Source organism: Telmatherina bonti (genome assembly GCF_933228915.1).
Source record: "Telmatherina bonti genome assembly, chromosome: 12".
NCBI lineage: Eukaryota > Metazoa > Chordata > Actinopteri > Atheriniformes > Telmatherinidae > Telmatherina > Telmatherina bonti.
Window position 1 is genome coordinate 29369264 of NC_136610.1, and position 53321 is coordinate 29422584.

Genomic DNA, 53321 nt, shown 5'->3' on the forward strand with positions numbered 1-53321 from the left:
CACATAAGTCTGCTAAAATCCCAGTGATTTGAGTCAGATGTGTTGCAGCAGGGAATCTCCCGACATTCACAGGACTGCAGTGCTTGAGGACTGTACTTGTCCCTCTGTTCATGGCTGCACTTGTTTGTGCAGCCAAGACAGCAAAGGCCAGCCTTCCTGACACTGTGTAATTTTGAGAGCCCCCCTCCTGTCTTCTCTCATTTTCTTTTCCTGTTTGTACAGCTGATGGAACAGATTGCAGTGTTAGCTGGCCTATCTATACTTTAAGAGAATAATCATTAAAAAAAAAAAAAAGAAAGAAACAACAACAATATACAAGTTTGGATATTGTTTTTATGCTTGGTCCCAAATTTTTTCCAAGCCCATTTTATACTGCTGACATGACAGGTTATATAATATTTATTTAAAGAGTGATTACTTTTCACATACATTGTTCTTAATTACAGGTCAAATCTGTAGTTTTGAGTATTATGTTTAATTGTATTACTCTATCTTTGAAAGTGTGACAGCTGTAATGGGTAACTGTCATATTAGACATTTATATCAGACGTTGAGAATGCATTAAGAGGCAAATTTTGACTCATGAATTGTCAGGATAAGCAATTTTCTGACATTAGTCTTCTCCAGCTTAATTTGAAGAAACAGTACAGCCTTTTGTTTGATATTCTTCATTACTCTCCATCATGATGGTCTGTTTTTTTTTTAACTAAAATATGCAGCATGTAAATTGTTAATTTGGTGTATGAGAAGCATCAAATCAACAATAAAAGATCTATTTTATGTGACGTGAGTGTGCAGCAGAAAGAAGAAAGTCTGAGCTGATGAGAAAAGATTATAAGCACCATCCTGGGACCTGTTATCTCTAAATGTTGGTTTTGTCACCCCAGGTTACACAAAGAAAGCCTTGCTGTGCTAAACTTGCCTTTTCTACTTTGTTAATATATCCAAACAGCGTTTAGTTTTAGGAGCAGTTGCTTTACTTCTTCGCAGTGTATTTTATGGTTTATAATCTAAAGCTCTTAATAATAGATGAAGAATGTTCTTCATAGTAGTCTATAAATGGTTATGTTTAATCAGATACTGCTTATTTTCTTTTCAGGTAATACCAAGGAAGACAACATAATAAGTACTGTTTTCGCTTTGAAATTTATAATATTTTAGAAGCACCGGGTCGCCATGAGCATACTATTTCACTATTTTCAGCAGCTGAGGAGGAGAAGGACGACATAGAGCTGGAGACGGGAGGCAAAAGACCATACGGAATATGAACATCATCGTGACAGGACAAGGTGATGAACAACACAGAACAACTGAAATTAAATGAGAGCAGAATGAACATTTACATGATAGATGAATTAATCAATTCAGATTTAAAATGCCCTGCGATGGACTGGCGAGCTGTCCAGGGTGTACCCTGCCTGTCGCCCAAAGCCGGCTGGGATAGGCTCCAGCTTCCCCGCGACCCTGAATTGGAATAAGTGGTTTGGAAAATGAATGAATGAATGAATGAATGAATGAAGATTTAAAATGGGAACAAACCAGCCACTTACTTTGGAATCAAGTTTAATTTAGAATTGTCATTTTCATTCAGAATTAGGTGTTTACATGAGTATTCTTCCCTTCTTTAAAGCAGATTTACCTTTTATTTGGAATAAAAGAGGAATTAAAACTCATATAATCATGGCCATTGATAGCTTTAAAGAAGCCCCCAGCCCCCAACCACCCTACCCCACACATAAACACTCACTCCCTGTCCTGCTGGTCTGTGCCAATGAGACGTTCATGTCCTCAGTAGGTTTTATCTGTGTCAGGGCAGGAACTGTGTGTGCTTGCTTACAGATAGCCCAGTGGGATTGCAACGTCCATCTAGCTCCTGGTATTACCTCCATCTGTTTCCTGTGTGGGAGCCCCAGCTGCAGCAAAATAACAGCAGAACATTTGAGAGATGCATCAGCCTTATTTAGAAGTCACAGCCCTTCCCTTCCCTGCCCTATTTTTGTGTTCCCTGTTGAGTTTAAGCATGATGTGCTACATTTAACAAAAGTACATGTTTTTATGTTAGGACATTTACATCTGTCTCCCATTTTTCCTTCACTCTCTGTTTGTCTATTCCTGTCATTTCCTGCTTCCAATTAGGATGCACGTTTCATCCTCGACCATCAATGTCCTGTTGCTTTCTTTCACCTCTTTCTTTCTCCTGTCACCTTGAACCCCAGTCTGAAGAATTCTTGCCATATAGGATGAGGCTCTCCCTGTGGGCCTGAGAGATGACTGTGTTGGGCTTGGTCTTGTCTACTGTAACCCTCCCTTTTATAGATTTCTGAACTTTCTGTGAGCTCAAGTGCCCTCAGAAATACAAACCACAAAACACACACATGTACATGCAAAGGAGAAATCCTAAATCCATCCCTGTTCTCTTCTACTTATCCCTCTTATCAATAATTCAGGTCTGACTGGTGGGAGGCCCAGGCAGGGTGAAGAGGTAAAGGCTTTGAACAGAAGGTCAGGTCTCACCGGGGCGTCTTGGGTGGCATTAATTAGATACTTCCTGGTGCCCCCTAAACAAGCATCTCACACTAGAACTGCTCTCATTACCTTTCCCCTCGCAGCAGGTCCTGAAAACCCTGACATATCCGCACAATGACACCAACCGCTTTCGCCCTTAACTACTTACCTGGGAGGTGTCCATATCTCAACTACCCCTGCAGCCCCATTTCATTAAATACAAACACACAAACACATACACAGACTCACAAAAGCCCCCATGAGCAGTGATTTCTGGTCCCAACTGACACCATAGTTTTAATGCTCTCCCTCATCCTGTCTTACTTCTCAAATCTTCCCCCCTAGGCGACCTCGAATGGACCAATCCTGTCTTATTACCCACCACACACACTCACTCAAATTTCTGTCCCAGCACCATGTTGCAAGAGTGATGGCTCACTCACGCTCCCCATCAAACTATCCTAGTCAGCCTCCTCCATCCTCATCTACAGCCATCCATCTGTCCAGTGAAGCAGGGCAGGAAGAAGTGGACACTGAAATATGGCAGACAGATGCATTGTAGGAGAAGGAGGCGTTGGCTTTTAAACTAGCCTGTCATATTATTAAGTTAATCCTGTTGCCAGAATGTCAGACTAAAAGTGTATTTATGATTTTCTATTTGTGGACTTTAATATACATTTTTGGGATGCTGACACACCAAAAATAACAAACTTAATCTTGATGCTTGTATGGAATGACAGCCTGAGCTGCATCATGTCTTTCTATAAAGTATCTATTAACAAATGTAAAGACATTATAGCTGTTACATGATACCTAATCTCAGTATGCTATCAAGATCATTGTGGCTGGTGTTATGTTTAGCTTTTTGAGTACTGTGGTCTAACTGACAACTACATCCTTACAATGAAGCCAAGCTTAGGCTGAAGGGAAAGTCATTAGTTCAACACATTGCTTAATGATTACCGCAATGTCCAAAAAGGCTGACCTACACACCCACTGACCTACAACCAGGCAACAGCTCCCTGCTAATGAGACTTATATTTTATAACCGTTAGTGTTTATATGGATGGATATACGGTAAGTGGTTGTGTGTATGACAACGCACTTTGAACTGATCAACACTTGAATTTTGTTGTACATGTGGAATGTTACAATGACAATAAAAGCCTATTGTTGGAATTGTGTCAATGCTATTTATGTTTTGTTTTTTCTGTTCAGAGATCCAACGGCAAAGCAAGTGCACTGATTGGAGATTGTGCTCACCTGGGGTTAACGGGGAAGCCACTCACCTGCGACTTGTCAGCTCTGCCTACATAAGAGCCAGACTGCATTCAGTTATTCAGAAAGGATTCATAACCCGCATATCCCGCATTCAGACAAATTAAGCAATAACTAAAAGCAAAATGCTTTTGATTGTACTGCCTGCACATGGTAGAACTCCCTGATCAGCAAAGATTATGTGAAATGTGCATGATGTCCTAACACTGCATCATGCAGCAGAGGCATGTAATGAGTTAGAACTACTTGAAGGTACATTGGTCAGCACTGTGTTCTTACCTTTGCTTGGTTGCCAGGGTGATAGGGAAAGGATGATGGCACCACTACTTTTGTGAAAAAATTTTACACTTTGATTATAAAATTGGAGAAATATAGTTGTCAGTATTTACATCATGTTAAGACACCCCAAATCCGTTTTTTTTTTTTCCCCTAGCCTGAAGTGGTTTGGGCAAAGCAAGCCAGATTTTACTTGGCTATAAAACCGTTCAAATCCTTGCATCTTTAATTATGCTGCTGAATAGAGCTGCCAGACAGATTGTCATTGTCCCTTTAACAATGACAATAAAGATTTTGAATCCCTAATCTCTAACTAACCATCTCCATCTCTTTCATCAAGAAGTGGATGTCTGTAAATTTCAGTGCTACATCAGTTAAACGCAGAAATGAGAAAATACACAATAACACATGAAGTCACATGTCCTCCGTGACCTGAGATAAGCGCGACCTCCACAACAAAACCACCCTTCAGCTTCCCGCAGACATTGTTTCCATGATGTCAGTCATTTCAATTTATTATGCCACCTGCTCGTTACAGGCAGTTGAAAGGGGTTGTGTGCATTTCATGTGTTTCTGTGAAATCAGGTTGCACCTGCATAGAAAACACAATGCCCACTTAAAGCATTCTGTATACCAATTCAAAAACACTCAGGGGCACAAAGAAACAGCGCACACATAAATGGCCACTTCCATACTGCAGATGGCTTACACGTGTAGCAAAGTCATTTCATGTAACATTAAAGCAAATAGATGACCTGAGCAGCTTCCATACTTGAGTTTTAGACCCTCAACACTGTGTCACACATGGTAACACAAAACAAGGAGCACAAGAGCCACAACAGTAACATTAATAGTGTTATCTATTTAACAGAAAAACTGTCAAAGAGAGTTCATATCGAGGTTTGTTTTACTGATTCCAATAAATTTCTGCTCCTCTGGCTTTTCCTAAACATCAAATCTCTTATGATCATCTCCTGTAGCATCTGCCACTCTTTTGATTAACGCCCCCGTCTTGTGACCTGGTACCCACCTCTCCTTACTACATTTCTGGTACAGCAACTGACTGATGGATTTAACTCGGTTACAAAAAGTGTATGATTCATTCTCTGTGCGTCATAAATGTCTACACAAAACATTTCACAGCAATTTGTAAGCCCTGCCAGCAGCACAGCTATAAATGAGTACTGTGGATTAAATTACCCAAGATCTTCAACTCTGATATAAAATTTAAGGCTCGTGTTCTTCTGTTATTCTGACAGAAGTATCATTTAAAAATGAGTTACATCCCAGCAACGGAGGATCCTAGAGTGTGATCAGTTTGTCATGCCGCTGTCTTTCACCTTTGAACCAGTACATCTTGATATCTGACCACAGTGGCCAAATACACTGATGTGCACAAATACACTGATAACTCCAGAGCAGGCTACAAACACACCGTTTATCTCTGATGCAGTCAGCCAGGACAGTGCAAAGCACCTAGTTTGCCTTGAGGCATTCCTTGAGCTTGTCTCTCCAGCTAGATAAAGGATGTAAGGGTTGTCTTCCTTCCTCATTATGGTAAGTCTGATTTCAAGGGGAAATGGAAAGAAGCCAAGATACCCGTCTCTGCTGCCTCAGCTATTGATTGAAGACTAGCAAGAGGAATGAATCTGCTTGCTCTCCACTGGTATGTCCCCAAGGTCCAGGAGTAGAGCTTCAGATTGGAATCTTCTGTTTCTCCCAAACGGGAGGCCTCCAGCATACTAACAACCTCTAACATATTAATAAAAAGCTCTGAGGGTAATTTGCGCAGGCTTCTGTAATTTTTTTTTTTATTTTTTAAATTTCCACCTGCAGCTGGTTTATACCCAATATTCAGAGCAGAGCTCTTTAGTTCCATGTCCCTGATGTCACGCCCTCAGCACCAGCTCTGGTGCTGTGCTAAATATCAGTTTGCATGTGTCAGTAGCCTCCAGAGAGCCTTGATTCTTTTTAAATCCACTGCTGAAAATAAAGGCTGGTGGAATTGGATATTAATTGTGTTCCATCAGAGTTGATTACTAGAGAGGTGTGCTAGTTGTCTGTGTGCTCGCACACTGAGTGTGTTTGTGTTTGTGAGTGCATGTCTTTGCATGTGTGGACACCGCGTGGGCTGGTGAATCACAAATCTATTTTGGTATTGGAGAGAATCAGTGCTGAGCATATAATTACAGTCATCTCTGTCAGTGGCAGGAAGTCTCGTGGAGACCAGTGATGGGCGCTGCAGGTTGACTGAAACACACTCATAGATGCGAAAACAGGGATCACTGGCTTGCTTGTGTGTGTTATATTAAAATACATCTTGGAGGACAAATGGGTTTAAAGATTCACAGTTTCTGGGAACTCAGTGGGATACCTCAGGTGGAAATTAAACTAAATCCTTTGATTCTCCTATGGGGTTTGCCCTCCAGGTACCTTCATCACCCCCCCTGCTGTGATAAAGTTGTTTTTTTTTTTTCAATGTGTTATCAATTAACCAAGGACAGAAAATTAATCAGTGACTTGGTTGAATAATCTACATTGTTCATTCTTGAGTAATATATAATAAAGTTAATAATCATCTTCAGATATTCATCACTTTTCTTTCTTCTATTACTGATGCTGAAAATCTTACTTTTTAGCACTTCTTCAAGATGAAGAATCCGTAAATATCCTTAAACATGACCTGTAACAGCATCTTCTACTGTATCCAATACGAGTAATGTGAGGGTTTTCACATCAGAACAGATTTCAGTCTCAATTTTTTTAATTTATTCTTTGGTAGGAGGAGGGGGCCGGGTGGGTTGAAATAGGGGGTGCTCTGTGGTGTGGTGTTGGTACTGTTACTTCACACCAAGAAGGTCTCTGGTTTGAAAAGTTTGATTGTCTCTCTAGTAATCCCCTGAGCAGTTTTTAAAGAATGTTTTCATGGTCATCCAAACATCAACTTCACCGCCCGTCACTAAACTTCCACTTCTTTTGCCTTACAAAATAATTTATTGTATTCAGATAGCATTTTCCCTACAAGGACAAGCTTACCTGCTTCGACCAGCCCATCAGAGAAATATTAAAACTTTGACATCATGCACCACCTGGCTGATCTTTATTCTGTAAGACTGAGGGGGAAAAGCCACATTCCTGTCAATCTTAAGTGAGTCAAAAAACAACACAATCCTCTTGTGTGAAATGTGAGAAAAAAAAAAAGACTGCTTCATCTTTAACTTTAGGCTTTTTAGAAATGTTTCACTAGCTTTGCTTTTCACACTTATTTTGACCACAAACTACCACTTGATGCTGTTTCTTGGGGTTTCAGAGACTAAAATTTAACCCCTCTAAGTTTAAATCAGCTGGGGGCCATTTTAATATTTTATGCATCCTTTCTTCTGTTTCAGTTGAATTTGTATCACCTGGAAACAGACAAAAATAAAATCAATATCAATGTAACACCAAAGGTGAATTCAGAAGTTTTACTTTCTAAAGCAAACAAGAGCAGAGGTCAGAGTGTCCATGTCTTACAGACTAAAAATTGACTTAAACAGCCTTAATAGATTCTCCTCTTGATCTTCTTCTTACTTCCAAGGCTTACATTCAGCTCAGCACAGTAAGCATCAAGGATTCTCACTAGATGTTTTATTCAGTACAAATCTTGTTCATTTACCACTGAGCTTTGTGCCAAGTAGGCAGAGTTGTCTCTGTTCTTCAGCTGTGAAATTAGGACTGTGGGAAAGAAATAAGTCTGAAGGGCGTCACAGAAATGCCGTAATGTCCAAAATGTGCCTGACCTTGTGACTATGAACATCTGTGTGTAGTTAAGCTTGAACAAAAGGTATGTCAGTGTCATGAGCACACATTCAGCTGTTTCATGCACAAGTCTTTCTGGTGATGTGGCGATGGGTTAAAAAAAGGATAGTTGCCTGTGCTTTAAAACTGTTTGAGTCATTAGCACTAAAGTATCTGATTGGGTGCATATAATAAGACTGACCTTCATTATGGGACATCACAGAGAAGACATGCAGGGGTCAAACGCACTCCAGAGGATTGCAGTGGGGAGGAGGTCAACTTTATTGGTGATTAGTGCAAAAGCCCGGGGGGGGGGGGGGGGGGGGGGGGGGGCGGTTTCAATCGCTGCACACAGCTTGCTTTTTAAGCCATTAAGAGGGCCTAAACACATGGCAATAATCTACCACCACACCTAGAGGAGACATCTTTCTTCATCTGTGCAAGTGAGCCGACCGGCAATCAGATAAACCAGCTTAAAGAAGCTCAGCTCAGCTTTACCAGCAGTGCTTTAAAGATAATAATGCACCTTGTTTGTGGATCAAAAAGAAGAAACGAAAAATTGGATGCGCACTCTGAAAAGTCAACATGTGAAGGGTTTATCTCACGTCTTTGTGCTTTCCTCCCCTCTTCTCCCCTCTCCTCGGTTACACTGCTCAGGATGCAGATGTCTACGTGTCTGCCTGCAGATTAGTGTAGCTTCTGATCTGGTAATTTCCAGTTTCCATGGTCACAGAAAAGCTGTCTGTCTCGGCACATCAGGTGCTATAAAAGCAAACCATCGTTTAGCGCTCTTAAACATGTACTGTGTGCACATGGCTTCATACACAAACAGAACTAACACACGGACACAATTTAAGCTTATCTCAGACCTTTTTTTTTTTTTTTACAAAGATAGTAACCCTGAAAGAGATGAGCACCAGCACATTTTCCCTTTAGCCATGTTAATTCTTTGTTGAAACAGATGTTAATGATGCACATGATTCTACACAAAACATTTGGGTTCCAGTTGTTTATTTATTACATGAAAATAAAAGACTTTGTAAATCTTTAAAGAGACATTTCAATGTTGGATGAGACAAAACAGCTATTAAATATCATTACAAAGCACAGCTGTCCTTTGCAACCTGCAGAACATAAATGTGTGAACTGAATATCATGCTTGAAAAATTTAAGGGCAGTAAAATTAATCAGGATACAATTATTTATTGACAATGTTACTAAAATTATGCAAAAACACTCATTTATATACGCAGTTGCATTGTTTTAATGACACATTCAAGGCCTCAACTGAAAAAGACATAATTATAAAGACATCTTCGCGGTGCTTATCATCATTAACTGTAGCATCAACCATGTGCATGATGCTGATGTCATGTGTCCTGTTGTGCTTCTTTACTGTCACATATGCTGGATTGCACTGACAACCAGCCATCCTGTTATACTCAGGCAGAAGGATGCACTGCCTTTGTTCATTAAAAACGATATCTCTACTTTTTTCAGTTGTCTCTGCTTTTCATGCCTCATCACCAGTGGAACAGCATTATTATGATATATCTGTATTGGTTTGGACCTCCCTTTTTTACTTGTTGATAAGCTTTTATTTTTATATTTAATGATTTTTAATGATTTAATGATATTCTTAAAAATCATTCTTAAAAATATGTGTTCAGAATATCAATATTCAGCCTCTATCAGACATTTTTTTATTCACATTTGATGTTTTTCTCATGAACATCTTGAAAGGTTTGTTATTTTTAGCTAAATACACCTTTTCTCACATCATTCTGTGCTACAGCCCCAGCATTTTTTAAACCATATTGCTGGGATAAAATTCCCTTTGAGATTTTACTTTTCAAAAATAAAACTAGTTCATAAATTTCTTTTTACTGTGTACACTACTGCTCAAATATTTGGACACACTTTTCCTTTAAGTTCAACAGGAAAGTGTGTCTAAACATTTAATTGGTAGTATATCTACAGACCATCCAACTCAAATTCTCTTTTTGTTTTTATTTTACCAAGTCAATATCATCAAAAAGTCTAATTCAGCCTCTGTTTTTACCAATATTGCAGCTGTGCCTCAACATAACCTTAAAGATCAGCTTTTATAGTTATACTGGAGCTTTTAATCATATCAAATTCTTTCCAACAACATATGGTTTTCTGTGGAACTGAAGATGTATGTTTCTATTTTCAGCTTAGCACTTCAGGGACCACTTGTCCTTTCATGTTCAGATGATGGAAACAGCAGTTGAAGAAACAGGCTTGCCAAAAAACTGCTTGGGAGCTTCCCATCACTCACATGATTAGATTAGCAGATATTTGCCAACAGGATATGAACTACAACTATGTTGTTGATATGTTCATTTTGGGCAATCAATAGTCCCTGTTCCCCATTAACGCTTAATGAATATTCTGATTCTAACATCTCTCCACCCACATCTGGATCCTTTGGGTTTAAGAACATACAAGATCTGGACAGGGGTGAAAAACAGTAAATAGAATCAACAGTAAACACATTAGTTCCTTAAAAAAAGCTCCATCAGAGACAGAGACAAAAAGAAATAAAGATGTAGGGAAGTAAAACAAAAGAAGGAGAAGCAAGTTTCTCCCTACACACTCCTCAAAAAGCCATCTTCCCTGGGAAATTGTTATTGTTATTATTATTTATCTGATTTTGCCATAACTGGCTGTCCCACCAGCAGCTAAAGCAGATGCTAATGATTGTAACAGATGAAGCTTTTGCTGCTGTTTCTCAGCAGGATGGGACAGAAACATCAGATGTTACCCTTTGAGGGGTAAGAGCTTTTTAAACCCAGCACAGCATGTTTCATTTAGTCTTGTCTGTTGAGATTGAGCTTCCATCCTGCACCCGGGTCAGACGATGAGGTTTATGCATTGAAGGCCAAGTATAACAATCTCTGCGCCAGTGACGTATTCACTGTCCAGAGGAGGCTCAGCTGCAGAAACTGATCTCTTGGTAATCTATAAACATCTCCAATGCAAACACACACGCAGTTAACCAAAGCCCCATTTTCTCACACAGCACCAAACACAACGGGATTAATGCTTAAACTGTAAGGAAACTTTCCTGAGAATCAGGACAAATGATAACAAACATATTAGAGATTGAAATTAGCTTTTCAAAGAGTGGGGTGTGTGGTGAAAAGAAATTCCTTCTGACCAAAGAAATAATGTCAAGAAAGGAAGAAAACAGCTCTGTTCTCCTCTAGAGAGCATTTTCCACCTGCTTAAGCTACACAGTCTACTTCGATATGAGCAGAACGGTAAAATCTGGTCTTCAAAGATGAGACGAGTGAGATCAAAGCGGGCACTTTGCTCTGCGAGATCGTAGCCGAGGCAGCACGAGATGTTCTGTCTCCACACACACAAAGGCCACAGTCAGCTATGATACATATTGCTGAAATAAAGCAAAAGGGTTGTGGACAGATGCAACATTTTGTTGCTGTCTCCTGCCTGAAGCAGGAAGTTTATGAAGTTTGTAGCGTTCAAAGGTCTCTCTGTTTGTGTCGGCCCCATTTCGCTTCATGAACTTTTGCTTGTGGTCTGTGTTGACAAGTTTTGAAAAGGTCCCTCTCTCGCTGGTACTGATGCACAACAGAAAGCAATAGATGTGGGAAGAGGATGGACGGAAATGAGTGAAATGTGAATGTGTTATTGGTGTTTTGTTTCCTGTGATGTTGTTATTTTGGTGCTATGGCACCTCAAGCAAACCTGGCAACCAAAGCTTTGTAACTGGGGACGCAAAAAGTCTGTGTGCATTCTGTCATGAGTCTCATTCTCTCTAAATGATTGCACTCACCAGCACATCCCACCACTATGATGTCTTGCAAGTGCAAAACAATATTACATCAAGTAAAATGCATTTAGAGTTTCATGAAGGATGTTTGAATCCACGGTAGCACTTTTACATTGCTGTGATGCACATTTACATCTTAGAACCCATGTTTACATGTACAAGACTAAAGGACAAAGTCAAAACACTTTTAGCAAAAGCAAAACAGCTTTACATTTCAGAAAAAAAAACTATCCGTACAAAACACAAAAGACTTTTACAGGCCTTGATGCAAACATATGTGTGCAACAGCAGAACACATTTAAAATGTTCTGAATGCATCGCTGACACACTTTCACCAACGACAAAGCTACTTTAGATTGACGTGAAACTCTTTTACAATCTCTGAGACAGTTTCACATCTTGCAAAACAGTTTTAAAAATTTACCAAAAGAATTTTATAAGTTCTGGAAACACAATTACAAAGACATGACCCAGAAGTGATACTGTAGGGTTGAGAGTGGGGACAAGACTGTTCCTAATACCCTTCTGTTGGGTTTCTTTTTCTCTCGTTGTTGTTTGTCCTTTTTTTCTCACTCCTTCCCTAAAGAGTGAGCAGTGCCTCTGAAGTTGACTTGCTCTGGCACGTCCAGCCATCTGGCCTCAACCTACTATAGTGATACAATCACTGATGAGTGACAGCATGCAAACAGCCTCTTGCAGATTTAGAGGGATTGTGCATCGATAATGGGAACCCGCATAACACAGGACATCCAATCAGCCCTGTTTCATCCTTTAGTTTGTTTTCTCAGAAGTGCTCAGAGAAGCAGGAATTTGCAAAAAGCACTTGAGGACTTTCTGTTCCCAGGCTGTTATTTAGATGATTCACAGGCACCAGTTTCCAACCTTCAAGCAGCAAACCAACATAATTAATACTTGAGTAGACCGGTGCGTCTGTTCTTTTCTTTTCTCTGTTCTGCTCCTCTGTTCACTTCTCTCTTTACATTCTCATAATAGCTCAGTGCCTGCAGGCCTTCAGTTGGGATGTTTTATATACACACACACACACACACACACATATATATACATATATATATATATATATATGTATATATATATATATATATATATATATATATATATATATTAGGGGTGGGGAAAATCAAATCGAAAAATCTGGATTTTTTTTCTTCACAATTTTAAAATAGAATTTTTTTTCAAATAAGTAAAATGAATCCACTATAATCATTTTTGTCACTTTCATTGGTTTTATTGATCTTTTTACTTGTCTTCTTGGGCATTATAGCAGCAGAATGATGATCTGGCTGCAGTGTTGTTTTTTCCTAACTAAAATCAAGAAAAATTATGAACAAAAAGAAGTTTTATAAAAAAAAATTTGTTTTTAATTTCAAAAATCGTCAATATTGAAGAATTTTGAGAATCGCAATTTAAATTGAATCGGCACTCAAAAAAATCGGAATCGAATTGAACCGGGACAAAAGCATATCGTCACAATCCCTAATATATATATATATATATATATATATATATATATATATATATATATATATATATATATATATATATATATATATATATGTATATATATATGTATATATATATATATATATATATGTATATATATATATATATGTATATATATATATATATATATATATATATATATATATGTATATGTATATATATATATATATATATATATATATATATATATATATATATATATAGATATATATATATATATATATATAGATATATATATATATAGATAGATATAGATATAGATATAGATATAGATATATATATATATATATATATATATAGATATAGATATATATATATATATATATATATATATATATATATATATATATATATATATATATATATATATATATATATATATAGATATATATATGAAAGTAAAATTGGAGAAAAAAATCAACTACAAATTTAAAGAAAATGTTTTTTTTTAAAAAGTTAAATATTGGTGAGCAGCTTGTCTGGTCATAGCCTTGTGTGTGTGTGTTTGAGCCATGCTTTCTGATTGGATCTGAAGGCACTCTCAAATGAGGTTCGATGTGAGTTGTGTATTTATTGTGTTGTGTGTTTTAATGTCAGTATGTCAACTCTAAGTTGCAAACCAGTTCTAACTATGGGTATGAATAAAGTTACCTGACCTGACCGAACCTTTTGTTCAATGGTTTTAATCCTCGTTTGCTGTCTTCTCATCACTCCCAGAGTTCCACACTCTTTCTCCTCTGCTTCAGGTCCTGTTTGGTTGCAAACACAGCCATCAGCTTTCTTTTCCCTCGGCCCTCCTTTCCAATCTCATTTTCTCTCTCTCTCTACTGGAACAGTGTGATTGCAATGCAGAACTGCAGCTTTCTCAGTCTTACTCTTGCTGCAGGCTGTCTACTAGATTGGAGCTTTTTCATCTTTAGACAAGGAGAAGAAGCGAATTTTACCTGGTTCCACGACTGAACCATACTGCCTGGCCTTTTTGGCTTTACCCAGAACATCATCAAAAGGAGTATGAGAGGGAGGAGAGGAACAGGGAGATAGACGGAGCTGAGATTAAGGTCCCAATGGAGACCATCACTCCCACTCGCTGCACACAGATGATTCACAGGAAGGATATCTGTTGGTTGGCCTGCCCTCAGCTGCACATTTCTATGAAACGGACAGAGATGCAACGCAGAGAGAATTTCACTTCCGGCTCCTACATTCAAAGGCAATAGATGCCATGTTACTATGCACAGTGAAAAACATTAATGTTTACATCCTTTACACCACACAGAAAACTGAACACTCTGATGTAATCAAATGTGTTGAGTGCTGCAGCATGATTGCTTTAGTGGAACAAGGTGTTATGCTGTTTGGGTGGCGCGGGGTCCACCACTGCAGCTTCACGGCTGCGAGGTGGCCCCGTTGCTGCCTGGGAGTTGTGCGGTTACTGTGGCAGCGGCCCCTATGAGCATGAGGGGGACTGGCTCCTGGTGTGGATGGATCCCGAGGTATTGTCTCCTCACATCAGCACCAAGTCAGAATTTTTATCACTTACTTAATGTTTTTAGTTGTTTTATTAACCAGAATTCAGTTAAAGAGACAGTATTCAGGGAATGATGTTTTTCGGGGAATGTGGGTGGGTTCTTTGCTTTATGTCCTTGTGTGTGTGTGTGTGTGTGTGTGTGGAAAGAGCTTGTGTCTCTTATTTTTAAATGCCTTTTTATCCACTGTTTGTTTTAATCCTTATGACTTGATTTTATCCTGTAAAGCACTTTGTGTTGCCTGAGGCATGAAAAGTGCTCAAGAAATAAAGTTTGATTTGATTTGATTTAGTGCAGTCCTACTTTGAGTTTAGATGTAATAATTTAGTGCATGTTTTATCCAAACTGACCTACAAGTGAGAGGCAACATTCAAGCTTCTGTGCTGTAAAAGAATTCTGACACACTTTAAGAGCCTAATCTATTGAAATCTATTTGGATAACAGAGTGCAAGCAGAAGAGGTACACAAGGGCAGAGTAAGTGCAGTTTAGATGCTTATCGCTTGGATGGATTTGTTTTGTTTGTGCATCCTAAGACGAGTGCTTGCATTGCTGGTAACTATGCACGCTGTGGGTTCAAAGTATCAGCGCTCGAATAGACACTTGTAGACACTTGGCATCATCTCCAGATATTTTGTCCGCATTATTATAAGGCAGAAAAAGCTTATTTTAAGTGTATTTTCCAATTACAGATAGTCGCAAGAAAAATATTTTTTTTTGTTTTGGTTTTTGTTTGGTTTATATACATATATATATATATATATATATAATGACAGCACAGACAATACCTCATGACAACATATTATCAAGTATAGAATCACTTTTGCTGAAGTTCAGCAGAAAACTGATAAGTAGCACTGTACAAATTACAGCACTGTAGACAGATCTCATATAGCATCTAAGTTTATTCAGTGTTTGTTAAAATGCATCTACTTTCATTTTCCTCAGGTAAAAACAACATATACATTTAGTGTTCAAATGACAGACAACATTTACTGTAGCCTGTTTTTGTACTCTTGTCGCCATTGTAATATCATGTTATTTATTTATTTATTTATTTGTCCATTCATTCACCAATTTATTTCTTTGTTTTATTACTTAATCAATTTATTACTTATTTATTTATTAGTTGATCTATTTATTTATTCATCTTTTGTATTATTTCCCTAAAGTTCACAAACTTGCTCTATTGTTTATTAAATAATATCAATGTCATGAAGAGACAGGAAGAATAGCTGTACTGCAACAGTTAATGGAGATCAAAATAAATACAAAAGAGTTTCAACTCACCCTGAACAGAGGTATAAAATGTTGCCTCCTAAGTTTTATGATGAACTTTTAAAGATACTATTGCAAGGAGAACACTTGCTAAAAGAGGTCAACAACAAGGTGTTAGTCGGCCTGCACCTTAGCAGGCTTGATTTTAAAGACCGGTTGCTATGACAACAGCTTCAGATAATTTTTAAGCTGGATTTGGAGAACTAACAAATCCAACTAAGTAAACAGAGAAGTCACTTCATGAAATTCAAAGAGAGGAAACAGTGTTGCTTAGCTACTTTTGACACAAAAAAAAACCCACTAAAGATTCTCCTTTTGAAACAAATAGAATATTAACAGGATCTTACATGGAACCAACAACTCATCATCACTCGCCTACAAATGACTCACTTTAACTGTCCCCAGTGTCAATAATCTGCCTGCCTTCGTGAAACATGTCGTATAAATGGGCTCATCCTTTCTCATCTTATTTAACTAAAACACTTCTCTGTCAAGTCCCAGTGGAGGTTTTCCGAACTCATACTTAACAGAGTTCACCGAACCCATTTATCCCGCACCAACACCTGCAGTCACACAGCTTCTGCAAGCTGTAAACACTCCTACATTGTTGTCCTCATTGGGCAGCATTTACAGACTGCAGAGGAAAGCACGCTCTGAATGGTACTGCAGTGATGTTGAAATGAGGTTTTGGTAGAGTTCAACAGGCGTGATTTATCAGAACCACAGCCCATAAAGGTCAAAGGAATTTTTCAGAGAAGGAAGCAGTTTGTGAGTTTTTAAGTCACTGAAACCAATTTAACTTGTTGGTGTCTGCTAAGTTGAATGATGGCTCTTAAAGCCAGATGGGTATAGACCATTAACTCCAAATGTGCAGAGGGAGGTAGGGGAATATATGTGCGTGTGCGTGCGTGTGTGTGTGTGTGTGTGTGTGTGTGTGTGTGTGTGTGTGTGTGTGTGTGTATTTGAAGAGGGGGTGGTGGGATGATAGTACCAGGCTTTGAAGAATATGACACGCACTCAGAATGATCTGAAGCATAAATGGAGAGCTGTCTCCACCTAGTGGACACATACGGTAAATGAATTCATCTGTAAATGAAAGTGGGTAAAACACGTGTTTTAAACTATGTATTTCCTTATTCTTGTGCACAAATCTGACAGTTAGATGTGCTAAATAGTCCTTCTTTTTTAAACAATACGTAGTTCTTCAAATCAAGTTGCCAGGTTTAATATCAGACATGACTCAACCTGCAGAGACATACTGAGAAACTGCATCATCCAACTGAAAACTGTTTCATTAAAAATATTGTAAGCATCTCGTGCAAAGTGAAATTCCTGTGGTAAATTTGCAGTGGTCAAACTGGGAATCTTCATCAATACATTCTTTCCGAAGCACATCTTCTTAAATAGTTTCCATAAACTAATTCTGTTATATGTAGTGTGACAGCCTGTTACATGGTGTTTATCCACGTGGTTCACTCTCTGCTCTCCTCCACCAGGACTTTGTTTCTCTTGGTTTTCTTTTGGCTTAGCTTTCTTTGACATAAGCATTCAAATGTTCTCACGCATCCATCTTTACACTACCAATTTTACAGTGCAAAGACACTACAATTTATACTTGTTTAATGTTCATGTAATATATAAAGGTTTAGGTTAAAAGATGGATTTGGTTATGACAACTGACTGTATAAAAGGGATTAATGTGCCATCAGCACTTTCTTCACTACAAGCTGGCGTAGAAAGTGCCTAAATATTAACTGAATACTTTGTGGAACCAATTACTTTTATCTTCACACCTACAAATGGCTGACCTTAACTAACCCCATTCATTAATTTGCCTGCCTTTGTTAAGCACATTGCAGAAAATGGGTTAGTCCTTTCTCATCTTATTTAGCTATAACACTTCTCGGTCCAGTCAAAGTGGAGGTTTTCACAACTCATACTTGACAGTGTTAAATGAACCCATTTATCCTGAGCTAACGCCTGCAGTCACTCTGCTTCTGCACGCTTTAAACATGCCTACATAGCTGTCCTCATTGGGCAGCATTTACAGACAGACTGCAGAGGAAACTCCGCTCTGAATGTTACTGCAGTGACATTGAAATGAGGTTTTGGTAGAGTTCAACACATCTGCCATTTGTCAGAGCCACCACCCACAGAAGTCATAAGCATCAGCAGAGTTTTTAACCCACTGGAACTTGTTGGTGTCAGATTATGGCTCTTAAAGCCAGATGGTGATAGACCACTCATTACTAGGAGTACACTAGAAGAAAATTAATAGTAGGCTTTAAAAATGTACTCATTCAGAATCTCATGAAGCTTAGCTTGAGGCCTGTGTCCATCTAGTGTTCACACTTGGTAGCTGATTTAAAATGAAAATGAACTGCAGAACAGTAAAGTGCGTACAGCGAAGGAACTTTGTGGTTTCCTGAGCTGAAAATATGAGTAGCTCTGCTAAAAGTGTGACTTTTTTTTTTTTTTTTTAGCACTGTATGACTTTAGTCTTCCTCAATTGCTGTGCAGTAACATGCTGACTAGGTGCAACTCAAGAGTGGCAATTTAAAATAGATTGAAGAGTTAAAATGATCACAGAAGAAAACAAGCTTGTATGGTTTTAGGCACCATTTTATTCAGCATAATTTAAAATCATCTCATTGTTAGTTCATTTATACAAATATGCTTTTGTTATTTATAAAACAATTATGAACAGATTTTAACAAATCAAGTTCCCAGTGTAAAAGCGTAGTACCACGCAAACGGTAGCATACAGCTCCAGGACAGACGCAGAGAGCCCACAGGTGTATGTTCCACTTTAACAGCACTTATCTGAGTGAAATTGGGGCATGGCCTAAAGAACAAAAAATCCTTTCAAATAAAAAAAAAATTTTAAAAAGTCACCACAGATTCATTTTACATTTCATGCACATACATTCAGCCCTTTGTGCAACTATCAAGTAAATTTTCACACTTTTGACGGATCTCGGTTCACATCGCTGTCACTCATAACCTTGTGCTTATATTTACTCTGTATCATTTATTTTAGACTTTAAAGAGGCCAAAATTCAGGCTGAGTTAATCAAGACCTCACACAGGAGTGGAACCAAGTACAATAAATGGGTTGCTATTATTGCTGGTGGTTGTAAGTAAAAATAAGCAACCAGTTGTTACAAACGCTTTAGAGAAATGTAGCAAAATCTTCTGATGTGGCGAAGCACCACCGACGCAGCTCTTACAAACTGTATGAGCAAGTTGCAGTTGTGCTTTGCCCTCACTGCACCATGCAGTGCAGGGATGTAAACCACAATCTGTTAAGAGCTGTGGGCCTGAAAGCTCCATTTTACAAATGCACGTAGACTTGCCGTGCAAGACGTCAGTTTAGCACCCGTGTCTTACAAAAAAAACGGCTGTGAGAGTGAGACTATTTACTGGCAGGAACTGAGGAAAATCTGGAGAAAAAAAAAAAAGACAAAAATAAATCTTAACTGGTTGAATTTTTAACATTTCTTATAGTTCCTGCAGCACAAGGATGAGAACACCTTTTTTGTTTGTTTGTTTTTACAGGAGTACTGATCTGGTCTTTGGTTTAGATAAGGCAACTGTCCAAACTAAAAGCTCCTTGCATATTGTACATAAACATGCAGCTTGGCCTAACAAGCCATTTTTGACACCACTTCCTCCAAAATGAAATGACATTTGCCAAACCAAGACAAAGAATAAGGAATATAGCGCAAGCCATTTAAAAAAATATTGTGGTATTATATGCTACACTGAAATGATTACACAGTGGTCTTCGTCTGCTGACCTTAAGACAATAATGTATTGACAAGGGAAGCATTATGGAGTTCTAGTTTATAAGTGATCATCAACAACAGCACACAAATGTTTTACTGATCAAATAAACATAGGCTATTACAAAAAAATATATTCAACTTTGGCCATAACCGCAAGTGTAAGTTAAAAACATTTGAGGATTAAAAAAATAAAGAAAAAATCATTTACAGAGTAAATTCACCGTTAGACAAAATAGTCTCCTCGACGTCACCATGTCAAAGAGAAATTCTTAGGCATGTTTTTAAATGGCACTCAATGTGAGCCTCAGAAGTTGAGATGTAGACAGAGGACAGCTGTACTACAATCTGACTTGCTTACTAGATCAGCCCGAGGAATCCTGTACCAGTGAATGTTAATTTGGCAGAGGCCTCATGACACACCTCTTCTATTACAGAAGAAGGCAAGCTTGCTGGTAATGGGTACAGATTATCTTCAAAGGCCTTTTGGCTCTTCCTTGTGGGGAAGTGAGAGAGCAGTGCGAGAGGCTGGAAGGGCAGCCTGCCAGACATCTATAAACATACCAGACTGAGCACAAGAGGAAGTGCAGTAAGGCAATTTAACCTTTAATCTGTGCTTTTGGTTAAGGGTTACTGGCATTTGTCTAGGAGTTATCATACTTAAACCAAACTCAAGCTGCATACCTTGTTCATCTGCTACGTCACTGTTTGTTACATCGAAATAGGCAAGCCAAAACATTGTGATGGCATTTTTGCTTGAGACTCCTTGAGATGCAACCTAGGTGAGAGTGAGGTAGTCATTAGTTCTCCACCCGAACAAAGGCAAATTTCCTTTTTCCAGTCAAACATTATAGCTTGGTTGGTTTGGATGTTATGGCTTATAGTAACCATGATCAGCATTTTATAAGGCAAAGCAGATAAGCTATAAATCAAGAACAGATGTAAGAGTGAAAGTGTGTAAATATCAAAATTTAAAATGTAAAAGAGAGGAGATACAGTCTGTTGCCCTCATTTAGGCATAGTCACTTTGGTGATGACGGCAACACAGTGAAATCCTCCAGGAGATGAAAAAGGAAGACCGGAGTAAAACTTGAGCTGAAAACTGACAGAGGTCGTACGGAAGCAACCAGATGGTAACCTTAGTTCATTAGTCTTCCTTTTACGTTGTGGATCTTCATCGTTCCTCTTCATTGTCCATTTGGAAACCATTTATTACAAAAGGACACACTTTTTGGAATTCTTTTTTGTGACTGGATACAACACTGCTCTCACAGCTTCAGCAAACACCTCCCTTACACCATCCTGCAGCAATGCAGAACACTCCATGTATTTAACAGCTCCAATCTGCTTGGCCAGGGAGTTGCCCTGCTGGTGAGTGGTAGGGGCCAAACCCTGCTCCTTCAGCTTCTTCACCGTTTCTGCATCGCCTCTCAGGTCTTTCTTGGTGCCCACCAGCAGGATGGGTACATTGGGGCAGTGGTGAGACACCTCAGGGTGCCACTTGTGCCTGACATTGGCATGAGAGGAAGGACTACCGATGGAGAAGCATATGATGAATACATTGGTCTGGGGATAGGAGAGAGTGCGCAGGCGGTCATATTCCTCCTGGCCAGCTGTATCCCACAAGTTAAGGCTAACAGTGCGGCCATCAACACTCATCTGAGCGCTGTAATTGTCAAACACGGTGGGAATATACTCTTCTGGGAAAGCATTGGTTGTATAAGAGATGAGTAAGCAGGTTTTACCCACTGCCCCGTCACCCACCACTACACACTTAATGGTCTGCATCCTGCCTACGACCACTGGGGCTGCAGCACCTGACAACAAGAAAGAGAACACCTCAGTAAGGAGATTTACAGCACATCACACTGTGCAACATCAAGCCTTTCATTGTAGAAAGGACACCGAAACCGATCATCCCAAGACTGAGTGAACGCTACTTGACTTTAAAAGCAACTACTTTGTTTGATTTCCTCTCAAATCAAAAGTTAAACAAGACTTCAACTTTTTAAAACAGTTAGCAACCAAGCTAACCGCATTAGCTATTTGGCGCATCGTTAATTACCGTCACATTGGTTCGCTAGAATGCCAACTAGTCAACAATTTATATAATAAAGTCAACTTTCTTTGAACGTGTCATCGAGTAAAACTAAGACCAGGCACACCCTTTCCTGGCGTTAATTAGTTCGCAATATTCACTTTTAATACTAGGCGTTCCCCTCTGTGACTAGCATTAAGCTAAGGAACTAGCATATTTGGTGGCTAACACGTTAGCTAGTTAGCAAACAACCTGAAGATTAATTGGCAAAACATTAAATAGAAATATCTGATTTTGGCTCAAAACTCGTTATAAGTACCTCCAAATTAATATGATACTATAATAAGTGTAAAAGGTGTAATAATTTGCTGTAGCAGGGAAATATGAAAGACTTTGTGACTTACCGCCACTTGGCTTGCGATCTTTTTTTCGCCTAGTATAGTCAATCACAGCCGCATCCGGGGAGCTGTCCAGTATGGAACAGTTGACGTAACACGCTGTGCAACGTGGTAAATGTAGTTTAATTTTGTAACAGTATTTATTGTCAGACACTAGATGGCGACATTGAGTTATTATGCTTTTAATTTAAATTTTTAACCTCTTGGGATAACCTTGCTTTTTTCTATGTATGGTGTTAAATTTAAAGTGAAACCTTACGACGGTAGTTGAGCAAGTTGTAAACCATGTCATACTTATCATGACCAAACGTCTTCGCTCTTCAAGTACACATATCATTTATAATTTATTTTAAAGTATGTCGGGGTACTGTGCTATATTTCAAAAGTAAAATTGCACATTTTTACTGTGCTACCTATATTTTAGATTTACAGTTACTTCAGAGTAAAGGTTGATGGTATTTTTTTTTATCAGTAATACATTAGACCAGTGTTTTTCAACCACTGTGCCGTGGCACATTAGTGTGCCATGAGAGATCATCAGGTGTGCCCTGAGAAATTATCCAATTTCACCTGATTGGTCCAAAGAGGCCCAGGGGAAAGACAATAAAATTAATTTTTCTTGTGTTTATCTTATTTCCATTTCAAGACACTTTGACAAGATGACTTTATATTAATAATATGGGCTTTAAAAAAAAAAGAACATTTTGGTTTGTGCTGTGCCTTGTGAGTTGTCAGTGGAAAAAAGTATGCCTTGGCTCAAAAAAGGTTGAAAAACACTGGATTAGACTACATAACGGTAGGCTACAGTTAAAATAATCCACTAAAGCTTAATAATAGCAGCTTAATAGCTGCAGAGTATGTGTCAGTAATAATTCAATGTGTTGTTTTCCGTGGTTGAAACCATATTAACAACGTTAAGGCTTTGAATCCAGGATCTTTTCTTGAAATAAATTATTCTTTCAATGTGATATTGCTCATTTTAATTATTGCTAAAATTCTTGTACAACAACTCACATGCACCCTGTTTATTTTACTAATAAATTAGTGTCAGCAGTCTTATGTGACTGCTTATTGCAATGAACTATTCCTACATTTTACATATTAAGTAAAAAAAAAAAAAGAAAAAAAGGAAAGTAAAGGAAACTTTGACTGCAGCTTGAGGAACATCTACTCTTCCTATGTAGCAGCATTTTGTCATGAAAAGGCAACTTGTTAAAACCTATGCATGTATGCAGCAAACATAAAGACCATAAATTGTTCTCTTTTTTAACAGTATTTTACACCTTGTCCATACCGCGCTGAGCTTCATGATCAAATACGAGTTATTCACCTTTAAATATGTCATTATCACTTGCCCAGTGCTTCCATACAAATGTACAATACAGGAAGCAAGCTTAAAAAAAGCAGTGGCTTTGGACTACTCAGTCCTGCACCCCTGGAAACTTGTTGATGATGTCACCACTATACACTGCAGGAGGTTAAAAGGCCAACTCTGACCAACAACCGGAGACTGAAGAACACAAAGAAGCACCAGTTTATTGCCTTTCCCAAGAGGTTTTGGCGTCACTGCAGCCTATAAAGGGAGAATTCCCACTGGGATCCAACACCCACAGTCAACCCCCAACCCCAACCCTTCAATCCCCACAATTCTGCCAAGAGATTCCCTGGGATGTCTGCAGCATTTCCATGGCAACAGCTGCTGACAGAATTGGGGGTGACTGTGTCAAGAGATGCAACAAGAGGGTTCAGTCTAAAGGTGGTGAAAAATGAGGCTGACAAGAAAAAGAAGCAGTTGTCAATGTGGAGTGGAAACAAAAATCTCACAAATAAGGAAACTGCCTGATTCTAAATCTTGCAAACAATTGCGTATCATATGGAAAGGTCTTAACATAGAGGAAAGCACAGACATGTGGCACAGATTTATTCATCTTTCTTTATAACAAATCCACATGGTATGGTGAATAATGCTATTCAATAAAGTTATAGAATTCTTTTATAAAAATCAAAACAAAGACAAAAATGACAGTAACCATCTCTTCACAGGCTTCTTGTCAATTTGTAAAGTGCATTAAAATGAGGTGTCCAAAAAAAGAAAACAAACAGTTCCGTATTGTACCGGATTCATTGTGAAAATACAGGTGATTTAGAATAAGGGCCAATATTACCAACATTTGGACTCCTTCCTAAACAACAGGAAAACTAATTGTTTTCCAAGCAACAGACAGTGAACAGTTTCCCAAATTATCCAAAGCAGAATGGTGTATACTTGGTAGGATTTTAATCAGGCGATTTTGTTTAAAAGTGTTTGATCTGTTCTACGTATTCATAAACAGTGACATCTTTTTTCTGCCCTATTGCCTGCAAAGGACACAGATTGGTGTAAAAAGAGGTAGATTATAGAGGATTTACTATCCCTGCTACAGTGAAACACAAGCTATACTGTATCACCGGTGCTCTCAGTGCAGCTTATTTTAACAGCTCTAGATACAGATTTTCCTGAAGTTGAATTCAGATGATCTACAGTTAAGTTTAAGACTCGGGAATGCACAGAAATCTGTACATGAATGAGAGATTTGAGCTCACTACACTGAGCGGGTCCTTCCATCACCTCCAGAGCGGCTGAGCTGCTGCAGCTCGAGGCACTTTGGGACCAGGTATTCTTGAAGCAGATGGGTTTTTTGCACTGGGAGGAGCGGTGCTCGCAGTCGTTGACTTGACAGTTTTGTTTTGGGCAGCAGATATGACAGCCGTACGTATGGTCTTTGCTGTCGCAGAGAATGGGTTATTGGCGGTCCGAGGCAGAGATGCAACCTGAGTCTCAGAGTTCGGGGCGAGACGTTTGGACACACGTACCGGAGTACCCCTGATGAAGGCTGGCTGGCTGCTGCTGCTGGAGGCCTTCTCTGGTACAGTTCTGTCTGAACTCCTGCGGACCAGGATTGATTTTCCTGGAGTTTGCGACTCGCTTATAGTTTTCTCACGTGTGCTGCTGCTTCGTTTCACCTCTGACTGAACAGCATTTGGCCGAGCAGCATGAGATGCACGCAAAGACGTACTGCGAGGAACAGACGCCCGCGTAGGAGCCGGTGCGATTGTAAGGGTCGGGGCTCCATTTGAATGCTCGGTTTTAGAGCGTACCCTAGGAATGCCTGTGCTATTTGAAGGAGCAGCACGTGACACGAGTCCCCTCTTGGCTCCGATTCCACTACGAATGGGGACCTTCATGTTTCGAGTCTCTTCCTTTGATGCTGGAGATGATGAAGTTGTCCTCTCTCGAAGGTCTACTTCCCTTTCCTTCCTCCACTTGGAGCAGAGGCTTGGAGTGGGTCGTGGAAGTGGCGAGTTTGTGGACGACATCACCTCATAGGATCGAAGGCCTTTCACTAGAGTGTGGCACTCCAGAGTTTCACCCACACGCGAGAAAGGCCTCGTTATCTCCTCAGCACTTGGCAAATCTGAAGCGTCTTCTGGATGGGGCTGGCAGAAATCCGGTAGACTGGACGGCATCCAGTTCTCATCCACAGGTGTGGAAACCGCTTCTGCATCGGTCTGTTTTGTTAAAGCTGCATCAGACAAAAGCAACATAGCTTCTGTTTTCACAGATGGATTCTTCTTTGTCTGCAGTTGTGAGTGGATTTCATCCACAGAGAACTGGGATTTGGTCTCAGATCTGGTCTGAGACTCCAACATCACAGTCTTTGTGTCCCCATCATACAGTATTCCACTTGAATGAACAGACTGGTGTGCACCATCACTGACCGGAGACCCCTCATTTTTACCCTGTAGAGTACAGTTACTGTCCGTCACAGGCAAGACGAACCTGTGTCTGTAAGTGGAGGCCTGGCTTGCGACACACTGAGGCAGCGTATCAGTATTTATTGGAGCGGATCTGGAACTGTTTGAAGCCATTTCTTGAGAAAAATCTCTGTCTTTTTTCATTCCTTTTTCCTTTGACTGGCTTTGTGGCACGTAAGAAATCCTCTCAGGCCCATGTTGCTTCACCATGAAGCCACTTCCATGCTGAGAGCACTTAAATGTTGCAATCTGTGTGTCTTTAACCACTTCCATGCACAGGTTTGTTGCTTTCCGCCATCTGCCCACAACAGGCTCTTGGTCTATAGAGGAGCTTGTGTCATCAGTGTCTGGCGAGCTGCAGAGGACAGCGCCGGTCTCATGGTCAGAGGAGCTGTTAGAGTGACAGCAGGTTGACGACAGGCTACTGCCCAACACGGGAAAGTTCTTGAGCAGGGATGAGTTGTGGGGATGGGCGTCGTTTTGGAGGTGTGTGAATCTGCGGGAATCTGAACTCCTGAGACTACGACGACTCCAAGAGTAGCTCAAGTTCTTCTCTAGAAGTTTCTCCAGCTCATCTTGGTTCTCCTGGCTTTGAGGCTCTCTTGCAAGACTCAAGCCAAGGTCCAGCCCTGTACACACAGCCAGCGACCGACGCTTTTTCACCATCTCCTGCTGACGTTCCAGGCGTTTCTGCTCCTTCAGCTCTCGTTCTTCATTCTCCTATTCACAAAAAAAAATTAAAAGTCGAGTTAATGTGATTCTTAAAGCATTAAACTGATACATCAAGTTAAATGTGTCTCACCTGGACAGCTTTTTGGAAGCGATAGCAAAACAAATGGAAGACCCTGCAAGCTTCGTCTAGTTTGAAAGTGCTGTCATCTTCACAGAAGAACTCCACTAGAGCTCGACTCGACATCCTCATACCCTCCATCTCATCATCTGCCTCCTTCAGACGTTCTTCCGCCATCTGTGCATGGATGGAAAAAGTTCATTGTACTCAAACTGAATCTTGAACTACAGATTGTCTGGCAGATTAGGTTTTATTCACTACTGAGTTAATCTCAAACATTACATTGTATACCTCCAGAAAAGAATGTGTGTGCTGCTGAATCTCTGCTTCAGTCTGCAAATCCATCTTGAGGGCAGCCACTCGATGTTTTAGCTTTGATAAGTCATCCAGCACAGCCTCCTCGCTCAACCTGCAGAGAAACACAATTATAGCAGGCAATGTTTCGAAAGAGATGGATAATCCACACGAATTAAGGTTGCATAACCAAAAGTAGGTAAAAAAAAAAAAGGAAAAAAAAGCACATGATCCAAGAGTCAGAAGGAATCCCATCAAGGTAGACAATCTTTAGCATTATTATAAAAGAGTAACAGTGGAAAACTCCAAAAACTCTCATGTCTGATAATATCGTCTTAACCCACTTTCACTCAGGCTCATACTCTGGTTAATGGATATGTTGGTCTGCTAAAGTGTAAAAGATTCAGACATTTAAGCCAGCTACTACAAAGATGTGTTGTTATCGAGTATGGCCACCATCCCCTAAAACCTAACCATTGCAGGGACTTAAAGGATCTGAAGAAACTGACCTGGAAGCGGCGCCAATGTGGCCTAGTTGGCTGGGAAACGACAGTAAACTCTGGTCTTTTTTCACAGCTTCCTGTGGAGATGAACACAAACGATTATCTGCCATTGTCTCACATGAGGCAACGTGTTTGTTAACAGTAAGAAAATTATGCATTCTCGGGGGGGTTTCCCTCAGCTACAGTTCATTGTGATTAGAAACAATTTGTCCATGCAAACATTTGTAGATAAGATAAGACAAGACAAGATAATCTTTTATTTGTCTACCACAGGAGAAATTCAATGTTACAGCAGCAAATAACAATAAAGGAACAAATTGTATGAATAAAATAGCACAGCACAAACTAAATAAATATAAATACAAATAGTGCAGAAGTATTCACGCTTGTGATCAAATGGAATCAGGCTCTTAATGAGTCTATTAAGGATGACCAAAAAGCAAGTCATCGTTCATGAAAACTTTTTCTCTCAGCTCCCATTTCGATGTGACAAAAACACCTTTTACAACATCCAGATTTCTTTTAAATCTTACCATAGCAACAAAATGCAGCAAATTCATGCCCGGCTTGTTGGCTTTGGTGTCGGCCAGTTTGAGTAATGATGATATCCGAAAACCAGCGGCGTTCCCTGCATATCCACCCTGAGAAGTTATGCAGAAGGTCAGAATAACACATGAGGACACATGCACGACAACTTCAAACAAACAGGGAGTCGAAATCCATGTGCACAGCCATATAGACGCCCCAAACACAAGCCCAGACCACTCTGTGACTGGTGAATTTACACATAGGTAACAGAATTGACTCTGCTTTTGCACAAAGTATATTAAACTTTTTTTTTTTAATTAAAAGTAAGAAACACTCACAGCATTCATGTAGTTCCCTGCTTTCAGCACCAAACGGAGGATGGAGTGTAATTCTGGGCAGCTCAGCAATTCTAGGATATTGAAGACAATATCGACATTTAGCCTAAAGGCTGCTGAAATAATGGGGATGACTTTGCATGCAGCACACACCAAGGCCATGAAACAAGTCAGCAACTTTTACTGTAAAAAAAGATCATTTAGCTCCTGCTAAATCAATAAGTTACTCTTACTGCTAAATACTATATCTCATTTCCATTCTGGCTCCTGGCATCACTACACAAGACTAAACAAGGGGATTTTAGCAGTCTCTGATCTCAATAGCGGATGGAGTACACAACACTCGGCTGTTATGTTACCTCTGGCCGCCTCCCTCAGACATCTGGCTGCCACACACAGAGAGGTCACAGCAGGGTCAAACTCTTGTTGCAGAATCATGGCGTCCAGACGAAGCCGAAAACTGGTGAAAGAGGGATAAATGGGAGACGGACTGATGAACAAGAAGGTTTGAGTGGTGATGGAGGCTGAAAGGCACTCAAAAATCAGTCATCTGTTACACAAACATGCCATGAAAAAGGAAAGAAGAATGGGGGTGTTGGTGGAAGAAACTGAGGTTTTAAAGCTTGAGACGTCCTCTTCTGACTGGACAGTAGCGTACCTGGGAACTTCCACCAACAGCAGCATGAAAAGATCCGGCTCTCCAAGGCAGTTCCGGTCCCCACTAAACCTCCCAAGGCGAGACTCCTGAAGGAGAAAAGATGCTAAATTAAAGTCTTTAAAAAACAAACCAAAAAAAAAAACTGCTTTCATTAAATTACAAAGAAGAATCCAGACACAAGTCTGTTTAAGTTCCAATATCTCTCAGCTTGTTACTTTTCAGGAAACAGACCACATCAATGCAACATGGTGTAATGGCAAACTTTGATCATCCTAACCAAAGCCAGATGACGAGTAAGAGAAGCAGAGTGGAGGGTGTTTGAAGAGGAAGGAGCTTGTCACGGTTATAGTTGCCCGCTAGTAAAAAAAAAAGCACTTTACCTCCTCATTGTCAGGCAGTAATTTGCAGAGTTCTGTGAGCTTCTCTGCTCCGTAACGATCTCCAGCACCATGTCTGATATCTTCAACTATCTCCTTAGCAGGCCTGCAGAAATTCACCAACATGTTTTGTTATGACATCATTTAGAAAGCAGAGTCTCTTCAGGTTGGGAAACCTATCAGAGCTAATTTTCCCAATAATCACACATGAATAAATATTGTGCTCTTCATATCAGAGGAAAATGTCATGGACCCAAACAGACATGTCTGCAGGAGCCCAGAATGTCAACGTGAAAGAGCAAAAAACTGAGCCAAATGGTTTTTGAACCGTTGATTTACTTTCTCCAAGTAACATGTGTCCTCTTTTCCAGCAGTTTTTCATTATCTTCTGCTCCCCTACTTCCTCTTACAGCCCATAACGGACGATCCTATCAAACTGCGTGGCCTTTATTCTCAAAGTTCATGTCATTCATGGCTCACCATTCACATGTCATCGTCTGACACCAGCATTAAGACTGCTTAAGTAAATAAATCATTTTCTGAGTGATTTATCCTTAAGTTTTCCATTCAAAACACAAATGTAATGGTGTGTAAGAAGACAAAACAGAAAGATAGTTGAGGCTCTGCACAGACAAAGGAAACACAAAACTGGATTTTGTTGAAACTACACCCACATCTTAACAGCAGCCGTGCCACTCTTTATGACAGAGGGCATATAAGCGCCAAACGAGACAAATGTTTGTGTACAGAAGAGGATCTTTTCGCATAAAGGCTTACCTACAAGTCTAGACAAATCAAGTTTAGAAAGGAAAACATCTCTTTGTTGAGAATTTCATGGTGGCACGACAATATCGCAACTTAACAGATTTGCTCTTCTTGGCTTTATGGGAAATGTTGCATCATTTTCTTAATACTTATGTAATTTGTTAGAGAGGTTAAATGGTATGTAAATGTGCTTAAATGATTGTAAAACAGCTCTTTTTGTTACAATAGGTGCAGATTTGTTTGAGCGAAGCAAACATGGATCACTAAAGAGTGTTCAGGGGATGTGTGAATATGACAAGCCACCAATGTGGGGTCTCGCTCAGCAGGGGGGAGCTTTAAGATTAGACCCTCTTTATGGGCGCCAGCAGGTGTCAACTCTGACTCCTTAAGAGCCACTTACTCTACTCATCACCCTCCTTCAAAACTCAGCCCAGCTGCTCAGGGTGCACCCTCCCCTTCATTCACCAGACATCCCCTCTCCTGATGAGGCTTCACACTTCTAAAACCAGGCCACACTGACATATGGCTGAATTTGCCAGTCCTGCTTTATCGAGCTACTATCGCCCTCTGCTCGGTTGTACACATCTGATATCCACATTTATAGCTGACTGTAAGTTTTGACTGATTTGGTCGAAAGCTGGCAAGAAGCCTAATGATGTTAAAATGTGCCAGAATCTAAAGAATATGGCTACATTTAGTGATTACTCTCAATTAAAGTTCTGTCAGTTAGTCTTTCAGATTATTGTTTTGTCTTTGAAAGGTCAAAATGTGGAGGAAAAAAAAATCACTTTTTCTCAGAGAACAGTTTGAGCTCTCAAACAAATCAATGACATCAAACCAAAAGTCCAAAACCTTTAGGATATTTTATGTTTACGTTTGATGCATTTAAAACCCTTGAACAACATGAATGGTCATAAGAGAGGAAGAAACTTACATCTTGAACTGGCGTAGGAATATTCCAATGTTCATGCTGCGTTTAGAGTCCAACAAGGGAATCTGCAATCAGGTAAAGAATATATTAAAGCTACAAAAACAAAAAATAAAGAAATTAAAATGCTGTGTCTGCCACCATAGTGTTACCTCTCCAGGAGTATCCTGTGGAGATCTGCGGTGAAGCAGGGCTGACCGCCGCCTCAGGGCGCTGGTTCTGTCCCGTGTCTTGCTATCCTTCTGACCAAATAGCTCATCTAGAGAATGGAGGTCTATTGGGAACTCATCCTCACCAGGGGCCGCCCCACTCCATACGCTCTTTCTCCCCTCCACTTTCTCTTTGGGAATACAATCCCAATTCAGCTTCCTCAGACGACTTCGGTGGACATTGGCTGCTTGAATAAAAGGTGAGGAGGTTGCAGGTGGAGGTGGAGGAGGAGGAGGAGGTGGTGGTGGTGGCGTAGGGGTAACCAGCACCTCACATGACTCCATGGCTGTCACTTCCACAATGTCAGAGGTAACAGCGCAGTTGGCAGACTGAGTTCCATGAAAGGCAAGCACGTCTTTGATGGCCACAGTCAGATTGATGTGCATAGACGCTGTCTGGTTGTCGGAGGGTGGAGTTATGGCGGATGAACAGGCTCTGCTGCTCTTCCACTGTAAAGTCTTCGGGAGTTTCCGGCGTGCTCTCCTTCAGAAGTCACTTAGTAATCCTAGGACACAGAATAACGTAAATATTCTTAGATATGATTAATTTGGTAAAACAGAGTCATTGCATTTCAGTAGTAACATGACAAGGTCTGTTTTAACTGAAGTTTATGCCTAACCTGACACTTGGCACTGCCTCTCATTATTCACATAACTTCGGTGTACAGAGTATATGCTACTGATCTATCGGTGTGTTAGAAATCTGTCATTTGATTCAACTTGTGGAAGTTGAATTACTTCTAGAGGATTAATGTTATTTAATACTAAACTTCACATTAAATCAGAGATTAATCAAACAAGTGATTCAGTTCCTGTGGAAGCTGAAGAAATGATCATATTGGGTCGAATCAGAGATGACTCCATTTCCAGTTAATGTTCTGAGTTTTTTAGGGGGGGAGCAAAAGCTAGACTAGATATAGGCTTCCTACATGTGGGCTGTTTGAATAGCTTGTCCCATCCTGTTCAGTTTCACCTCACTGCACAGGTGCGCACACCTTTTCCCCCTTCTAATTAGAAAAATATGGAGACAAAAAGGGGCACAGCAAGAGGCACATATAACCGCAAAGCGGAGAAAATGAAGGGTCTGCAGCTACACTGATCACGTAAATATTCCCTCCTCGGTACGGGAGGTTAACACCTAAGAATCGGTTAAACACACTTGCACCAACAGGTTTTACGCGTGAATTTGCATCTGGGTATGACTCAGAAGTGTCAGCAGAGCGCTTCAAGACAAACTCTTTAATCATTACATGGCTTTGGTTCTGGACCTGGCCAGGACACATCATCTCATCGTGTCTCTCGTTGTCTGCATGAGTCACAACATTTGGGAAACTACAAAAGGGATGCGCTTGATTACCAAGCTGTTCCACAGGGAGCCGCATGAGCGCGCTGCACAAACAACCGCAGGGTCCTCCATCATTTCATTAGATCTGGATCTTGACAAGTGAAAATATAATTTCCAAAACTGTTTTGCTTAAGAGCTACTTGAGACTATTGTAGTTTAGGGTCAAACGTAAGGTGGAAAAAGGAGGAAGATGTCTAATGTTTTGTTATTTTCCCTAAAAAGTTCCATTTGTTTTGTTTTTCATGTTGATGTTTAATTTAAATTAAATGCATACATATTTTTATATATCTAAGTCTGATACTCTGAGAGCAAAAGTAGAATATTCAACTTTGAGTCTATGTAACAAAACTAATTTGAAATCATTTTCGTTTCTCTGATTCGGACCCCAGTGAGGTTGTTGGACTTACCAGCCGCTGACGGTCTCACATGTCCACAGAAGGGGGGGGTCATAAAGTGCCAATCAAAGTTTCCAACTCGATCTTACTACTTCTTAACATTTGCGCTTTGTTTCTTGCACTTCTTTAACCCAGTGACCTGTACCGCTCCATTCGCCGCAGTCCCTCGTCCTCAACTTGCAGGAAAACTTCCACACTGCTCCACGCGAGCGCGCAGGCGCGCACCCCCACGCTGATATGCCTTTAGAGTATCCTCCCAGTTTTCCCATGGACAAACTGAGCGTTACTTTGCGACGGGTGGTACCACTTAATTCCAGGTCATCTTTCATCAACTTTTTGACTTGGAGGATGTCACTAGTTGGCTGAACATGTGAAATCTCGAGCATGTTGAAATGATAATCAATAAGCTGATGCAGAATCTTATGCCTCCTTTCTTCAAAAAGTAAAAAAAACAACAAAAAACATTCATTTAATGCTTTATTATTTCATGCAGTGGTTTTGTAACATTTGTAAAGTCCAGATGAGATTGCACATGAAAGCTTGTCTAATGTCAGGAGCAGTCTGGACAGTTTGACATGTCTGTTTCAGACCAGTCATCATGGTGGGCTGGACTGATCTGTGATTGGTGCTGAGGGCCTTGATCATGCTTCGAGGAGAACCTGAGAGAGGGAGCAGATGGCTATCAGACATGGGAAATGATGTCTGTATCTCCACCCTGAACCAAGAACGGTGCATAGGTGAAAGCCAAGAGGCTAGAAGTCCCCTCTGGGTGCTGAAATGGCCCAGGTGCTGGGGGATGTGGACCCAAAGCACCAACCTTTCATCTAAGGTGCTGGAGCACTGCTGGCCTGTGTTACCTGGTGCTCACAAGTCCGGCTCGGGTAGCTCCTTTCACAAGCCATGCTGACAGATAGTCGTCATCACTTGTGGGGCTGCAGTAATTAGCAGGTTATGACCCCAAAGATCTGGCTTTTATTGTGTTCGAGCCGCAGGGCATGTTATAGTGTACCGTGCCAGAATAAACCTCTCTCAGGAAACTTCACTTTCTGTTCAGTCACTCACTTCTCAGAGTACAGTGCACTTCTCAGAATACAAGGAAATGCCTCTGTTGAGAGACAGCAGCTTTATAGTCCATAAAGGGCCTGAATGACCCTGCACAGATCCTCGTATTGTGATTTCTGCAACACTGACTTTGTGACAGGGATTAATGAATATTGAGGAGCTCATTTGTTTCACCAAGATAGTTTAACTGCAGGGAGACAGTCTGTGATGTGATGTTCACTCTTTACATTTACATAAGAAAACAACTGATCTTGTAATTCACATGAACCATTATTTAGTGAATAAAGGTATGATACAGTATTGAGGAGTATAATAAACTAGTGGGGGGTTTATGATCCATTTTACCCAAGTTTGACCCCATGTGTTGACATATAAATCTGTTCTTTTTTCTGAAAGGAAAAAAAAAACATAGCACATGAGTTTTTGGTGCCAACTACCCCCTTAGCTCAGCCATGAGGTCAGTGAGGTGGTTGAAGCCATGTAGCAAGTATTAGCGCTTCATCATCTGTCCTTTTTAATCTTGCTTTGAAGCCCATGAAGGGTTGGATAAAGGTGAAAGCTATTAGCTCCCACATCCCTTACACACACATAATATCTGTTCTGAAGTATTTATAATAATTCTTCAGCAATCACAAGTGCTCACAAAGCAGGCGGGAAAAGAATCCTTTTGATACAGAGATCAGATTTTACACAGTGACCTCTGCTGCATTTGGCTTTTTCCTGCTGCAGACAGGAATCCGGATGGAATTAAATCAATTTCATAGATTTTTTTTCCCAGATGCCCTATTTGTATGGTATATAGAATAGACTGTAAAACTGTTTTATGTTAAACTATTGATATCACCCAATACAGGGTTTGGTGTTATTTAGCTTCTAGTGAGTCTGCTCTGCCTTCTGGGTGTTGGTCATTTCCACAGTTGAGTAAATAGGTCAGTGTGACTATAGCTCTGCAGGGGGTTTTAAACACATGCATAGACTTAGTGTGTGTATGTGTGTGGTTGAGAAAACTGTACATGCATCCACACACACACACAGCTGGGTCTGATTCCAGACTGGGACAGCAGGTTTGGGGAGGTATCCCTAATCAAATCCAGCTTCCTCAGATCTTTCTCAGTTTCCCAGCTGCCCTCAGATCATGTACAGTTATCCAGAGTGGCTTGACAAATATCTTTGCTTTCGACCAGACTGCCTGATAAGCAATAACAGACAGTAAATCCTTTTTATACATAAACACAAATTTATATGTATAGAAAAACATGCATGAGAACCTGCGCCTCAAAAGTTTGCACACACAAAAACATTGATTTTAATGAGCAGTAGTGTCGAAACATTTGAAATTGTACATTTTCATTGAGTGTGGCACACTATTAGGAAGTGCTGCAGTAACACGGAAAAACAAGGAGAAACATGCCACCAAAAGTTATGTGCAGAAAGAATCGTTTTTAAATATAAAAAAAAGTTGTCAGGTAATTCCCTCATTATCTTTGACCTGTTTATTTAGGTTACCCGTTTGTAGATCGACTGTGGCAGAACTTCTACTATGTTTTTGTTTTTGTTGCAGTTTTTCCTGACTTAATCAACTGAAATAGCAAACAACTGCTCTCTGGACCTTGTTTTGTCCACAGCAGATGCTGTACTGTGTTTATCAAGCTGTCAACAGTCAGTGCTTGTGTAGCAATCGGTGTAACTAACTTGAATTCCTCCAGGTTGGAGAGGGAGGATGTGTGTGTTTCAATTAAACTCAGCAGGATGGAAGGGAGTCTGAGGTGCCTGTGGGCAGTTGTCCTTGGGGGTTGGGTTGACTCTGTTAGCCCTTGCACATCTGGCCACTGAAGCCACTTCCGACTCCAATTAGGATTTCCTGAGACTCAATAAAGGGGATTATTGGCCTGAAAAAACACCGGGTCAGACTCACCCACCCTTCGTCGACTTCTTGCTGCTGCTGCTATGGTCATTACACCACTCAGATCTACAGTCGCACTCCACTAGAAGTTTACAATGGCACAGTGACATAAAGCGACAGACAAACCAACCCTTCTTTTCCTCTTTTACTTTTACTCTTGTTTGTGACAATTAAAACTCTTTTATTTGATCTCTGGTTTAGGCTCTTCTCATAACATGAATTAAAGACTTGATGCCAGAAAAGGAATGGAAAGTAAATTTCTCCCTAACTGGTTGACAACAACACCATAGAGTCTTTATACCAAGATGTGACTGGACAAAAAGCTCTGCAGAAGAGTGTAGGGAAGCTGTGGGTCCAGTGCAACTGCTTGTGTGGCAAGAGTGATCACACAGTTAATATTCAAAGGGCTGAGTCTGTCGTAAAAAAGCCACTAAATAGAGATTGACAAAGCGCGTTGTTCAAACAAAGGCCTCTCCCTAAGTAGGCTGTGTATATAGCACGAAAAGCGGTGAACGGATGGGCTTTGCTGGGGTGGTCATGTATGGAGTCTATAGAGAGTCATTAAAGCAGGGCCTCTAGCCCTCCAGCCCCCTCTCTCCAACACCACCATTGCCACCACAGCTAACCGTGCATGACACCAGAGTTAGATAAAAAAAAATTTCAATTCTGACCAATTTTAGGAGAAAACCAAACCGTTTGAACATACTTGCGTCATTAAGTATAAACTTTTACAATGGTGTTTTATTTAGCCTTTCTCTTTCCAATTAAACCGTTTAAATTAACTGTGTTGTTGCAATTGGTTTCCATTGGTTTCCATTGGATTGACTGTTGATTGTAATGTCTACGTGCTTTACGTTCAGTAAAGCAAACTCTCTTCTACATCAACACACACACACTCACCATACACATGTACACAGAGAGTTACCTCAACCATCTAAACCTAATTATTCCATCCCTGCTTCTCAGTGCCAAACAGTGATGTCACCCACAGGGAGACAGTGAGGTTGTTGGCTCGATGCCTGAGGGCAGCCATGCAGACAGAAAGGAGAAGAGAAGCAAGAAGAGGAGGAAGTTGAAAGAAGATTAGCTGTTGAGAGGTTTGTAAAGTAGGAAAATGTGGGGAGACCCCCAGAGTTTTGGCAAGCCCTTGTGTTGAGGCTGCAGGGATTAGCCAGCCAGCTCTGCTGCTGTAGCCACAGAACCCGGTCTCCCACTTTCTGCTCCACCTCTTTCTCTCAAAGAGACTCAACCAACACATTTAAGGGTGACAAGAAAACACTGAGGAGATATAAGGGCCAGGTCCCAAGGGGACTCCCCCTGGGATTAACCTAGCTGCTACTTGCTTCCCATCATCTCCACTGACATTCACTGGGCCTGTGCTGAAGACTATTCATCCTTACTAACTTGTTGCATAACAATGCATCCTGCCTTGTCCAGCAGCACTGGAGCTGTTGGTAAAACAAGGCACCCTTGGGCCCCAGAACCTCTGAGCCAAGGCCCAATTCCTTGTGTTGTGGGAGAACCTTTTGACATTGTGATTGTTGGTTGACTGAGTGGACATTTGGGGCACACGTCATGACTGAAGAAGTAATGAGTGGCAGACAAATGTGTGATAGCTTGAAGAAATACTTCATTGTGGGAAATAATTATCATTTCTGGATGCTTGCACTTGGTCCATTTGTCACTGGGTTCACCATATGACACATGTTTAGTTACTTAGACATCCAGAAGGAGTTGTTTCAGCTGTTTTTAAACAAAAAACAAGTTGAGGTAGTTTATTTTGAGCGATCCAAGGGGTCAAGGAACACCTTCTACTTGAGATTTTACAACCATCAGACACCAGTGAGACCAAATGGATGATGTGTGCCTGCATTTTATTTGAGACTAAAGCCACAGGCAACCTGAACTAAACATAGTTAGGCTGAAAAAAATGGGTGTATATTTACTGGACAGGTAAAGAAACATTCACCATGATAAATTAATGAGTGAAATTAAGAAACAACACTCGGTTACTGTCATGGTTCATTTTCTCAGACCTTATGTGGTCATGTTTGTCACCTTCTCCACTCATGTTAATCAGCTTCTGAGCCCTCTGATCTGGTTCACCTGTTCCCTTTCTTTAATAAGCAGGAGTGTCAAACTTATTCTTCACCAGGTTGTATGTATCCTGTCTGTCAGATGGTGACTTTCCAGCCTTCTGTTCCATGCACCTGGCTTTTGACCTGTTCTGGACCTGACCCTGTTTTCTATCTCTGGCTCTGCCTGGTTCTGAATTGGACTTGGCTGGCCAAACTCTGTTTTCATGTCTGCTTTGGATATTCTCTTGGGATACAGGATTTCAGTTGCTACATTTATATGGGAGTTTTAATTCTGGCTGGTTTATTTGCATTTTCATTCCAAACTATTTAATTATTCTATCATGTAAACCTTAATTTCGCTCTAAGTCATTCTGCGCATGTTCGTTACCTTGTCCTGTCACGATGACGCACAATGTTTTGCCTCCCGTTTTCGGTGGTCTATCTTTCTTCTCCTTCTCAGTTGCTGCAAAAAGGTAAGTAGTATACTCGTATTGAGTTGGTGCTTCAAATTTATAATAAAAACTGTACTTATTATGTAGATTTTACAGGTTACAACTGAAAAGACGAGAAGCAGGGAGCAAACTTTGTTTATTTCTGGTATATGTCATACGTGCTCCTTCTGTCCAATTAGAACCCTTCCCAACCCGGAATTAAGTAAGGACGTGTTTCATGTAAACCTACATTTGGAATTATTATTTTCATGTAAACTCGTAGGAGAATACGTTAATTCCGAATGATTAATTCCTAATTAAAAAACATCATGTAACTGTACCCAATGTTGCCTCAGACCTTTATTTGTCAGTTCCTTACAGTTGAACCCTATAGCAGTGTTACCTGGGTTATATTCAACAGCCAACTATTCCAGTTCACACATTCACCTGTTGAATCTCACCTGTTCTGGCTCATTTCAACATGCAGTCTCGGTGCAACTCCCTTAATGGACCTTCCTTGTCCAATGAATTACAAACTCCTTCATGCGAGTTCCCAGCTGATCTCAGTTATATCTGCTGGAAAACCATACGAACATCATTTTGTTTTTAGATCCTTCAAGAAACACTGTCCACTTCTCACCCTGCCAGCATCCACATTGGCAATTAACTCATTTAGCTTTTAACTTTAGTCCATTATTGTTGGTCCTCCTGTGAGTCTGCTACTAAACCATTAGGTACCATGGTTATGTTCAGGCGAAATAGTTTCTCCTGTTTCTGCGACTGCAACTGCAACTTTATTTATATAGCACTTTTAACACAACCACAGTCGACCAAAGTGCTGTACAGAGTAAAACAGAGATAATAATCATAATACAAATACAGAGTGCAAAAACATATAAAATTTCTAAAACTGGTAAAAATCATGATAAATACAGTCAGATTAATAATGTCCACATCTCAGGTGGTGTTAAAAGCCAATGAAAACAGGTGGGTTTTAAGACATGATTTAAAAACAGGTACAGAAGAGGCCTGTCGGATGTGCAAAGGCAGCTCGTTCTATAGTTTTGGAGCTGCAACTGAAAAGGCTCTGTCCCCTCTGAGTTTACGGTGGGTTTTTGATACACTTAGGAGGTGCTGGTCAGCCGACCTGAGTGACCGCGTCGGAGAGTAAGGGCGCAACAACTCAGAGAGGTAGAGGGGGGGCAACATCATTCAAACATTTAAAAACAAATAAAGAAGTTTAAAATGGATCCTAAAATGCATGGGCAGCCAGTGAAGAGATGATAAAACAGGGGTGATGTGCTCATATTTACGAGTGCCAGTTAAAAGACGTGCAGCAGCATTTTGTACAAGCTGCAGGCGAGTAAGTGCGGACTGGCTTACACCAAACTAAAGTGCATTGCAGTAATCCAGCCATGTGGTGACAAAGGCGTGGATCACTGTTTCAAGGTGCTGTCGTGATAAAAAGGGCTTTACTTTGGCTAGCTGCCTTAGGTGGTAGAAACTGGACTTGACCACAGAGCGAATCTGGCTGTCCAACTTAAAGTCACTGTCCATTTTAAAACCAAGGTTCTTGATTTCAGTTTTTGAATATTTAGTTAGTGTTTCTAGGTCCACAGTCGCAACTCCGTTACTGGGACCAACAACCAAAACCTCAGTCTTTGAATTATTGAAATGGAGGAAGTTTAACGCCATCCAATCTTTAATGTTTCTAAACTAAATAATGTTCAGTAGGTTTTCATGACACTAGTAAAAAGGCAGAGTTGTTAGAGCAAAATGCAGCCTTTTAAAATTTTTGCATGCAATGAGACCATTTCACAAACCAAGGAAGTGATAGGGAGGAAAATCATGCCTAAATACTCAACTGTGCGCCATAATTCCCACCTTGGAATGGAAGAAAGCAGAAATGGGTAACAATAAAGCGTAAACAAAAGGGCATCTGAATGCATTTGGTAAAGCTTAACTGTTTTCCCAGTAAAGCTGTTCTTTCCTGGTTGTGTGTGTTACAAGTACTCTGCTGTGAAAACTGTGTCAGTCTCTGCTGTGTACTGAAAACAAGGTGATTTGTCAAAAGTCCAAGTTTATCTTTCTGATAGTTCTGAAAGTATGAAGTTGTGTCTGTAATCTTGTCATCTTAAGCAAACATTTCTTGTACTGACAAGATGATCTCAAAGCAGTGAAAAGGGGAACAACAGAATTAAAGAGAAACAACTTAATGTGGATCAGATAAAAAGGAAGCCAGCATGGTGGGGGTTTTTTTCCTCCTCTTTGGAAATCACGTGCAAATCCTCTCTCCCCTTCCTTCCTCTCACTCTGACACATGGAGATCTGGCATGTTTAGCAAGGAGAGAAAAGAGAGTGAACAAAGGGATGAGTGACTGAGTTGTGATGGCCAGCTGAGTTATTTGGTCAAAACCCAGTAAAATGGAGGGGCAGACTGTTGCTAGGCTGTGCTGTGAGAAAGAGAGAGCACTCTGGCTGAGCTCATTGAAAAGAACCAGTTCTCTGTTTACTCACAAAGATACACCACTTTAGAAGCACCACGATTACCACCAATTAGTATTATTACTCGCTATTACCTCCCATCACTCTTTTTGAGCCTTCATTAACCACTCAACCTGCTGAGGGGGATCTTAAAGGCTAATCAGCAGGTTGGGAGACAGCCTACATAATGGTGAGCACTGAAACATGAATTCCTTATGGAAAGTTAGCATTCTGTGAATACCTTCATATTCACATATAACTCACAATACAAATTTGAAGAGGAACTATCATGTTCATTTCAGGCTAATATATTTTTATTTCTGAGACCAGAAGGGCTGGGATTGATCGAGTTATTGTCACAAATCGCTTTATTTACTTCAGACCGACCCTCTCTGTAGGCTGTCAGATCAGCCTACGGGCAAAACGAGTGGATTGAGACTCTTCCGCATGTTTCCCGATGTAGAGCCCCACCTCCCACCACCGCGCTACATCGGGAGCGCGCACCGCAACTGCTTTCGCCGTCATTGTAACATCTCATAAACAGAAGGATTAGGCTAATATGAACTCAATAAAAAAACAAAATACAATGTCAACACATAGCATACAGCCCTACATGTTGGAACCTGAATCAGACCCTGAAAACAAAGTGGAAAACAGCAACCCACAGCAACGAATGCAGCAGGATGTCTCTCTTTGGTAAACTCACCAGCCATCGTTGGAAATAACTTTATCTGACGTTTTCCACCCGCCTGATGTATTTGTACATGCCCTTGTTAACCAGTAGAAGGTAACCAATCACCGAACCTTATCCTCCGGGACGTCACAAGGATTTCGAAGTAGAAAAAACTCTCTAAAACAACGCGATTTTGTCGCCATGGAAACCGAACGGAGAGAATGCTGGAACTTAAACTCAAACTCAAACATGCGTTTAGGTGATAAAAAAAAAACTGTGCCATTCACATGTCTGATGAGGATTCAACACTGTAACACTGTACAAAGCTCAGAAAACTTGAAATACCATAATAGCACCCCTTTAACCATAATACTATTCACAATATGATCTCAATATAAATTGTGACCTGATTAAATTTGTATTCATGTTTGCGCACTGTATACTTTGAATGAGTGCTTTAAAACAGGTCAAGTCAAAGGTGTGAGCAAATGTTGGCAACTTTGCCCTTGAAGACTCCAGTATTACACACCAGAACACACAAAACTCAGTAATACAGCAAAACACTTACTGCATTTAGCTCATGTCTACTTCGGATTACAGACATTCTCCTATATATCAGACAGTCACAACTTGAAAATTCAGAATAATTAATGAGAAACCACAATATTAAAACACACTACATTTTATTCCCCCTATATTATATTATATTATATTATATTATAAGGGGGATCTAGAGATTAAATCAAAGCCAATCAAAGGCTTGCAGATATCAAATGTAAGATACTACTGTGTAAACAAGAAAAACATAATCCATCCCAGAATAGATTAGGGAAATAGACCTATACATTACTCCTCACATGTCCACCACAGTCGCCTCTGGCTCCGTGTTGTGAAAACTAAAGGAAACAGACTCAGAGGATTATCTTGGGCTGGGCCTGAACAGAAACCAGAAAGACGGCGTGGTACAAGATATAGGGGCAAAATGAGACCCCTAGAAGGATAAGGCAAAACAGAGAAAGAAGAAAGACACCCATTAAAATATGTGTGTTGAATCCCTTGAGGCCAATGTCTTGTTTGAAGAGCCCTGAGGTTAAAGTCAGAGGCCACAGGTTAGATTCCGAGGTTATCGGCAACTGTTTGGGGTTAACTACAATTGTCGGAGTAAACGAGCACTTGCATGGTTAAACTGATTAACCTACTGAAGGTATTCCAGGGTTAAAATTGGAGTGAACATCAACATCTATCCCACAGACAGGAGCACAGACTGTACAATTCTGTGCACTGCAGAATAACTGGATTGTACGACTGGTTGTTCCGGGTGTGTCTGAATTTGGAGCTGGTGTGTGAGAGGAAGTCAGTGGGGAGCAGAGGTGTTGACGTGTCATCCTGTTGTCAGAGGTCACACCTGCCTGTTGCTCCCAAGAGCATTAAGATCTAGTAGGAGGTGCAATGTCTGTGTATTAAGTCCAGGGAAATGTAGCACAGAGGAACTAGTTAATTATAAAATAACCAAAACAGGAAAGTGAAATAACTCATTCTGACTGGTCCGTGGTCTTTCTAGAATCCATGTAGAATCAACAGACATAAAGATCCTTCACAAATAGCTTCAGGGGTATAGAAGTACACATTAGTGTGAGTGATAAAGGCAGATATCTTGTTCAACACCTCCCTCATTCTGCTGGGGGATGAACTGGAGTGCATTCTTAAGTCCTAATGGCTTTCCAACTGTGACTTTGAGCAAAAGGTAAAGAAGAGGAGAAGGAAAAGAGGAGGAGTTAAGAAGCAAAGACTCAGAAACTGCAAGATTCTTCACACTACTTTAATTCCAGAAAAAAAATGTTCTTCCAGTTTGTATCTTATTTTTTCTTCTTGCTGAAAAGAGTTTTGTTTATTGCTTTTCACGCAAAATATTTGTTTATTATTCACCCTCACTTATGCATATTTATCAGGACTGCAGTCACAGTACATCCACACATCCCTCTCAGCTTTGTCTTGGTGTCATCGTTTGCTATTTTGTCCATCTGACTCATTTCCAGTTAAAAAGACACAATCCTCATGTGTGACTTTCACTGGTACCATTTTTTGAGTATAAACAGGACATGCCTGTTTACTTCCATGGTACACAGTGACAATGTGACCATCAAAGTAGTTAAAAGTGACACGATGTGGCACATTAGAGCTATAGGGTCCAGGGGCACAGATCTGGGCACAGAATGGATCATTCATATGTGGACCCTTTGAACCATGACTGACATGGAAATTCTTTTCAAGGGTTATTTGGTTAATCCTACAATTCAAAGCTAGTTAAACACATTGAAATGCATCTTTGTCTTCATATTCAGTGATTACGTTTGGTTTGCACACTGATCCTGTACATGGAGACACATGTAGAGCAATCCCCCACAATTGTGTGCGTGTGTGTGATCAAAGTGAGCAGCATGAAGCACAGCCTTAAACCAGGATTAAAATTTACATGTTACAAGTCTCTGTTAAGCCTTAGTTTATTACCATGTTCCTGATATGGGTATGGTAACAAAAAAGGGCCACAAACTGTGTAGCCACAGAACATGGACAGGACATAATGACATAAAAGCATACAATAACTTTCTACAGCTAACAGCAGAGATAATGTCTACATGAGGAACTGTGTATTGTTCAGTCAGATAAAATATTAAATTAATCAATATACTGTACTGGTTTGGTATACTTCTATAGTAAACTCTGAAAACTTGTTTTGCAACAGGGTACACTGAGCTGAACAGAAGTCTCATAACTTTCTTCATAACCAGTCTCCTCGTAGAGTTTCCACTCCCAGTTCCCCAGGTGCACTGGGCAGGACTTTGCTGGGCAATGCTAATTATGAGCTTGTTGGTTTCAGTATTGTGTATCACACAAAGGGGGATTTGCTCCATGCCAAAAAACCGGCCTCAATAAACAGCATATAAGCCCGGATATCTGAATTACTAGTTATGTCACAGCATGTTTTTCTCTTCCCTCATTATGCAATATTAATAATGACCACATAACAACTGTAACACATGCCCAGTGATAATGATGCTTAACAAATGGTAAAATTATCATCAAACATGAGGATACTGCTAAATATAAATTAAGATTCTTCAAACAAGTAAGCCTTTTTCACAAAAAAATAAAATTATGTATTTTGGATTGTGAAATTTTCAGTCTTGGCAATTTTACACAGAAAAATTTGAATATATTTTCACAATTTGCAAACACATGTTTTTTGGGGGAACAATTTCTGAGCTTCTGCCCAAAAGACTCTCTAGCTTTAGCTGCATCTACTATAATAAATTATTTCAGCTTTGTTATATTATTCCACTCTGTATTATCCCACTCTATCAGCCCTAGGCATGGGCATATCTACACAATTAATCTCTCCAACCAGAGATGCCAGGCTCAGCAACCTCAGTCTCTTTTGTCCAAAGGCAAAGTGTTTATCCATTATATTTAGGTCTAAATTACACAACACTTCAAAGTCTCAAACTATTTCCATTAAAAGTTACATTATCAATCCTTTCCATTGTGCTGTTGAAACTGTATTTTCCCATTTAGATTGGCTGAAACAGCTAACATCCTTCAGACCTGCTTGTGTTTTTTCCTCATTTTTAATAGAAAATGAATTACCCTTATCTGGAACAAACATGCTTTGTTGGGTTTCTGTCAGTCCCTCAGTTCTAGCCAATATCCACTCCTTACTGTTTATGCACTTCCTCTCTTCAGGCTGAGTTCAGCTCTCCTCCAGTTCTGGGCCTAAATGACCTGTTGCGTAAACTACAGCATTAACTATTTTCTGTATTGTTTGTTTTGTATTGTGTTTTCTTTTTAAAAAGCATGCCTTACCTAGATGGGCTTCTGTATAGTTGCTCAACCTGCATGGTTTGTTTGGCAGAGAAGCTGAAACAACACTGCAGTTAATTCTACTGACTGCCAAAACCAAAAAGGATGTGATGAAATAGTTAAATTCTAAGAAGATCACAACTCTTTACCAAGAGCGGGAGAAAATTGTGGCTCAGGACTAGTAAAAGGCAGAAGTGAGGACTTACATGTCCCTCACTTTTATCAAGTCATGCCTCTTAATTAAGAGAGAATAAAACAGTGTTTTAATAATTCCACCTAATCTCACTTTGATTGCATACCTCAAATCAACTAAACTCACTATTGGTCTTTTGCTCAGTCTCCATGTTTAAGTATCTTCATATTACTTTGACATTGCCAAACATTTCCATGACTTATTGTGACTCAAAGCTCACACCTTGATTTTTTTAAACAGTTTTTATTTTTACATGCCATTGCAGGAAAAATACCCATGTAATAAATAACACCGCTAATATTTGCATTTAGGTGTGTCAATTACCACTTCTATAAATGTTTGGAGTACAAGGTGTTCTCCATGGGATAAGGGGAAAGCTTTTTTTAAAATAGCATTTAAGCACAAGTATTTGACATCATTCAAAGAAATTTGAAAGTTTTTTTTGTGTAATATTTATGACTCTGGTTTAGTACATATGACACACTGTCATAGCTTACTATAATTCCTACATGGAAAAGATTAATAATTAATATTATTTAGAGAAGTTGTTGCGTCACTCTTTTGGTTCATGTAATTAATCTTGTTTCTTTTTTTTTTTTCTTTTGTGAGTTATATTTTACCTTTTACCTACCTATTGGCTAAATCTGCCAACCAACCAGTCAATAAATGTATTCATTCATTGATTTATTACCTTGCAATAAGGTATAAAGTCAACCACATATGGCAAGAAAAGAGCTTTACACAGACTAATAGACCCCAAGTTAATGAAACACATTTAAACAAGCGGTTTATTAGGATGTAATAAAGAAAAGATGTAAACAATCAACTTTCAGTTTGACTAGTTAAACACTTGGGAGTCTGCTACTGTCAGAGGTTACCATCCTATCCATTTTCCTCCATGACCCTTGTTTCTCCATTCCAGTGTCTGAATCCACTGAAAAAGCGATTAAGAAAGGTAAAAAAAATAAATAAATAAATAAAAAACAAGAAATCAGACCTGTTAAAAGAAGATGAATCATTTTAGCACAACCAAACTGTTACTCATACAGGGAATTTCTACACACATCTAAGTGAAAGTGTCTGACCTCAAATCCCTATTTAGACCCTCAGTGTTTTCATTTTTCATTCTTACAGTCAGCAAGACACAAAGTCCTGTGATTCCTGTAATTGTTTCACAGGAGATAACACAGGAAAAAGAGAGGATGTAATCTTCTGAATCTGAACAGCTTGCTGATAAATCATAAATAAATGTCTTTGACCTTGCAGTAAATAACCTATTTTCTGTAAATGTTCAAAATAATAAAAGCTTTTAGATTAACTGTTTGGCTTTGTCCATTTTGCGTTATTGTTGGAATTTAATTATAGCAGATTTGCCATCATAGCTGAATCTGAGAATACTCAGATTCAGCTATAAGAATAAGAGAGAATATTCTCTTATTCTAAAGTACAGAGACATTGCAGATACTTTATTTCTAAATAAATAACCTAAAGTAAGAAATTAGGAAATTCAGTAAAGTAAATAATCTGGATAAGCTGAAGCTTGGTTACACCATTTTCCAGAAAATACATTTACAATGGTAAGATCTGTGCTTAGCTATGATGGCCTTCTTGTTTATGTTTATGGTCTGTTCAAGAATTAAATTGTCTCCAGTATATGTTTTATTGCTCTCTGTGGCAAGTATGGTGGAAGTAGTGGTCAACAAGCTGCAGTTACACCTTTTCCTCTGGACTCTGTCCCTGTTCCCTCCACAGTCGCCTTGGTCCAACCCTTTTCCGACCTAAGCTGTGTACACACAGATAAATGCATTCACGCATGAATCCACATATAATCTTGCAGATGCATAAGGTAAAACAACTACTTTAGTTTAATGAAAAGTATATATATATATATATATATATATATATATATATATATATATATATATATATATATATATATATATATATATATATATATATAAAAGATATCACAGGAGTCTGTAAAAGATCAAAGATGGCCTGGAAAGACCAAACCTCAAGCAATGTCAGGCAAGAGTGACAATACTTACTAAATATTGTCAAAAACAGATCTGCCAAACACGGTCAAATCAAGCTTGTATTGTATCTTGAAATGAGTTCCAGTTTCCGCAACACTTCTACAACTGTGTGTGTCATATAAACAGGATATCTAGAGAGGAAAAGCACAGGGTGGGAAAAGACGGGGGCAGCCAAGGATTGAAGAAACTGCAGCAACTGCATGAACAAATAATTGTATAATTACTGTATGAGAGGAACTACTCAATCACCACACTGGAGAAAAAGCAAATATACAGATCCAAATAAGAAGACGATCCCAGACTAAACTGCTTTACCTATGAACTATGGCCGGGAGCTGCAAGTGGAGATGGTGAATGAGATACGAAACATCCCACAGAAATCCAGCTCTGTGGTGCTGCTGCTTATTATTAGTATGAAGCTTATCTTCTCAAAGTTGGTTTAATCCTTTATTGTGGCATGTGAGCCGTTACATAACTTAGAACAACGTCAATAAGACAAAGAGTAAAAAGTTCTCACACACATTGGAAGGTCATAATAAGTTGGACTTGACAGATAAACTGTCAACAGTTAATGTAAACAGGTGTAATAAGTATACGTCAAACTCGTGTCTTTCTCTTAAGCTGCTTATATGAAGTCAGCAAGTTGAGACCTTCGGTTTTAGGGTGAACAGTGGTGTATTGTGCCCTGAGCCTGCCTGAGAGGCTGATTTCTTCTCTCTGGTGGTGACCTTATTTCAGGACAAAGTGCCCCCCCCCCCCCCCCCCCCCCCCAACCATGACTGACTCACAAGGTACAGCCCATTACGCAACCAGGGGAGTTAGTGATGGATGATCCATTTTTCTGGATAAAGGGTTTTGTAAAATTGCTTCTGCGTGAGAATGGGGTACAGTAAGTCCTGTTTGCTCAAGGCTGGCCACAGGTCCGTTATGCTGTAGCTGTCACAGATGAGGAAAGCCATTTGAAATATTAAGTGGAACCCAGTGAGAGACCAAAGGAGGCAGTGCAGTAGCTTCCAGGTAAATAAGTAGAATAATCTAAAAATTGTCTGATCCAAATCAGAAAGCATCCTGCATCGATCCAATGTCTTGATTCACCTTTGGTTTGTTTTAGTGATATAAAAGGTTCCTGCCTTCAGTGGATTTCACATTAGCAGCATTATGTGCAGACAAGAGGGTTTCTTTTTGCCCTGGAAAGAGGAGAAAGCAAGGGATCATGTTTGTTTTCTCATTCAGAAATGCAACAAAGGTTCTTTGTCCCTTTCATTCAGCGTTTAAAAGAAACAATAAACATTTTAAAGAGCATGAAATACATGGTAAATCTAAATGAGAATTCCATAAAATACACCAAACATAAGAAAGTGAAAAAGTTGAGTTCTTCAATTATTATAATGAGCAAGTGAAAACAAAACCAATAAAACTGTAAAAGTTATTTAAACAGCTAAGAGAGTGGTTCATAAATGGTGAAAACAATGACTAAATGTGAGACCAACTGAGCAAAATGAGCCATGTAAACACACAAAAACATACAGACAGGAGAGCTAAGATGGTCAACAGCTAGCCAGGGGGAGTCTCCACTAATCCTTCCCCACTCCAGACATCCCGTCTCTGGGACTGCACACCACTTAGTGCCCCCTCAGGTGGATCTAAATGAGATCTGGCAAAGCTAGGATCAGTATGTAGTCCATCCAAAGAGACTTTTTCATGGATGCTTTGCTTAAACCCTGGGAGAAGTCACATCTTTAGTGCAATGTGTTGTGCAACATACTCTGTGACATCCTTCAAATATTACAAGAGCACAGTGAGAGAGAGAGAGAGAGAGAAAGCTGAGCTTGGGCCAGAGGTGGGGGTTGTTATGAGATGGAAAAATTCCCAGAATGTGAATAAAAGCAAAACCTGAGTTAAAAAGATAGAGACAACTTCCGTGATGAGAAGAATCCCAGGGTCCCACTTGTGGAGGAGGGTTGCAGGGAAAGCGAAGCGGTCCAGGGTGACATAAGAGGGGTCGGGCAGTCGCAAGGGACAACAGGTGATGAATGCAGAGATTTAAAAGAGGCAGCAGGCAGGTCTTGACATCTTCACTGCAGACAGCAGCCCTGACGTGTCCCCTCCACTCTCTATGCCATTGTGGTGATAAAAACAGTCAGGGCTAAAGTGTAAGCCAACATATTTCTGCAAATTGAGCTATAAGTTCTTTGATATATGGACTCTTAGTTATCCATACTAAGGGAGATTGGAGAGGAAAAAAAAAAAAAACTAAACATATCTGGAGCATTGCTGATAACGTCTGACCTAAAACTGAGCAAAGCTGAACCAGATACAAACTTTTGAAAGTGGTTCGTGTTTGTGCATACTTGCTATGTTCAGACACAACTTCCAACCGCAAAATGCATGGCTATAAAACATCAGTCTGCATCTGACAAATGTCTTAAATAAAGGCCAGGATTGTAAATTAAAGAGTCCATACCATACTATTAACCTTGTTGGCAATAAGAAGTCCAAATATCTACCTGTCTAACTACATAACGTTTAGGGCAGAGAGCTTTTTCGTAAAACATTTAGATTTTTTTTTAAAATTCGGATCTGAGATTGTTGTGCCTTAAATGAGCTGCATTCATAACTAAGGCTTCACATACAGTGTTAGTGTGTCAGTCATAACAGGTATGCTGGCTTGTTTTCCAGCAGAGAAGATGGTTTTGTGGAAATGCCTTTGTTCTGTCATTTTTCTGTCTGCCTCGCAGAGAGGAAGCTTATTGCAACAAATATGTCTGATGCTGCAGGCCATTGGTTAAAGCAATAAAATACTGCACTCATGCAGAAATTATGCTAATCTGCTTCTTTGTTGGTGTAATCTGAACAGAATTTTCTTAATATGCAAATATAATCTTATTGGTATAGAAATGTGAAAATAAAACTTTTGATGCAGTTATTTCAGTTATAATCAGTCTGACATTGTCATCATTTTTTTTTGTCAAGTCAATAAAGATGCTAGTGCCAGATTTTATTGTCAAATAATTGAACTCATTGATTATAAAACACTCAAAATGTAAGTTTGAGAGCTCATTGTTGTGCACTGGTCAGAAAACCTGCTAACATCTGCCCTGTGAAAATGTTTAATAGGCACTCAACCTCACATCAGATGACTCTGCAAAAGCTAGTTTTAATCGCCTCCTGCTTGGATCAGTAATATTGGGAACACAATACCTGTGTGTAGACAATAATTCTCAACGAGGATACTGTAGTTGGCACAATAAAAGTTAACAGACTTCTCATTTTCTTGAGAGAAATGCATATCTACTGACTATAAAGCCTCACATGAGGGTTCTGAAATGGAAAAGAAGGACTCTGGCTGTAGGAGACTGTTTTTCTCATCAAGATAACTGTCTTCACTCTTTAGTGCTGATGAAACAACCAGAACAAAAATAGGCTATTTTTGTTATAGTTGAGAAGTCATCAGGCTTTACAAACAAACAAAGCTGAGTATTATCAGCATAATAATACCAATTTAAATTAGAAGCATAAAAGAGGTGGAATATACAGAGAAAATAAAAAAGGTATTCAAGTATAAATTCCTTAGACACCAAGTTCAGAGCTACTGGGAAAGACGCACCATAGTCGAATGAAATTGGTCTTGCTTAAGCTTTAATGAAACAAAGCTGATTATTTTTTCTCATATATGTCATTAACTTCTAGCACTTTTAAAAAATAAGTGTTGTTTTTTTTTTTTTTTTAATTTATACACTAGACATGAACAGCTTATTCTCTCTGTATCCCAAAGTAACCCCGGCATTCCAAAGCACTGCAAATAATGTAGGTCATCAGTTTGCACTGGATCTTATCCTAAACGAAATGGGCTGCAATAATTCAGGCCACTAATTTAATCAGAAAATAGTCTGCTCTGTCAATTAAACAGCACAACAAGCTTAACAAATGTCCAGGCCTTTGCTTGGATTTTAATAGACACCAGTCTGAATTGATCTGTGAGTGAATAAATCTCTTGCTCGCACATGTTTCCTAAAATAGCTTGTGTGAAAAGAGGGTTTGTTGTGTGGAGCTGTACAGACCCTTTGGGCAGGAGAAGATGTGCTCACTCTTACAGCCTTCCCAGTGACTGCGGCATGCACAAAGATAAAGCATGTCAGATGCAATTGCTATAGACACACAGTGCCCATGACATCATTCTGTGTACAAGTGACCCCTAAGCAGTGTAAAGAGTGAGAGCAAACGAGAGGAACGTGTGGAAGAATACACAGACCCATCACCCTTTGCATGCTTTGAGCACACAGAGAAATACAAGCATGGGCAATGATGGCAACTCCTTTTCCATAGAGAGGCTATGGGAAAAACTGGGGTGCAGTAAACAGTACCCCCCTTTTTCAACATCTTTCGGTCAGAATGGCTTGCTATGACTACCACTTTATAGGATGTTTCCTCAAGAATGTCATGCTAAACATGAGATCAGGAAATACTGTGCACAATTATCATGCTTTCCAAATAAGAGTTCGTGAGTTGGCAAGTCTGTTCAACACAACTTTGCAGGGCTCCATCTGAATGTCTTTGAAATGACTGCCCTCTGTTGGTGATTATGAATATTGCATGCTATCTGGAACAAAGTCTCTGCTGAACTGCCAGCCTTTTACATTTACATTTTTATTAATCAACATATTTCCAAGGAACATTTGGAAAAGTCATGCAAAAAAAAATTCCTGGTCATTTTCCTAAAAGTGCATCCGGGTCCGGGCAGACAGGACTCACACCACAACTGGAAGGCTGCAGAGCTGGATCCCGACCCACCAGACAGGGACAGCCCTCACAGCAACACCCATGCAGTCAGAGCAGGGGCAGCCCTCGGTTAAGAGGACCCCAATGAGGAGAAAACTGGAGTGATAACTACACAAAAGTAAAATCCTTTGAAAAATAATAAAATAATAAAATTTATACTAATATGTAAATACACATATAAAATATATGAATAAATCAAATTTACTAAAAAGAAGAATAAATATCGGCTAATAGAAGAATGTTAAAACTTAGTTAAAAGCTAAACTAAAAAGGTAGGTCTTGAGCGTTTTTTTTTTTTTTTTTTAAACATCAGCAGTCTCTGCAGTCCTGAGGCCCTCAGGCAGGCTGATCCATAGGCCCGTAATACTGAAATGTGGCCTCGACATATGTTTTGGTACGAACTTTAGGAAGAACTAAAAGGCCGGTACCTGAAGACCTCAGGGTCCGGGAGGGCTCATACTTTAAAAACAGGTCAGTTAAATAAGAAGGCCCAAGACCATTACGACATTTATAAACCACTAAAAGAACCTTAAAATCAATCCTGAAATGTATATATACATAAATTTATATATATATATATATATATATATATATATATATATATATATATATATATATATATATATATATATATATATATATATATATTTATATATATATATATATATATATATGTATATATGCATTTCAGGATTGATTTTA

General features: G+C 39.7%; 2 protein-coding genes across 2 annotated transcripts; both read right to left on the reverse strand.

Annotated features, from left to right (window-relative positions):
- Positions 1-18608: 18608 nt before the first annotated feature.
- Positions 18609-22243, reverse strand: rhogd (ras homolog gene family, member Gd). The gene is made up of 2 exons (XM_079250448.1): positions 22207-22243; positions 18609-21581 (listed from the first exon to the last, which is right to left on the reverse strand). Exon 2 carries the CDS (start codon positions 21550-21552, stop codon positions 20977-20979), a length of 576 nt encoding a protein of 191 aa, XP_079106574.1. The 5' UTR covers positions 21553-21581; positions 22207-22243; the 3' UTR covers positions 18609-20976.
- Positions 22244-24804: 2561 nt separating this feature from the next.
- fhdc2 (FH2 domain containing 2) lies at positions 24805-31769 on the reverse strand (the record flags this gene model as incomplete). The annotated part of the gene is made up of 11 exons (XM_079250029.1): positions 24805-26715; positions 26798-26962; positions 27077-27194; positions 27589-27659; positions 28116-28223; positions 28449-28519; positions 28805-28905; positions 29104-29189; positions 29484-29586; positions 31180-31241; positions 31326-31769. 11 exons carry the CDS (start codon positions 31767-31769, stop codon positions 24805-24807), a joined length of 3240 nt encoding a protein of 1079 aa, XP_079106155.1.
- Between the last annotated feature and the right edge of the window lie 21552 nt (positions 31770-53321).

Bases quoted from the DNA above. Each gene is read 5' to 3' on its own strand.
- rhogd (XM_079250448.1), bottom strand. From the start codon at position 21,552: ATGCAGACCATTAAGTGTGTAGTGGTGGGTGACGGGGCAGTGGGTAAA.